This window comes from Mus musculus, chromosome 14 (assembly GCF_000001635.26).
Source record: "Mus musculus strain C57BL/6J chromosome 14, GRCm38.p6 C57BL/6J".
Lineage (NCBI taxonomy): Eukaryota > Metazoa > Chordata > Mammalia > Rodentia > Muridae > Mus > Mus musculus.
Genome location: NC_000080.6, coordinates 67,139,370 through 67,211,458, shown reverse-complemented (window position 1 = coordinate 67,211,458; position 72,089 = coordinate 67,139,370). Strand labels below are relative to the sequence as shown.

Sequence of the window (72,089 nt, the reverse complement as noted above, 5' to 3'; positions counted from 1 at the left end):
GTGTGTGTGTGTGTTTGTGTGTGTACATGTCTGAGTGTGTGTATGTCTCTGTGCATTTCTGAATATGTGTGTGTTATGTGGCCATGTATGTATGTGTGCATATCTGAGTATGTATCTATGTGTGCTCTCTGTGTGTATGTGACTCTGTGTGTGTGTGTGTGTGTGATTCTGCATGTGTGTCTGTGAGAGAGGGGGGACACTGGGAGAGGGACAGTGAGACAGAGGGAGAGAAGGAGAAGGGAGAGAAAGAGGGAGGTGTGTGGATTATAGTGTGACCAGGATGGCTCGGCCACTCAAAGCATCTCACTGAGGTCACTGCTGCCACATCCTTTATTAGTTACTTTTCTACAGCTGTGATAAGACACCATGACCAAGGCAACTTATAAAAGAAAGCATTTAGTTGGGCTTAAAAAGAAAGCGTTTAACTAGGATTATAGTTCCAGAAAGTTAGACCATTATGGTGGCAAGTAGGAATGCTGGCAGGGACAGCTCAGAGCTTACACCTGAGCCACAAGCAGGAGGTATAGACAAACCTGAAACCTTAAAGCCCGTCCTCCAGTCACACGAGTCCTCTGACAGGGCCACACCCCTGGCCACTCCCAAAGAGTTCCACCAACTGGAAACCAAATATTCAAGCATGTGAGCCTCTGGGGGCCATTTTCATTCAGACCTCCATACCTGCCAATAGGCTGGGATGGTGGGATCTATCCATTTCCTCAGTCTAGGCCTTTCATGGACAAACCTATTAGAACACTCTTTCCCAGAGTTCATACAGAAACTGGCCACTGTCGGGGACAGTTCTCACCCCAGAGGGAGCCTCCACAGCCTTCTGCTAGCAGCAGACTGAACACTTGAAGACAGGTGATGCTGCCAGCTGTCAATCATGGTGGAAGACTTTACTGCAAGCTTCCCCACCCCAGCTGAGGTTCCTTTGGTACCCATGACCCCTTGAGCTCTTGAGAAGAGAGACAACACATCCTTTAGCTTCTGAGAAGAACAAATGGCACCTCTCAATATAAAAGAATGTGTTCCCATTTTTCTGATGTTCACAACTCAAGGAGTAGTTGAATAAAGGGATTTTTTTGTTTTTGTTTTTTTGTTGTTTTTCGAATCAAGCATTTCTCACAGAAGTGTATCCATAATAAAGACAGAATTCTTTTTTTCAGGGTGAGGGAACTGGTTCTAGAGCCTTCTGAGAGTTTCATTTAAAAGCCATATCCTCTCAACTGGAGAGATGACTCCACAGTTAAAAGTGGGTAACTGTCCTTGGAGAGAACAGAACACGACCTGTTCCCTGTGGCTCACAACCACCTTTGTAGAAAGTTCCCATTTTCAGGGGATTCCCCTGCCTGCCCCCCTCTGGCCACCATGAGCATTGCACTCATGTGCACAGTGACTTGTGCACCTGCCTGAGCACACACTAAACATAATGAGAATAAATCATTTTTTAAAAAAAGTTATGGAATATCTCTCTTGAAAAATGTGCTCAAATGTACACTTCAGTTCTTAGCCTTCTTCCTAAGAGGAATAATAAACGTAGTCGCTAAAAAAAAGGCCAGGGTGAGATGGTGTGTCTTCCAAGATGTTCACACCCAGAAATTTGTTGACTACATTTCATTTCCTAAGTCTCTGGGATGCTTGCCAGGTGCTGGGCACTGGGCTATGTGCTGAACATAGGAAAATCAATAGATGTAGTCTACAGTTTCAAGAAACCCAATAACCTTTTCTAATTTTAGTGCTTTCCTTCTGTAGACCTCATGTTTTGAGAGAAATTATCCAAAAACTTTCAATTATTGGTTAATCTGTATTTTCCTGTGAGCTGGTCACCATTACTTCAGTGTCAGCCAGTTCCCCGGGCCTGCAGGGACAATCTGCGGGGACCCAGGGCAGGGGAGAGAGAGAGAGAGAGAGAGAGAGAGAGAGAGAGAGAAAGGAGAAGGAGGAAGAGGAGGAGGAGGAGGAGGAGGAGGAGGAGAAGGAGAAGGAGAAGGAGAAGGAGAAGGAGAAGAGAAGGAGGGGGAGGGGGAGGGGGAGGGGGAGGAGGAGGAGGAGGAGGAGGAGAAGAAGAAGAAGAAGAAGAAGAAGAAGAAGAAGAAGAAGAAGAAGAAGAAGAAGAAGAAGAAGAGGAAGAAGAAGAAGAAGGAGAAGAAGAAGAAGAAGATAAGAGACACGAAGAATGAGAGCAAGTCAATCATACTGATCAAGCTCTGAAAACTTTATTCTGGAGTGGCAATATAAGCATAAGCAAGAGGAGGCTCCAAGGGAGGGGGGAAGAGCCCAGGGACTCTCTGAAGGTCAGGTGGCAATCTTCAGCTTCTAGAACCAACGGTCACAGTGTCCTCTTTTCCCATAAACATTCTTACTGTTATGACCAGGAATGTCCTTTCAGGATTGTTTATGTAAGCTAGAAAATATCCACAAGGACATGGCTGAGACCATGGCTCCCGGCAAGCCAGGACTTTCCACAGAGCTGGAAACAAAGCAGATACTCAATAAACATTGGCTCAGTTATACTGGTTGAGTTGTCAAAATTCCTGTCAAAAGTAAGAAATGGTTGCTAGTTAGTACAATTCAGCTGCTGATGTGGGTTTTTATAGTAGATTAGCTTTTTCTAATGAATACAATTTTCTCATTTTTTTTTAAATACTGAAACGAGTCCCTGAACATTTCCTTCAACCTGGGCTACCAGTTGCCAAGAGATACAGACTAGAAACCTAAGATCTATTCTCTGTGAAAGTTCTAAACCTTTTTTTTTTTTTTTTAGAATTTTAATTATTCACCAAAAGGCTCTGCGATGTTTGATTAACAAAACAGAGGCATGTATAGCCTCTCCTATTATGAACCCAAATCAATTTTGGAAACAGTAAAAGGCTAAGAAACACAGAGAAGGGAGCGAGGAAGGGACAGACAGGGAGAGGGGGGGAGGGAAAGAGGAGGAGAGAGGGGGAAGGAGGGAGGGAAAGGGGGAACATTTCTTTAACTTGGTAAAAAAAAAATCAACTTCAAAAAAAAATCCTGAAAACACCTACAACTGACATCTTGTTACTGAAAATACGTTTTTCTTTGTTTGTTTGTTTTCGAGACAGGGTTTCTCTGTGTAGCCCTGGCTGTCCTGGAACTCACTCTGTAGACCAGGCTGGCCTCGAACTCAGAGATCTGCCTGCCTCTGCCTCCCAAGTGCTGGGATTAAAGGTGTGCACCACCACACCCTTTTTTTTTAATACGTTTTTCTATCAAAGTGGAAACAAAGCAAGGGTAGCCCTCCCACCACCACCTTTAAGCATCAGATGTAATGATATAATGCAACATGACAGGGAAAGGAAATAAAAGTCATACCAACTGGGAAGGGAAAAAATGAGAACTGTTTTGTTCTCAGAGGACAAGGTGGTGTAGAATGTAGAAAATCTGAGAGTCAGACAAGGCACGCACACCTTTAATCCTAGCAGTTGAGAGGCAGAGGCATGCCGAGCTCCAAGTTCAAGGCCAGCCTCATCTGCTAAGCCAGTTCCAGGACAGCCAGGGCTAAACAGAGAAACCCTGTCTCAAAACCAAACAAGAATAATATAAGCAAATAGATACAAGATCTATGTGAGCTCAACTACACAAGTCTGAGAAAAGCACTCAGAGAATGGACTGAGCGGAGAGACGTGGACGAGGAGAGTCAGTAGTGCCAAGGTGTGCACTTTCCCCTCAGGATAAGGTATCAATAGATTCAATATAACCCGACTCCAAAGCCGATTATTTTGTGAATAGCCACAAACTGACCCAACAGTTGACATGAAGAAGCAAAAAGCCCAGAATAACAAACTTAAGACAGAAAAACAAGATTGGGAAATTGCCGCTTACTACCTTGAAGACTTATTCTGAAGCCACAGTAATTAAAACAGTACGGTGTTAGTAAAAAGAATAGACAAAGAAACAAAAAGGCCATAGGAAAAGAGCCCAGTACAGGCCCCCATAAATACATTCACCTGAGTTTTGACAAAGAAAGGAAGGCACCATGAGGAAGACAAATAGTATCCTCAGCAAGGCTGCCAAGGTACAGAGGAGGAGGATGGGAGGAGAGAAGAAAGGGGAAGAGGGGGAGGGGAGGGGAGAGGAGAGCAAAGGATGAGGGAAGGAAAGGAGAGGGAGGAGGGGAGACGGGAGGGGAAAGGGAGGAGAAGGAGGGGGAGGGAAAGGGAAAGCAGGGGAAAGGAAAGGAAGAGGAGGAGGAGAGAGGAGGGAAAGGGGAAGAAGAGGAGTGGAGGGACCAGGAGAGGGGAGACAAGGGAGGGGAGAGGAAGGGAAGGGAGGGGAGGAGAGAGAGGGAGAAGGGAAGGGGGAAAATACATAGACATATATGTGCAGGCAAAGATTCCATACATATAATTAAAATATTTTAAAAATAAGCATAAGAAAGTTAAAAATGAATATTGGAGATGTTTGGAATCACACACAAAGGTCTCACCAAAAGCCAGAAAGAAAGGGAAGGTAGAGAATGGGATGGGTAAACCTACCTCAGGACATTCTTGGAATACATGTGTGACTGCCTTTTCAGGTGAGCTCTGTCAGGCTGTTAGATGCACACTTCAACGCCACTCCCCCTACTTTGAGATGGATGTGTAAATTACAAATTAAAACTTTTCCTCATTCCCTACTGAAGGCAGTTATTTCCAGTCTACGTCGATGGAAGCAGGTTGGCTTCATCTACAGAGTACTGCTTCTGTGCAGTGATGTGCTGTGGATGCCTGTGGCAACACACTATAGTTGTTCTCCAACAGTACACCCAAGAGCTGCTTCCAAGCACTGGTGTGCTCCTGTGGTTCTTCCCCCACCCCCACACCCCCGCTTAGTTGTCAATTTGACTAGATCTGGAGTAGAGCAATAGGAAGTTGTTGGGACATTGGTGAGGTGTCCTGGCTTGGATTAATTGACAGGAGAAGGTCCACCCTAAGTGTGGACAGCAGCTTCCAGTGTTAGTCCAGATGCAGAGGCAATAATAGCATGGCGCCTGACAGTCAACAGCCGTGGCTGGGATTAGAAGGTTAGAAAGCCATTGCCTTGACTCCTGTTTCGCTCCTACCATCACATGCCTGTATTCTGCAGACACGTTCTTAACGACCAGGAGCATCATTAAGAAGGGTGGTATGTTGACCTCTGCTATCTGCTTTGTTGACCTGTTATCTGGCTTCTGTCTCTCAGTTGTGTCTTTCCTGGTTAGAAATCTGACCTGATGTTAGAGACTCACCCAGCAGTAGCTCTATCTTGAGTGCTGTTCTAGCTCAAGCAACTCCTCTTCCTCCTCCTCCTCCTCTTCCTCCTCCTCCTTCTGAAATCTGCCTTTCATTTATATCTTGTTACTCTACAGTCCCAGTCTTGTTCCCCAAGGCCCCATGTAATGAGGCAAGACGGAGAGGAATCCTTCTTCATTGTGCCTTGTGTGCTGGTGCCTTCTGTGTAGAAGCCCCACTAATGACCTCCTGAGATTGAAGCTAACTTCATTTGGGAACAATGATATATTTTATGTGCTTGGTGTGATGCTTCATCTTGTCAACTTGAGGAAACTTAGAGTCACCCAGAAGACACACCTCAAGGTAAGCCTGAGAGGGTGTTTCCTCAAAAGATTATCTGAGGAGCTGTCAAAGAATCCTAATATAGAAGCAAAGACCCTACCCTAGCCGTTGGTGGCACCACACCATGGGCTGCAGTCCCTGGCATGGATTCGAAGTCAAAAGAGAAGTCGTCTGATCACCAGCATTCATTCCATTTCTGCTCTGGAGGTCCCTGCTACCGTGGACTCTGCCTTGACTCCCCACAAAAATAAACCAAAATAAACCCTTCTCCTCTTACGTGCCTTCTGTCAGGTGCTTTCTTCCAGCAACAAGAAAAAGAATAGATATTCCAATCATGGGCATTTCTAGGGCTGGCCCACCCAGGCAGAGCATGAGCCAAAGTTCTGTATTCTGTCATGTCGTGAAGCAGGTTTGCCTCTGTGGAAGCAGTCCAGCATGGCCAAGTGCTGCTATGACTGCAGAATCAGTCTACTCCGTGGGACGCAGGATTCAAAACCTCCCTTGACAATCGCCTCATGGGATGCAGTAGCCTGGATACAACAGAAAAGAGACAGAGCCACATATTGGGAACAGAACACCAGAAGAAGTCAGCTGATTCAACCCAAAGGGAGCTAGAACTAACCAGAACTGACCAGACAAGCTTGTTTGAAAAATGGGAACAGTTGGCGCTTATTGATTGTGGGGAGATGCACTAAAACTTGGAAACTATCCATTATACGTGGGCATGGTTTCAAAAGATGTTTTTCCTCCTGCATGTGAGCTAGACTGCTTTGCACTTGGTGGGTTAATGGATAGGCAGGACCATTCAGGAGCTACTGAGTCCCTCCTTGTAACCACCCTGTGAGGGATGGAGATGGTCTAGAGATTCTTATGCCCCTCCCCCTCTTTGGCTATTAGACTATTGAGGTAATGGGCCCCAAGGAATTGGAATTTCCTCTGAGTTTCATTCTGGGAGAAGGTGAAAGATGAAGCCTAGTGCCAGCCAGAGGGGCAACCGGGCTCCAGTCACGAGATTTAACAGTTCTGACAGCTTGTCAGGCCACCTTGCAGGAGAGACTGGAGCCCAGACAATGTCTGGTCAGAGTGAGAGAACAGGAGGACATCTTGATCAGGACTGCTTATCTGTGCATTCCTCTTACCTTCTATTCACATCCAAACTTCTGGGACTGAGGGATGGCTCAGCAGTTAAGAGTGCTTGTTGCTCTAGCAGAGGACCTGGTTTCGGTTCCCAGCACCCATGTGGTGACTCACAACCCTCTGTAAGTGCCAGGGAATCCGATGTTCTCTTCTGAGTTCTGTTGGCACCAGGCATGCACGTGAGACACTACATACAAGCAGGCAAATGCTCCCACATATAAAAGGCAACTTCCTGGAATGTAGGAGTTGTAGTTCTTGGAAAATACCAAAGCTGTGTGAGGAAATACAGTGGCTGGATAGTTTTGTCATGAAAAGCCCCTGAACACATGTCTAGTCAACATTCGTTGGGAATTCTAGAGAGTGGTCCTGGCCAAAGTCCATCCTGGTCATTATTTAATTAAAGCTTGCTTCAAATTTGGCTCAAAATTTGGAATCTCCGGGTTAACACTGGCAGGGCCCAGGATTTGACCTCAACGACTCTGGTAACATCTAGTGGCTGCTCTATAAATATCATGGGTTAGTCTGGACCTTTGGATTAGGCCAGGGACTATAGATGCTTAAACTGCTGAGAAAGCATAGAGTGTGCTAGAGAAACACGTCTGCTTCCGTAGACAATAGTCAAGTTTACCTGGTCTTGAGCAAAACATTTCTGATGATCCACCTGTCTCCACGCAGAGATTAGTGGAGTGTGACTCAAAGGTTAAGGCAGCAAAACAGACAGGCATGATATGAAGAAAGAGGTGCCATGCATTTATTCCATCTGAGAGAGAGAGAGTATGCATGTGTGTGTGCACATGCATGTGTGCACATTCATGTGTGTGCACGTGTGTGGGTACATGTGTGCACATGCATGTGTGCACATTCATGTGTGTGCACGTGTGTGGGTACATGTGTGCACATGCATGTGTGTGCATGTGTGTGGGTACATGTGTGCACATGCATGTGTGTGCATGTGTGTGGGTACGTGTGTGCATGTGTGTGGGTACATGTGTGCACATGGTTTCCAGTCTGAGCTTCTGGCCTCATGGACTCACCCCATGCTGTACAATAGAGCCGTTAAGCAGAGACAGGATGGAGGAAGAGGAAAACACAGTTTGCTTTTAATGGTTGACAGGTTGAGGGCCCAACACCTTTTTGTCGCTCTGTTCTAATCCTCACCTCTTCTTATCTTCACTGCAGACATCTCTGTTCTACTACCACGTTCTTCCCCATCACAGTTATCAAGGAGGGTGGTATCGTGGCCTCTACTGCCTAGGTTCTGTTTCTCAATGCTGAGACACTCTGAACTCAGATGCTGGTGAGAGAAGAAAGCCCCAGTCCTTGGCGTCCTGAGTCCCTCATGCCTGAGTCCTGCAGCCATTTGTCTGCTTGCAGTAGCACTGGTTTCCAGAATTGACTGACTCATATCTGGATTAATGATGTCTAGTTCCTATTCCTTGTCATACAAGGCCAGCCACTTGCAATGCCTGTCCCTCAAGCAGACTGGATTTCTCCAGCCTGTTTCACAATGCCTAGATCTGAGCATGAACACAGGGTTCCTTTCTGTAAACACAAACTGGGCTCTGCCTTAGGCCTGTCTCACTTGGGCTTCAGTAGCTGTTTCCTATTTGTACGGCCTGAGTATCTTCAACTGGCCAAACCCACAGACCTAAGGCTAGCAAGATGACTCAGGCAGCACTGGCCACCAAACCTGACAACCTGAGTGTGGTTAGCAGAACCCACATAGGAAGGAGAAGAACTGACTTTCACAGATTGTCCTCTGAGTACCTGGCACAGGACAAGTCAGGACCAGATGACAGGAGATAGAAATCAAGAGTTACTCATAATCACAAATGTCACAGGAGACCATGATGCAACCTACTGACAGCTGTGGATACAATCTTTCATTTCTGAGTCTTTGACCTATAGCTTGGTGCCCAGAACATCACCCATATTGAACAATTAATAAACTGCTGACTAGTTCCAGTGAACACACATTAAGCACAGCTGGGGACAGTCGCTATGAACTCCTAGGAATGGGGCGCAGACAGGAGATGAGGGCTTCACATTCCTCTTTGCTCCAACCCTGAACTGTTCCGACCCCTGCCCCAAAGCAGCACCCGCAGCTTGGTCCTGACCTTCAGCTCCCTGTGGCCCTGCCTTCCTTGAAGAGGGTGCTCCCAGCAGGTGCTCCCACCAGGATGCTTGCCCCACACAATGGGCAACCCCCAGAGCAGTGCCGCCAGTAACATCAATTTCCTGGAGGGCCGGATGGGTGCCGAGATGCTGTAATGAGAACTCATGAAGGTATGCCAGGCTTCTGATGCCGGGAGCTGGTGCCATTTCCAGTAAGCAGCGTGGCAGTGAGAGATAAGGGCATGAATTTGAATGGCTATTGTGCTCGGCGAACCACCAGAGGGGCTTTCTGCACAGGCTTTTGTAGGGCCAGGTGGCAAGGATGATCGTGAACTGAGAACGGGTGAGTGATTCAACTTCCCCTCTTTTCCTGGTTCCTGATTTTCTTGAACTTCTTACCATCCAACAATGCCCATCTCTCGGAGTCCACAGAAGCACGCATGTTAAACTAGAGATCATTGGGGGGGGGGGGGGGGCGGGGCATTCCATCTCAGCTTCTCAAGTCTAATGCTGGCCCGATGCCTTAGGCTCTCTGATCAAATCACTCCCCAACCCGTGCCTCGGTTTCCTTTTCTTAGAACCCATAATGCAACAGGCCCACATGCTGTTGTGAGCAGCATAAAGCAGGGACCTCAATAGTCTCTCCAGAGCTCTGGTTAAGCCTGTGTGTCTCTTTATAGGAAGTACCAGATAAAGGTACTCGGTGGTACTTGGTGTGGACCCCTCCAGCGCGAGTCCTGGCAGAGTAGGTAGAGTACCCGACACACCTGAAGCTCCTGGTCCAACACTTTGAGAGTTGTTGAAACACAAACAGCTAAGGAAAGTCTGGTACTCTGAATTGTGTCTTCATGTTTTATTGTTGTGAAGAGACGCCTTGACCACAGCGACTCTATAAAGGAAAACAGTTGGGGCTGACTTATAGTTCGGAAGTTTAGCCTATTATTGTCATGGAGGGAAGCATGGTAGCATGCAAGCAGACATGGTATTGGAGAGATAGCTAAGAGTACTGTAACTGGATGGCAGACAGGAGCAAGAGACAATGAGACACTGGCCTGGCTTGAGCATCTGAAACCTCAAAACCCACAAAAGTGACACATGTCCTCCAACAAGGCCACACCTACTCCAACAAGGCCATATCTCCCAATAGTGCCACTCTCTGTGAGCCTATGGGGGCCATTTTCATTCAAACCACCAGAAATTGCATCCCAAGGCTATTTTCAGATTTCATTTAACAGTGTAGGCACACAGGGGCACACACACACACACACAGATAAACATATACACATGCACACTGACACACACATACACATATCAATATACATGCACACATGTACACACACATACTCAAGTTGAGGGCTTGAGAAATGGGATGTGAGCTTATTGTTACTGTCACTAAGAATAGCCCTGAGCGTTTCACCTGCCTTTGGTTGGGTCAGGCCTTGAGGTTTTGATCTGGAGGGGGAAAATCATTTGTGCTCATTTCCAAACAGAAGAGTGAAGAGTGTTTCATTCATTCACTTTCCATGTAGTGTCTTAACCTAAAATAAATAAACAAATGCAAGCTTCAAATTCAGGCATTCAACTGGTTTATACTAGTTTACACTGCTGTCTTAGGGTTTTACTGCTGTGAACAGACACCATTTCCAAGGCAACTCTTTTTTAGATATTTTCTAGATATTTTAGATATTTTCTTTATATACATTTCAAATGCTATCCTGAAAGTTCCCTATACACCCCCCTCTGCCCTGCTCCCCTACCCACCCACTCCCGCTTCTTGGCCCTGGCTTTCCCCTGTACTGGGGCATATAAAGTTTGCAATACCAAGGGGCCTCTCTTCCCAGTGATGGCCGACTAGGCCATCTTCTGCTACATAAGCAGCTAGAGATATGACCAAGGCAACTCTTATAAATGACATTTAATTGGGGCTGGCTTACAGGTTCAGAGGTTCAGTCCATTATCATCAAGGCGGGAACATGGCAGCATCCAGGCAGGCATGGTGCAGGAGGAACTGAGAGTTCTAAGTCTTTATCTAAAGGCTGCTTGCTAGCAGAATACTGACTTTCAGGCAGCTAGGATGAGGGTCTTAAAACCCAAACCTACAGTGACACACCTACTCCAACAGGGCCACACACTCTAATAGTGTCACTCCCTGCTTTGCATGTTTTAAAAAGATTTATTTTTTTATGTCTATGTGTGTGAGAGACAGATGAAGCTGAAGCCTCCACATTCATTCCTCCAGTCTGAAGGCTGCTGTCTAAGCTAATGAACACACCGAGCAGCCCCAGCCCAGGTTGCAGGATGCATCCTGCCATCCTCTCCTGAGTGAGCCCTTCTTGGTTTCCACATGAGCATCTCCTGGGTTACCAGAGGGCACTGACACTCTGGATCCAGGATAGACAGAATCTGAATATGTTCAACATTTTATTTCACTACCTACTTCCACTGATGAATGTGCTCCCTGCACAGCGGCCAGAGCAAATCTGATTTGTGGCTGATGTGACTCAGTAATGTAATCTGCTTCCTGCAGAGAGACCACTAATGAGTTCCTTGGTACTGTGCTGTTGAAGTATCACATGGCTTTATTTCATTCAGAAATTCTTACTAGCTTTTTACACAGGTGTTTAAGTGTGTTTGGGGTTTTCAGAATAAGCAGAGCTGAGGTTTTAAGTAGCTAGGAAAGTGCTGATAGGTAGGTAGGTAGGTAGATAGATAGATAGATAGATAGATAGATAGATAGATAGATAGAAGACTTTTTTCACTTCATTTCAAAGGATAAGTTGGGGCACAGAGATGACTCAGTGTGTAGAGGCTCTCATAAGCTGACTTCAGTCCCCAGGACTCACATGGTGGAAAGAGAGAAGAGACTCAAAAATTATCTTCTGGCTGCAGAGAGAGTCAGGCAGACAGACAAACAGACAGACAGCGACAGAAAAACACACATACACACACACACAGACACACGCATATACATACATACATACATACCTACATACATACATACAGAGAGAAACACACATGAGCATGCACACACGCGCGCACACACACACACATTCACATGCCCTAAAGTCTGTAGTTTGCAGAATTTCAGGAGACTGTTCTATTTGGCTGATAAAGGAGGGCTGTATTTCAGTAGGAAGTTGGGAAGTGTGTGAATTCTTCTGGGTCAGGTGTGTTCTCTATCCTTTCCTGGCCTGTTCTTCCTCCTTGCTCCCAGCGTCTTCAGAGGTGGGTGTATTTAACTCCTCATGCTGCTATTTGTAGCCTGAAAAGCACATTTGCATCTGTAACTTCTTGGGAGTTTGGGGCTCAATCCTCTCTGCTTTGATCCTCCAGTATCCAGTCCCTCCAGCCAGTCTTCCTAATGGAGGGCAGGGCTACAAGCTGAGTGTGAGTATAAGATTCTGGTGACCTGAAGGATGTGTAGGGGGGAAACTGAAGGTGAGCAGAGATGCCCTGCCGTTCATGATGCAGGAAGGGAAAACTGCCCCTGCGTCCACCACCACCACCACCCTCTCTTCTCTATGTCTCTGCCTCCCTGTCTCTGTCTGTCTCTCTGTCACTGTGTCTCTGTGTCTCTGTCTCTCCCTCTGTCTGTCTCTCTGTCACTGTGTCTCTGTCTCTCTCTCTGTCTCTCTCTGTGTCTCTCTCTCTCTCTCTCTCACACACACACACACACACACACACACACACACACACACACACACACACTTTTCACATCAGTAACAAACAGCATAAGCAGTTAAATAACATTTAAAACCAACCCAGGGCAGCCTCTGGGGAAGGTCAGCAGTTCTCACAGGCCTCACAGGCCTCGTGTGTCAACAAGGACTACAGTGAGCTCAACCTTCCTCATCAAGATACAATGTTCTAACATCACCATTGGCAGACAGAACATTTTCCAAAGCCAGGACCATCTGCTTTGGTTTTTTTTTTTTTTTTTTTTTTTTTGTTTTGTTTTTTAATCAAATATTCAGGTTGACCAAAACTAGCAATATATTTTGAGGTTTGTTTTTTTTTTTTTTAAACTTTATATTATGTGGGGAGGGTTCGTGCATGCAGTGCTTTCTGAGGCCTAGGGCTGCCGTTACAGCCTGTGTGGGTACTGGGGTCTGCACCCCAGTTCTCTGGAAGAGCAGACCATGCTCATAACCACGGACCCACATCTCCAGCTCCTGTTTGTTTTGATAGAGTCTTACATAATCCAGGCAACTTTGAACTCACAGTGTAGCTGAGACCTTGAAAGCCTGACCCTGCAGCCTTTGCCTTCCAAGTAAAGGGATTGTAGGAACTCACAACTTGCTGGGATGCAATAGACTTCTTTTTAAATACCCCTCCCCTTCAAAATACTATCTTGAATTTGATTTTTAAAACTGTAGAGGTATAATAAAATATACTAGGTTTTCACATTAAGTATTAGTCCAGAGAATGGCAGACTGTAATAGATGGGTCAAATTCAGCCCAATTACTGTTCTTGGACATCCTGCAAGTTGAAGATGGTTTTCGGTTTTTTTTTTTTTAATGGCTAAGAGAGGAGCGCATTGAAAGAAAAATTTTGTGACATGTGCAAATTATATGAAATTCAAATGTGGTGTCTATAAATAAAGCTGTATTGGAGCACGGCCACGCACAGGCCTGTTATAGCATCCGTGGCTTCTTCTGCAGGGCGTGATCAAAATGGAGTATTTGTAACAGAGACCATGTGTCCCATGAAGCCTAAAATACTACTCTATGCTCCTTTCTAGGAAAAGTTTGCTGGCTCCAATGGTAGCCTATTAAAATTAGCAACATCACGAATCAAAATGTTGCTTGCATATTAATAGATCTGCATGCGCCAAGTAAGAGGGTTTCACAGAGCATAAGCGAACTTCAGGCCAGAATGGGAGGAATAATTACCCTGTCTTGAGTTTTTCTCATTCACTCAGAAGCTCAACCATGGAGCAGAAATGAATGAGTTGCAGCCTCCTCCGGAAGTCAGGGGAAGCCACGCATGAGTAGTAGAGATTTGAAAAGCGGGTCAGGTGTACTCAGAGATGCCTGTGAAGGACTCTCTGTTGTTTTCTGTCAACCACTAACGTCTTTTCCTTGGAGCGGAACAGGGAAAAGGTGAGAGGGGAGAAGAGCAGAGTATTCCCAGCTAACTGTGTATCACTCTTCTTCCACGTTAGCCTTGCCTTCGTTGAGTGACGCTTTGCTCTCTAGACAAGTCAGCATTCAAGATTCCTCACACACACACACACACACACACACACACACACACACACACGCGCGCGCGCGCGCGCGCGCGCGCACACGCACACACCCACACACCCCTCACCAGTCCTTCAGCTAGCATATGGAAAACTTTGGTGGGCGGGTCTAAGCCATACAGCCAATGGTGGGCGGGTCTTTATGAAAGACTGACGGGTGCTACCTATGCCCAGACCCTCTAGATCTGGCTCTAGTTTTGTTTGAAAAGGTTGTTGAACATGTAGGGCAGCGGCTCCCAACCCTTCGGCGGTCAAATGATCCTTTCACGGGGCTTGCCTAGACTACCAGAAAACAGTTATTTAGATCATGATTTATAATAGTAGCAAAGTTATTCGACATAGCAATGAAAATGATTTTATGGTGGCAAGGGTCACTAGAACATGAAGAACTGTATTAAAGAGTCACAGCCTGAGAAAGGTAACAGTGGGTCACTGTGCAAGGGAGTCAAAGTTTCTTAGACTGGCCCTACTTCCTATTCATTCTGGGCTCCTGACTCTGGATGCCATGGGACCAGCCAGCCTCCCCATCCTATCACAGTAGGTTCTCCTACAATAATTACAATGTATCTTCTTGATCTGTAAATCAGAATTAAGCTTTTCTTTCCTTAATTACTTCTTGCCAGGTCTATTGTCACAGCTAGGAGGAAAGCAATGAGTGCAGAAACATCATCAACTCTACCTGCAGCTGGTCTCCAGCAGATCCACAATCTCTAAGGAACTGAAGAGGCCCTACACTCCAATGGAGTCTCACTTCTGTGTTTGGGAGCCACAATGTCCACCTAAGGCAGAAGACTTTGGGTTCCATTTGTTTCCTCTAGCATTGTTTGACCCTAATCATGTTTAAAATGTTCATTTCGTGGCAACTCCTAAGGAATAGACGCCCCCAGGGAAAGGTGACAAATGTATTATCTAAGGATAAAGAATGCTATGTTTTCTGAAATCTACAACACCTTTATTTTTCTGGTTGAGAAGTTTGCCATAGAAAGTTTCATCTGAGGATTTAAGAATGTTTCAAGTATAACTCTAGGGATGAAGAGACCACTCAGTGGTTAAGAGAACTGACTGCTCCTTGTAGAGAATCCAGGTTGGGTTTCTAGCACCCAGATGGTAGTTCACGGCTGTCTGTAACTCTGGTTGCCAGGATCTGATTCGTCTAGCCTCTGGACACTGTATGCACATACAGACAAACAGACACATACACGTACAATAAATTAAAAAACTAATTAATTTAAACAAAAATGTCTTAGGGTATTACTGCTATAAACAGACACCACGACCAAGGCAGCTCTTATATGAACATTTAATTGGGGCAGGTTTACAGGTTCTGAGGTTCAGTCCATTATCATCCAGGTGGGAGCATGGCAGCATCCAGACAGGCATGGTACAGGCACAGCTGAGAGTTTACATCTTCCTCTGAAGACTGCTAGCAGAATACTGAATCCAGACAGCTAGGCTGAGGGTCTTAAGGCCCACACCCACAGTGACACACCTACTCCAACAAGGTCACACTTTCTAATAGTGCCACTCCCTGGGCAGAGTTTATACAAAACATCTCAAAAACATTATCTCTACTGACCATTTTAGGCAAACATTCATAGGCTCGGTGACAAACAAGTTCTGCCTCTTTCTGCCTCGTTCACTGATATTCTTTTAAAAAGAGGTTAGGAAGTCTTTGCTCTTTCTCTATCTATCTCCCAGGACTTGCTTTCAGCTGTATCCCCACCAACATCAGAATAGGCAAGACTCCATTCTTACACAGGCTAAAACCGTCAGAAAACTTTTAAGGTAAAATAACTCTGTCTCAGTCTCTTAGGTGGTTTTAAGTGGATGTCTAAGGAACAAGGCATGGCCAGTGAGATGAACTGTGAACACAGCCACAGTCGTTGCAAGTGACAAACAGCCCCACCCCACCAATGGCACATGTTTCTTGCTAAACCAGAAGCAGTTACAACAACTGGCCTGGCTCCCCAAGCCAGAACGTTGGCTTGATCACTGTAATTAGAGAACTAGATAAAAATCAGTACATTCTATATATGATTTTCAGTGTATAGCACTTAAAATGACCAAAATCATACACAGAAAAGCCAAGGCTGGAGCTATAGCTCAGAAGAGTGCTTGCCTGCCATGCACAAAGCCAGGCAAATGCCAGCACCATGACCAAGGCAGGTTCAAACACTAGCACCACATACACCATACAGAGAGGCGCGTGCCTGGGACCTCAGCATTCGGGAGGTAGTAACAGGAAGATCATGACTTTGAGACTGATTACTAGCTGCTGAAAGTTGGTGGGGGAGTGGGGAAGGCTGAGAGACAAGACTCTAAAAGAGGAAAAGTAAGTTTCTTCTCTTTGGTCTTTATAGCTTTTACTTGACTTGACATGGCCTAGAGTCTCCTGAGAATGGAGCCTCAGCTTAAGGGTTGCTCAGATATGAGTGGCCCGTGGCCACGTCTGAGGAGGATTGCTGTGGGATACCTGCCAAGGGAGCCTCACAATAGCTGTGAGGAGACACCATGGTGGGGGAGGGGGGAAGCAAGCTGAGGAGGAAAGGGCTTACACTTCCACATCATAATCCATTACTGAAAGAAGTCAGGACAGGAACCTGTAGGCAGGAACCGAAGCAGAGGCCACGAAAGGGTGCTGCTGCCTGGATTGTTCCCCGTGGCTTGCTCAGCCTGCTTTCTTATAGGACCCAGGACCACCCACCAAGGGGTGGTCCCACTCACAGTGAGCTGGGCTCTTCTCCATTGATCACCCTACAGGCTTGCCTACAGCTAGATCCTATATCAAGGCATTTTCTCATCTGAAGGGCCTCCTCTTGAGACAATGACTCTCCAGTGTGTCAAGTTGATGCCAAACCAGCCAGACAAACCTGTTTCCCTCTGTATTAGTCATTTTCAATTGTGGTGATAAAAATGCCATGACCAAGGCAGCTTATAAAAGAGCTCATTTAATTGGGCTTACAGTATCAGAGGATTAGAGTCCATGGTGGTGGGGCAGAGGTGTGGAAGCAGGAAGAGCTGGGAGCTCACGTCCTGACTCAAAAGCAGGATGCAGAGGGTGCACCAGGAATGGTGGGAGTTTTGAAACTTCAAATCCTGCCCCCAGTGATGTACCTTCTCGATAAGGACACGCCTCCTAACCCTTCCCAAACAGCTCCACCAACGAAGTATTCAAATCTACGAGCCCATGTGAATTATTGTCATTCAAGCCACTACATTCTATGCCCTGACCCCATAGACTCATGGCCATATCATAATGCAAAATGCATGCAGTCCACTTCAAAAGTCTCCATAGTCTTTCGGTCTCCAGGCTGTTTACAAGTCCAAAGTCTCTTCTGAGACTCACGGCAATCTCATATCTAACTGCAATTCTCTGTTAAAAAATCAGAAAGTGAATTGCAGACTTCCAGCATACCATAGTGAGGAAACGCTGGACAAAGGCAAGACCAAAATCCAGCAGGGCAAAGCCCAACTCCTGTAGCCCCATGGCTGCTGTCACAGGGCTTAGACAGCTCCACCCTTCCAGCTTATCTGTCTACAGTTCATTTTTCTCTTGGGCGGGGTCCACTTCCTGTGGGTGGCTCCCCTTGGCAGGTATCCTCCGGCTCTGGCATCTCCAACATCTTCGGGTCTCCAGCACAATCCAGGCCTCACTTTCACAGCTTGGTGCAGTGGATTTTCAGGACCTCCATGCAGGGACTTCCCTGAAATGTCCCTGCCTTCTATGCTTTCCTTAACCATGAAGGAAGATTCCATGACCCCTCTACTTCTGTGTTCATCATGACTCTAAAGCCTGGACCACATAGGCAACATTGTTAAGTTCTGTCGCAAAGGGAGGTGGACCTGACCCCTTGAGTCACATTTGTAGCAGCTGTCATGTTCTGTGTCTTGGTAGAAACAGCAAATCCCTCGGCCTTTTCCTTTTACAGGTTGGAAGATTGCCTGGGTGGAGTCTTGTCCTGGAGCTGCTCTCCCTTTATTTTAATACAGATCGGGGCTCTCCTTAATCTTTTATTTCTTTCAGCACAAGCCTTGGCTCCAACATGACATTTCCCAAGGCCCCTTTCTCCTCCAACTGTACACTTTGCACTTCTCTTGTTACACTTGCTTTTTTTTTTTTTTTCATTGCAGGCTCGAGTAAGAGTGACTACCAACCATGTGACAGAGTCAATATTAGGCTGTCTTAAAAATCTTCTCCATTGGGGCTGGAGAAATGGCTAAGAGGTTAAGAGCACTGACTGCTCTTCCAGAGGTCCTGAGTTCAATTCCCAGCAAGCACATGGTGGCTCACAACCATCTGTAATGGGATCTGATGCCCTCTTCTGGTGCTATGTGAAGATAGTTACAGTGTATTCATATAGATAAACATATCTTTTTAAAAATTCTTCTTAGTCCATTACTTCTCAATTTGGCATCAGACAAATTCTAAGGACAAAAACAGAAAGCAGCCAAAATATCACAAGAATGGTCGCTAGCCCAGTTGCTAATATACTCCAACTGAACCTTCTCAATATGGGCCTTCATAGTCTATATGGAGACTTCATGTAGACACTTTCCCTTTCTAAGTCCAAGGTCCCAGTCTTCCACATTCCTCAGTGTAGCCAGGTCTGTCACATTTTCTGTCCTGGTTATTTGTTGCTGTGAAGAGACATCATGGCCAAGGAAACTTGTAGAACGACGTTTATTAGGGGCTTACAGCTTCAGACAGCGAGTCAGTGATCATCATGGTGGAGACCATGAAGCACAGCTTCAGACAGTCAGGCATAGTGTTGTAGCCGTAGTTGAGAGCTTAGGTTTTGTGGCAACAACTACAAGGCAGAGAGAGAGAGAGAGAACGAGAGAGAGAGAGAGAGAGCTAGGTCTAACTGGGAATGGCATGACCTTCAATCCTGCCCCCAATGGCACACTTCCTCCAACAAGGCCACACCTCCTAGTCCTTCTCAAACTGTCCCATCAACTGCAGACTGAGCCTTCAAATATATGAACTGGGGATTGGGGGTGGGGCATTTTCATTTAAACCACCACACCACAAAACACCTCATCTTGGCCTAACGTAATAGCTGTACGGCAAGAACTCCATAGCAACTGCCTAACAGAAGGGAGAAAGTAAGGGAAGGAGGGAAGAAAGAAGGAAGGGAAAAATGGATAACCAACATTTACAAAGAAGAGGTTTGCTTTGACTCATGGTTTCAGAGGTTTGGGTCTGTGCTGCTTGGTTCTCTTGCTTTGGGCCTGTGGTAGCACAGTACATCATGATAAGAACATGCCAGGGAACTGCTCATCTCATCACAGCTAGGAAACAAAGACACAGGAAGAGCTTGGGTTCCAATACACTCGTCGAGGGCATGATTTCAGTGACCTAACCTCCTTCCATTAGGCCCTACCTACTAATCAGTTCACTACCTACCAATAATGCTACAGGTTAGGAACCAAACCTCAACACAGCATCTTTCAGAAAGAGTCTAGATCCAAAATGTAGTCTACTGCCATCCGTTCTCAGCTTGCATTGGCCTTCAGGCAAGCCAGGCCCTTTCACACAAAGCCCTGTATCTAACAAAGGATTTCACAGAACCTATGGAACATTCTATAGGAATAGGAAAAAATAAATAAATGGTCGCATGGAAAGCTCATCGCACCACTGTAAAGTCAAGAAATAGTGCTTGATCTTTAGCAACCAGATAGGAGCTTTGTTTGTTCGTTGGTTTGCTTTTCAAGAGAGAATTTCTCTGTGTGGCCCTGGCTACTGGAACTTGCTCTGTAGACCAGGCTGGCCTTGAACTCGGAGATTCACCATCCTCTGCCTCCTGAGTGCTGGGATTAAGGGTGTGTGTCATCACCACCTGGCAAATTGGAGTTCATTTAAAGAGGCGTGGCATCATGCACTCTGAAGAAAGACTCTGAGGCCAAGGAAACAGGAATAATAAAGAGGTGGCTGGCTAGGAAACAATATATGTAACACTTCCTGCCTTTTTGTGCAGAAAAAAAAAATCAATATTCAAGTGTTCCCAACCAGATAAATTTCAGTGGGAAGCAAGCGTAGTGTGGTTCCGGTTCCCACGTGTGAAATGCAGGGGCCTTGCGCTGGGGTCTGTTGTTTTATTGGATGCTGAAAACCCAGCTTTAAAGTCTGGGAGTTCAGTTCGACACAGAGCATATGCTAAGCGTTTGCCAAGCCCTGAGTTCATCTGGAGCTCTGCATGGATGAGCCTGCAGTCCTCATGAGGAGACAGTGCTCAGCAGGTGAAGAGCAGAAAACTATTTCAAGTCATGAGTGTGTGTGTGTGTGTGTGTGTGTGTGTGTGTGTGTGTGTGTACGGGTGTGCATGTATACACACATTATTTGACTTGCTGGCTTTAATTGTGGGCCTAGAAGGGATCTTTTCTCAGGCTGGAGAGATAGCACAGTGGTTAAGAGCACATGCTGCTCTTGCAGAGGACCCAAGTTCGGTTTTCAGCATTCACACAACAGCTCACAACTGCCTTAATTCCAGTTGCAGGGACTCTCTCTTTCTCTCTCTCTCTCTCTCTCTCTCTCTCTCTCTCTCTCTCTCTCTCTCTCTCTCTCACACACACACACACACACACACACACACACACACACACACACACACACATCTTTTAAAAGAAAAATAAATATTAAAAAATAAAGTCTCCCTGTCAATTCTTTATAATGCCTGTGCCTATTGTGAGCCAGGAATGGTAGTAGTAAGGACAGTGCCCAACACTGACAACACAGAAATAAAGGCCCCTGACTGACTGTACTTCCCAGGCCACAGAAAGCAGAGAGTGACCAAAAGTCAACAGAAGAGATAGTTTGGAGATTTACTGCTTGAGGAATGAGGACTAACCATGCAGGTTTCCAGAGACAGGTAGTAGTCGTAGGAAGTTAATAGCATGCCATTTCCAGAGATATACCCCAGATCTCAGGACTGGTTGTTTGGAAATTTTAGCCCCACCACACCCTGTGTCTCTTTCTGTAATAAATGTTTTGTAATGTACTTTTACTAAAGTTAAATCAGTATGCTACCCACATACAAGTTTTAGTATAAAAATGTAAATAAGAACATACAAAATAATACATATTCGGATATGTGAATATTCGGACAGTTATGTTATAAAACATCCTGTTTCAGATGCAAGCAGCCATGTGGCTTGAGACAGCTATAAGCGCAGACTGATACATTTGTATTTTACTATGATTCAAACAGCAGGCATGGAGCTATATCTGCAGTGGTGGCAACTTTCCTTTAAGCTGTCAACAAAACAAAGGCCAAACACTGCCCGCATCCACTCACCTGAGGTACTGAGAACCCACAAGCTCACGGAGACTGAAAGTAGATCAGAGGAAGCCCTGGCTAGAGGAGGCAGGATGGGAGTTCCTGATTACTGACTACCCTGTCTCTGTTTGGAGTCATGGAAAAGATTTGGAGATTGACAGAAACGATGGTTTCATAGCATTCTGAATACAAGTCAGCCACTGATGTTGTTCACTTAGAAATGGCTAAAACGGTGCCTGGAATATTGTATAGATTTTGTTGTAATAAAAGCTTCATCTGGCTACGGTGATAAGTGCAGTTCCAGTTCTTGGGAAGAAACGGAGGCAGGAGGATTACATGTTTCAGGTCAGCATGGGCTCCATAGAAAGAATAAGGGAAGGAAGGAAAGAAGGAAAGAAAGGAGGGAGGGAAAGAGGAAGGGAGGGAGGGAAAGAGGAAGGGAGGGAGGGAAAGAGGAAGGGAGAGAGGGGGAGGGAGGGAGGGAGGGAGGGAGGAAGGAAGGAAGGAAGGAAGGAAGGAAGGAAGGAAGGACCTTCAAAAAACTTGTTTGTAAATAAAATGGAGCTGGTCCTAGCTCTGGACTATACAAAGCAAGAGTCTGTCGCAGAAAATAAGAACGGGGTGGGAATGGTAGCAAGAAATGAAGTAAAGGACGGTGGGAGAGAGAAAGGAGGGTCTTACAGAAAGTCCTTTATGTTTATAAATGGAATAGACCTGGTCCTAGCTCTGAGAGTTAATGCATGGCATTCACCTACACAAATGTCCAGCAGGATATCTGAAAAACCTCCTAAGACAATATGAACTATCCTACTAGATGTCCAGCATGGCGGGTCAGCGCCACTAAATGCCAGTAAGGCTCCCCTTTATTGTGATGACCAAAAAAAAAAAAAAAAAAAAAAAAAAAAAAAAAGCCCAGGTTCAAATTGCCTTCTAGAAAGCAGCTCCGCCCCTCTTGAGAGTTAGGAGGCAGGAAGTGAAGAGAGAGCCTAGGCGGCGCCTGGGTTCTGGCCAAGGGCGTGCCTGAAGTCCTGGGGGAGCACGGGGGCAGAGGGCTCTGTAAAGCAATCAGCAGAAACCCAGATCTCCGGTAAACGGATCTAGCTGGAGGATAGAGAGTTAAAGGGAAAGGGACACATGAACTACTCGGTGAGGTTTAGTCCTGTTTTTATCCTTAACAGTGTCTCGGTTTCACGGTCGCAAAGCTCATTGCGCTCCCCTGCCAGACGGTGGAGCTAGAGAGCCTCGTACAGATCCCGGTCCACTGGGTTCAGGTTTGAGGCAGGGCTGACTCAGCCCTCCACGGATGACACAGCAGGATCGTCGACTGTGACCTGCAAGCAACAGCTTCATTTATTAAATAATTAGCTAATTCTTTTTTTTTCCCATTTAACTTTATCGACCTATTACAGGTAGGGCGATGGCATTGGAAGGTTCAGACAGAAACCACTAAGATAAGACGGGACTCTGACCCTGACTCTTAAGCAAGAAATTAAAATCTCTTGCAATCTTCTAAGTGTCCCTAGGCAACACGCCCAGTGGAGCTGCCCTAGTCCCCTCCTCCTCCCTGCGGACAGCCAGGACTTCTACAGGAGGTGGAACACAAGCAGTCACGCAGTGGCTCCGCCCACTTCCTAGCCAATCACTGCACAGCCTTCTCCCTCCTTCCTGGAGGCAGGCACCCGAAGGATGTCGACGCGTTTAAACAAGCCATTTCAAAGGTTTAAGGGCTTGGGAGGTAGTGACTTCCACAGGATGCTAGAGGGTCCTGGTTGCAGTTGTGATTCTAAAGCTGGCACTGTTGGAAAAAAACGTAGTTGGTAGATAAGCTGGTGGAGGTGGATTGTTTACCTCCTGAGGCTCTGTGCGCACATCGCAGGCACAAAAAACGGAATGGAAAACCTCTATTGTCACCTTTTCTACCTCTTTGGAGGTGGGGGCAAAAGGCTACCTGATGCCAGTGTTGTTTGGTGAACCGTTCAACCATCCCTCCCAGCAGTTGCAGAACTCTACTTTCTGGACTCCTGGCAGCTGCCAGGCATCTCCGTGCCATATACTAGATTCTGGCCTGCAAGAGCCAAGTCTGGTTAGTCCTTGCAAGCTGAGCCCTTTCTGTACTGTAATCAATGCAATGGTGAGTCCTCTGGACTAATAACCAGGGCAACTACACCACCAACATCATCAACATCATCTTCACCACCACCCATCCACCCACACACGCTTTTACAGCATCTCACTCGATCCAGGCCACACCTGGCCAGGCAGGTGCCCTTGTTATGCCCATTTTACAGATAAGGAAATAGGAGGCTCAAGTCACCTGCCTGGAATGCAGCAGAACCACTCTCAGCAAATCCCTTACAAAGGCAACCTAATTTGGTTCACAGTTTAAAGGGGGGCGGGGGAGCCGGGATGTGTCAAGCACGGTGGGGAAGGCACAGCAGCAGGAAGGTAAGACAGCTAGCTGGTCCTGGGTATGAGTGCTTTGCCTGCCTGCATGTGGTTGACATGCATGCAGTGCCTGCACAGGCCAGAAAAGGGTGTCGGATCCCTGGAACTGGAATTAGAAGGTTGTGAATTGCCATATGTGTGCTAGCATCCAAACCCAGGTCCACATACTGCAACTGACCCTGGAGCTCAGTGCTTCAGCTAGTCTGGCCACTCAGCTTGCTCCGGGGATTCTCTGTCTCTGCCTCCCACCAGTGATGAGGTTATAGGCAATCGCTTTATCCACTGAGCCATCTCCACAGCCCCACACTTCAGCTATTTTAAACCGCCAAACCTTTGATACCTTTTTGTGGCAGCCAAGAGGACAGTGCCCAGCGGTGCTGCTGTGTCTGGGCAGACACCATGAGTCTGGATGTGGGAGTCTAAAAACAGCCACCATCCACTGTCAGGTACATGGAATGTTACTGTTTGCATGAAACCCAAAACCGGTGAGGACAAGAACAACAGATTGTTCTTGTCCTAGTTAGGGTTATCATTGCTGCGATCAAACACCACAACCAAAAACAATGTGGGGAGGAAAGAGTTTACCTGGCTTGCACTTCTCCTGCACTGTTCATGGAAGGAAGTCAGAGTAGAAAATCAAACAGGGCAGGAACCTGGGGGCAGGAGCTGATGCAGAGGTCATGGAGGAGTGCTGCTTGCTGGCTTGCTCCTCATGGCTTGCTCAGCTTGCTTTTTTCTAGCACTCAGGAGCTCCAGCTGAGAGGTGGCACCACCCACAAGGGTCCAGGCCCTCCCCTATGAAACTCTAATTATGAAAATGTCTTCCAGTCTTGGGCACAGCCTGATTGTATGGAGGCATTTTCTCAATCGAGGTTCCTTCCTCTCAGATACCTTAAGCTTCTATAAGTTGACATAAAGCAATCCAGGCAACTCCTCTCTCTTCCATCCTCCCAACCTCTTTCTTGTCTGTTTTGTGCCCAATGTCTGCGTGTGAGAGGGGTTTCTGTGAGGGAAGGAATAGAGAGTGGGGAGCTTAGGAGCAAGCCGTTAGTAACGAAAAGGAACTATGTGAACTTGAAGTGGTATCTTCATCTCTGCATGCCCTGCTCGACCACAGCATCTTCCTTTATGTATCTAGGCAGAAATAGAAGTAGTTCAACCCCAACAGTCTTAGCAGTCCTCTGATGATGCTTCAGAAGCACTTACAGCTGCTGCAGATGTCCTAACTGGTAGGCGCGCAACCATTACTTTAAATATAGTGTGCACTACACGGGCTATGACATCTGGTAATTTAACGTGCTGATAACAAAGTAAATATGTGACCAGTGTGACTCATGCTTAAACCGCCTCTTCTGTATGGCTTCCTTCCGTAATTCTATTACTGTTCATGCATTTAAAAGTCTCATTTAGGAAAGAGGTCAAAGGTGACAAAGAAGTTGTGAACTAAACCCTTGTGAGGCATTTAAAACGGGGTCTGCTGCATAGTTGTTCCTTGATAGCTGAATCCATGATCCCCAAAGATACCAAACTGTAGATAGTCAAGTCCACTTCCCTTCCTGTTTTAAAATTTCTTTTTAACGGTGTCTTTTTGTTTATGTAAATGTGCATGACTGTGTATGTGTCTTATGTAGTGTAGGTGCCCGTGCGGACCAGAAGAGGGCACTGGAGTTACAGATGGTTGAGCCTGTCTCTGTGTTTGTAATATGCAGTGTATGTGCCTGTGCAGAGCAGAGAGGGCACTGGAGTTACAGGTGGCTGTGAGCTACCAACAAGGGTCCTGACAACTTGAATCTCTACAGGAAGTGCTCATAAGTGACAAGATATATCCCCTCTCTAGCCTTTATATTTAAAAAAATAAATAAGAGTAACTATCACCTACACATATTCTTCCGCATGTTTTATTAATAAATCATGTCTAAGTGACTAATAAGATCTAATTCAATGTAAGAACTAAATGGGAATAATTGTTATACTGGATCACTTAGGAAATTATACCAAAGAAAATATCTGTACCTAGGAGGCTGGGAATCTCCTGATGTTGTGTGTCTCTTTGCAGCCTTGCTTGATTTCTTTTATTTTGTTGGCTTTTTTAAAAAGAATTATTGATTTTATGTATGTGAGTATGATGCAGCTGTCTTCAGACACACCAGAAGGGGGCATCAGATCCCATTACAGATGGTTGTGAGTCACTATGGGAATTGAACTCAGGACCTCTGGAAGAACAGTGGCCTTAACCTCTGAGCCATCTCTCCAGTCCCTCCCTCCCCCCATTTGTTGGTTTTCGAATGCAATTTTATCTAGAAACTTAGCCTACGCATTAGACAGAAGGAAAGGCTCCTGACTGGGGCGGTAGAAAGTAAGGTGCTGACAGCCCACCAGCCTTCTCACTTTCCATTGCTGGAGGTACGCCGTCTCACACACAATTTAATTTCCGGTGCATATTCAACCCACGATGCATTGAATGCACAGATGTGGAACTCACAGACACAGAGGATCAACTGCCCTTCATAAATGGCATCTTGAAATGTCTTCAAGGGCAGGGGAGATAGCTCAACAGGTGAGCATTTTCTGAAGCAGCATGAAGATAGGCGTTTGGATCTCCAGACACCACCTAAAAGCCAGACATGCATAGTAACTGATCTGTAATTCCAGCAGCATGAGGAGGGAGTGAACACACAGGATCCTTGGAGCAAGCTGGCTAGACGTTGTCTCCATATGTAAGGTGTAGAGAGTTTGTCTCTGCACGCTAGGAATGCAGTGTTTAAACCCTGCTGCTTGAATCCTCGGGGGCTGCAAGGAAATATATCTCTGGAAGCTCTTGGAAATGAGGACGTTGGTGGGCCATCAGCACTTATATCCTGCAACTCAAGTCTAGAGCTTTCCCTTTTATCTAATGTATATGCTGCTTCTAGATAGGATAGCATTAAAAAAAAAAAAAAAAACGAAAAAATTACAACAAAATAAAAGTAGCCATGCAAGGCCATAAAGAGACACAGGGCATCAGGAGATCCCAACCAACTGAAGGCCGCTGTAGTTTGTACGATATATCAGGAAGGACGTGAGCAGCCCCACCGAAGGGGGCTGCTGGACTGTTAGCCAAGGAGTGCTAACATAGGTAGGGGACAAGGTATCCACAAAAGGGTGACACCATACATCAGGTCCTTACCACCTATAGACCCAAAGAAGGAAAGGGAGCAGGCATTTGACACCCAAGGAGAACAGGATGATAGAAAGGGTACCTGGCAGCCACAGGAGCCTCGGATGCAGGCCATCTGCAGGAATGTGACGGGGAGGAAAGAGGAAAACAGATGCCCTAACCACATTCTCCAAGCACTCTTCAACTCCGACATGCGCCCCCTAATGACCAAGCTCAAGCATAACCACAACGCAAGCACTCAACAAATCATCTCTGAAGCACGTGGGAGGGCTAGGGAGGGACTTAGTTAGTATTTCCCATTTTCCTGGTGTGGAAGTGTTCCTACGGTGGTCACCAGTCACAAGGTTAAAGAGAAGGTCACATAATCAGCTCCCGCAGGCTCCAGCATGCCAATGAGGCACGCCCTAGGGCAGTCAGCCTCTCAGAACAGAAAGCAGACTGGAGAAGGAGGAAGAGGGGACCAGGAAGGGGACATTAATGTCCTGTGCTGGAGTGACTGTCTATGCTGCACCTACCAATATGTCAAGTCAAGAATATGAGATCTGCACTGAAGGCACCAGTTCCTCTGTCTCCACCCTCAGTGGAACTGCGACTGGCCAGGCAAATGTGGACTAGTCATACAGACTAGGGAATCAGGCATATTGGTCATATAGAAGAGAAAGGAGAGAGGGGAGGGGGAGGAGAGATGTGGTGGTTTGAATATGCTTAGCCCAGGGAGTGACACTATTAGGAGGTATGGCCTTGTTGGATGAACTGTGTCACTGTAGGGATGGACTTTGAGACCCTCCTCCTCTGACTGCCTTCAGAACAAGATGCAAAACTCTCAGCTCTTCCAGTGCCATGCCTGCCTGGACACTGTCATGTTTCCCACCTTGATGATGATGGACTGAATCTCTGAACCTGAAAAGTAGCTCCAATGAAATGTCCTTTATAAAATTTGCCTTGGTCATGGTGTCTCTTCAACCCTAGCTAAGATAGGTGAGATGGAGAGACACTGGTGGATTCCATTCTAGACTAAGAGTGGAGAGTCTGCCTTCTCCCCTACCTGTACTAGTCTCCAGTCAAAACCAGGGCCAGAAAGAAGCAAGTTGCTTAGAGCTGAGAAGTATAGGAATCAATGCTTCTACAGCCTCACCAAGCTCTACATAATAGTTCAACAACCTCCTACAACCAATTGGATCCTATGGAGACAGGAAGGGTGACACATCACAAAAGGTATTCAAGGGTGGGGTCACCGTATAATACACCATCTGTCACTGAGCTCAACGTCTTGGTCTGAGAAGCCATGGTGTCCTCCTGCTACAGCTACGTGCTGCTGGAGGGGCCACAAAGCTGGTTAACTCTTCACGGCCTGTGTGGTCCATCTGACTGAGCAGTCACTGGGGAGACTGAGATGCTGTGTGGTTTAGGACCAACTCTCTAAACTTGACCCTAGTTCTCTGGGTAACAAACAGAACAGACCAAGAGCCTAGAAGAACCGCCTGCTTCCCAGGGCTCTCGCTATTGCCAATCTTTTCCCCATACCAATGTGCCATGCTCTTCTTTGAAGATGGGAGAGAAACAGGCTCCACAACTGTTTGTTATTGCTGATAGCCTCCTCTTCCTTAGGTCCGAAACTCGACAGAGGGTGGGGACAGACAGTCCCACTGAGAAGCCCGGTGCCAACATCCTCTCCCACTGCTGGTCCCCACACCCAAGCTCTCAGCAGCAATCAAGAAGACGAGTAACACACGGAGGGAGAGGGTGGCAGGGATGTGGTTTGAAGTGGCAGTCATAGCAACATGACCCAGACAGATATAACATAAAGTACAGAGGCTGGTCAGAGATGTGACCTTGCAGCCAAACAAAAGACGTAAAAAGAAACTTACCTTGCTCCTCCCTACCCACAAATTCTTTCATGTTCCCTTAGAAAAATGCTTTAATAAGAGCACAGTTCCTTTTAATAACCTTCTCCTTAAGTTTTGAGAAACATTCTAGCAGTGTCCACGGCTGCTTCTCATGGGAAACAAAGGATGCTGTGCAGATCACCTCTCAGGGAGAGAGAGGAGTGGGGGGCAGGTCAAAAATTCATTGAAAATGAGGGGGAAACCCCACAATCCCTAAATAATTTTGAAAAAAACAACAAGTAATTGCTTTAAAGGTAAATATCTTAGCAGAACTTAGAAACTTAGCATGGCTAAGGATTCAATGTGCAGAAACTTAGCATGGTTAATGGGCTTCAGTATGCTAATGCCAACACCCTCTGTGAGGATAAAACCAGCTCTGCTAAAGCCAAAATATTTCATTATTATTTGAAGTTCTCCTTAATGATGTCAGAAAAAGGAGTTGGAAATCAAGGACACAGCCTTCATCCCTCAGAGCCGGGACAAGCAGTCCTTTTACAAGGTTTGCTTGTGGACCCTAAAAAGTAATTCCATCATTATGAATATTTAAATATAGCCAAGGCTGTCAGGTTCCCTTTGGGCTCACAGTGTGAGGGTGCAGTGCATCCTGGTGCGGAAGGTTTTCCAGAGGGACTCTAGCTGTGGCAGCAGGAGCATGAGGTGGCTGGTCACGTTGCTAAACATATATTCAGGGCTGCAAGGAGAGAGACCGCCACACTAACTGAAGTGTATGCCCAAGGCAAACCTTACTCTTGATCGATCAAGAGGGTCCCTTCAGAAGAGCCAACACACTGAGGCAGGAAGTGCATTTGGTTTTTAATCCTAGCTCAAGTGATGGCTGTATGCCACACCCCCATTGGCTAGAGTCCAAACTCATAATCTTACTCAATAAGCTAGTCTGAAAATAATTGGCCAAATAGGAAATGAAGGAGAGAGGGAAGAGGGGTCACTGCTCCAAGAAAAAAGGATCACTGATCCAGGCCATCAAGTTCCTAGCATAGAGCAGTGGGCCTTTGTGTAAACCAAGGTTTTACTGCATAAGAGGAATCAAACATTTGTATAAAAGTCGTACAAAGCGGGAGAAATATAGAGATCTTCCTCTCTTGTCCTAAACATAAGTTTTATAGTATTTGATAGGAAAGACCCATATTTGATATATATATATATATATATATATATATATATATATATATATATGCTATTTCTTACACCATGGCACTCACAGTCATTAAGCAAAGAGAGAGGCACAGTCATGTTCTTTCTACTTAGTCTGAACCCAGCCCACGGGTTGTGGCTACATTTTCAAGGTGGGTGTTCCCTCATCCATTAACCTCTCTGGACTCACCCTAAGAGGCATGCCAAGAAGTGTGACTCTAGATGACTCTACATCCAGTCAAGTGGACAATCAAGATAAATCACCCCAGTCGTGACACAAAATATGTGCAATTAACCTGAGAAACTGTTCAGTATCGTTGCTCATTAGGGAAATGCAAATCAAAATTATAATGGAATACAAGCATGTACTCGTTAGCATGTCTAAAAAAGCCCTGACCACACTGAGTTTTGGCAAACGATCTGGAAGACTCAGAATCCTTACTGCTGATGGAAATGTAAAATTAGACAAGCATTTTGAACAGTTGGGCATTTTGCTAAAAAGTTAAAAACACTTAACTTTTAATGACCCAGACATCCCACTTGCAAATATTTATCCAAGAGGAAGAAGACCATTTGCCCACACCAAGAGTTGAAGATGAATGGTCATAGAGTCATACTTGCAGTGACCAGACCCTGAAGACAATCAGCAGGTAAGTGGACATGCTATACCATCCATATGATGCCACACAGTGGTAAAAGGGGAGAGCTATAATGAATGAAACAGCAGTAGGCTGTGGGGATGGCTCAGTGGGTAAAAGCGTTTGCTGCACAAGCATGAAGATCTGAGTTCAAAACCCCCAGAACCCACACAAAAAGTCAGGCAAGCGGTGCATGGTGAGACGAGAAGTGGAGATAAGAGACGCTGCAGAAGCTTCCGGGCCAGCTGACCTGGGGCACACAACAGCACTGAGTGGAGAATCTGTCTTAAACAAACTGGTGGGTATAGACTGATGGCGAAGCCACCCTCCAACTTCCACACAGGAACCATGGCTCAAGTCCTCCCTCCCCCACAGAAACATCCCACAAAGAGGGCAGAGCAAAAAAAAAAAAAAACATATTGTAAGGTTCTGTTCATTTTAGAAATCCTAGAAAACTCAGCCTGGAAAGCAGGTGAATGGCTGCCTGGAGCCAGGGCCTGGTGTGGGGAGGAAAGGTGTCAAAAAATAAATAAATAAAATAGAAGGAAGCTTCTGAGGTCATGGAAATGTTTACTGCTTCGATTGCGGTGATGTGTTAACAAATATGTACATCAAAACTCATTAACGGAAGCCAGGCATGGTGGCGCACGCCTTTAGTCCCAGCACTTGGGAGGCAGAGCCAGCCTGAGTTCCAGGACAGCCAGGGCTGCATAGTGAGACACTGTCTTAAAACAAAACAAAAGAAACAAAAACAAAAACAAAATAAATAAAATAATAAACTCATCTAACTGTATACCTTTAAATATATGCAGCTTATTATGTTAATTATACAGGGCTGGAGATGTAAACAAAACAATCCAATAAATGTAGTAGCCTACCTGTTTTTTTTTTTTAAATATTGGTCTTTAATTTCTGAGTATGAGTATCTTGCCTGTGTGTGTGTGTGTGTGTGTGTGTGTGTGTGTGTGTGTGTGTGTGTGTGTGTACACCATGTGTATGTGATGCCCAAGGAGGTCAGAAAGAAGCATCTGATCAGGGAGACTAGAGTTACCATGGTTACAGTCTATCTACCATGCAGATGAGACTAGAGTTACCATGGTTACAGTCTATCTACCATGTGGATGCTGGGAACCCAGCCTAGACCTTCTGTGAGAGGAGTGAGAGCTCTTAACCACTGGACCATCTCTCCAGCCCTACACATAATTTTTACATACTAGGAATAGCTAGTTATTAAATATAATGGAGGGAAAAGTATTGTTCACCATAACCCTCCCCCCAAAAAAACAGTATAACCTATATAAAATTAAAAGTATGTTAGGCATTGTATGAAACAATCTTTGTAAGAGTTCCAATCTTTGACAGTATTGGGGGGAAATAAACCTAAATCAATGAGAGGGCAAAATACAGAGGGTCAGCCGATGCTTTAGTGGGCAAAGGTTACAACCTGAGCACATTGCCCAGGACCCACATAGTGGAAGGAAAGAACAGAGATCTTTGCACCACCCCCAGCCCCGAGTTGTTCTCCAACCTCCACTCTCGCATGTGGCACGCACATGCACACATGCACAAATATATAAATAAAATATTTCAAAAGTAAAACAATGTATATCCATGAGGCAAGCTCTGAATGAATGAATGAATGCAGTAGACCCTCAGAGCATCAGAGTGAGTTCTCACTCTAAGATAAGGGCCATTGCACTTGTAGCTGATAACTGTTGATTGTCAGGGACTCTTCTGTATCTTCTTCAGGGATCTCCCTCCGTTGGAGAACCACTCCCCTACCCCCACCCACATCCTCACCCCACAAGGTTGACACCTCCCCGGCAGAGTTTCGTCCCTAGTGACGGATCAGCTGGTAGAGAGGGAGTTTTACAAAGCCCTGGTGTCATGGTTTCAATTCACGATGTCCCCAACGGGCTTGTGTGTTTGAACACTTGGTCCCCAGGTAGTTATGGGCTTCTGGCTTGGCTGGCAGACACAGGCCACCAGGGGCAGACCTTTGAGGCTTATATCTCAGCTCTGAGTTCTGTTTCCTCACCTTGAGCTGTCAGCAGGTGACCAAACCAGGCTGCAAGCTCCGGTTGCCAGGGACTCCTACCATCCTGCCTTCTCCACCATGGCTGGCTGTACCTTAGAACCAGGAGCCAGAATAAACCTGTCCTCCCTTAAATTGTTACTCTCGGGTATTTGGTCACATGATGTGAAACCTAACCAGTATGCCTGGTCCTTTTCCTTCAGTGTGGAGCAGCCATGGTGACATGCTGTGACATGCAGCTGTGACATGCAGTGACAGCTGCAGGACCTCCTTGGGATCTGTGTCCTTGTGACCTCCACTGCATTCAGCTGCATACTCTTCCCCAGCTCCCTCCCCGGTGCCCAGCGCCTTGTGGCTGGTAATCCCAAGGCTCTCCCTAATAAACCTATTTATGCAAATCTCCCCCTGAGTCTGCTTTCCCAGGGAACTTGACCTACAACAGAAGGTAAAGGTGTCAATTATTCCCCAATTAAAGTATACCCTCACTGCGAGTTCTCATCGGAATAACAGCCGAATCATTTGGCTAAGTGAAAATAGCTAAGACTTGGAGGAGGGTGGCTCTCGGTAAGAATAATAAAGTTAAACTGGAAACACGGGAAATTAAATTTGATTAGAAAGCTATAATAATTTAAACAGTGTATCAATGGTGCGGTCGTCGGAAAGGTCACAGTAATGACCTGTCTGCATCACAGGACACGGCGGGATCCCGTCCTTTCTCATCATTACAATTATTTATTGCGTGTGTTGGAGGGGGAGGCGGATCTTGCTCAGATGTGGGGGTCGGATGATGATTTGAGGGAGTCCGTTTCCTCCTTCCTCAGTGTGGGGTGCAGGCACTGAACCCCTGTTGCCATGCTTAGAGGTGATGTGCCCTCACCCAGTGAGCCATCTTGAGGACCCCAAAGTGATCTTCTCTTTCTGAAATGCTCTTAGGGCATCCTTGACTTTTAAAATACTGTTCTGTCATAAGGATGCCAACTCCTTAGGCCCCGTTTTCATGGAAACAGTTCATTCTGCCGTATGGGCACTAGTAGTAGTGCTGACATTCCGCTAGCCCCCTAATAACATTAACAATCGTCATCATTACCATCATCGTCGTTATTACTATTCCCATCTCATACTAAGTCACAATTAATTTTTAGGAGAAGGCTATCTTGTCACTCCTCTTCTCTGTGGCCCCTTCTCACCAAAAATCCACTCAAGTAAGCCCCCTGCTTCTTCATGCTGCAGAGTCCTTTAATGCCCAGCTCTGTCTTCCTGTCCACCTGAGGTGCTGCTATTATGTAAATCAGTATTCACGGGGACAGCACTTCCTACACTTCAGCTTCTCAGCCCCTTAGCATCGGAGACAGTAAGCTACAACTCCCCTGCCTCTGCAACCCAGGCCCTGAGCCTCTGTGTCCATGTCCTCTCGGGGAACAGTCCTGTCAGCCAAACTGTTGGCTCTGCCACACAGGACAGGGATTTAGAACTTCCAAATTCCACCTAAAATGTCTTTCGACTTTGAACACGAACCCACGTGGCTTACAAATACTGTGCCCCATTGTCTCAGTATGGGGACGATTGTGAAGTTTCATCCCAATGTCCCTTAGACTCACGGGTTCACTCCCACATCCTCCCCTACTGCCATAAGCTACCAAGGAGCCTAGAAGACAAATGTCATCAAGTTGTTTCCCTAGGAAAGACTTTCCTTGGCTCTGCACTGGTACCCAAGGTCCACCGCAACTCTGTCCCTCCTTTTCCTGTGGCCACTCCCATCCTTGGATCCCCTGTTCCAATCAGAATGGCTTGCACACTGATGTCTCCTGCCCTCAGAAATCTGTGAGTACCAATCCTTTCATCCACAAGTCCTCACAGATCAACCTTCTTCCCCAGGTGACACTGATAAGACCTACCCGAAAATCTTCAGTCCCTCTACACCTGAGGCACCTGGGGCACTGGGAGGCGGAGAGGGGGCGCTCTGCATGGAAACTGTTTCAACGTCAGAGTGTGCTACCAGCCAGGGAACACCGTGTGCTCAGGGAATTGAGAAGGGTGTCTTCATTATTACATCATCATGCCCAACACACAGCACAGGACACAAGCAGATGCAGAATCATCTTGGTTAAATGCGAAGAGAAACAACATAAGGATAAACAGCTCCCGGCTTGGATGCCGATATCCTGCTCCATTCTGATTGGCTAAGTAACTGCGGGCAATTTTCTTAAGCTTTCTGATGCATATTTACTTTCCCCACAAAATAAACACAGGGGTAGCTACTTTACAAGGTGGCTTACAGAGTCAATTAGAGAGCACGTGACTTGCATAACCAGCTCCTGATGTGTGGCACACTCGGCCTTCGCTCTCACCTCTCTCCTTCCTCTGGTCCTCTCCCCGTCGGCATCCCTTTCTCCTCCTGGGAGTTTAGAAAGCAGCAATAAGAAACAAACCCATTTACTTCAAACCCACCTTTGACTTCAAAGGCCTCCACTCCCTGCCCATGACTCAGTCAGAGCTAACCAGACTGTTGCCGCACCTTATAAATAGTTGACCTTTTAACTTGTCTGACAAGGTAAGGTTGCTAGGAACAAAAACGAATGTATTCACTTGGGTGTGTCCTAGGATCTTCTTAATGAGGAGCCTTGAGGTGTCCAAGCTCTTCATTGGACAAGCCTTCCTTAGAAGATGGGAGCTTTGGAATGTCTGTAGCCACCCAACTGGATCCTTCATAACACACAAAAGCCTGGTGTGACCACCGTCCAGAGTCCATTTATAACAACGATACATACAAGAAGTTCCAAACTAATACAGTGATTCAGAACAGATAATGTGCAGCAAAGAGAAGTCATTACGTTACCATTGTAGCCGTGTGCCCATCCTGTCTAGGAACTTGACGTCCCCATAGAAATCCTGTAGGTTATGTCCTTACCAAGAGACAGGCAGCGTGTTGAAGACTGATTGGACAATAAGGAGGGGGAATTTCATAAGACAGTTACTGTTGGAACTGAATAGTAAGGCAGAAAGGAAATACACAGAAGTGGAAGAGACCCCCTCACCCTGTCATCCAGTTCCCTTCTGTTCTCTACAGTGGGCACTCGCTTACAGAAGTAATTATAGCCCTTCTATGAGAAGCATAGTCCAACTTACATATCAGAAATCTGGGGCTCAGAGAGATTAAGTAGCTCCTCCAAAGTCACACAGCGGCATCTCTACCCACGATGCCAAAGTCCCAAAGCCAGTCTGTCCAGCCCTGTAGAACAAACACTACACTTGTAGTCTACCAGGCAGTGTCTAATTTAGTATACACATGAACACGGAATTAATCCTCTGAGTGGAGTGTGTTTAACTGGTTTTATTAAATATGTAACTTTATCCATGGTCACCTGGCAAAGAAATGTTTTAGAAACTCCAGTTTTGTGTCCATCACTTAAAAAGCTTTGAGATCATCACTGAGGCCTAACAAGTAGAGAGCTGCAGACATTGTGCTTGTTAAAAATGAACGGAGCTAAGAGTAGAAACTCTAAGGGGGAAAGCAGTCTCAGAGGGGTGCACCCCAGTGTCTACAGGGTCGGGGAGATCCCATTGCAATTCCAGCGGAGAGAGGGGAAAGACTCATTGAAAAACTCAATCTCGGAGAGGCAGCCAGCTCTGGCAGTAAATGCACTAGTCACAGGAGCCTATGGCCAGAATCCAGACTTCAGAACTCACATAAAACGCCAGACAAGAAGACACCCATCAGCAGTCATATGCTGTGAGATGAGAGGTGTAGCAGAAGGTTCTCTCAGAAGCTCTGAGCCAGCTAGCCCGAAGTAGGTGGCACAGCAGCAGAAACAAGGAAACCCGGTGTCCTCCCTGACATGCAAAGAGAGGTCCAGCCCCTAAAGTTGTCCTTTGACCTTACACGTGCACTGTGGCAAATGCATGCTCACGCATGGACACACACATCGCACAATAAGCAAATCATATAAATAGAAATAAATAAAGCACAAAGTACAGCTATGGGACTGGAGAGATGGTTCAGCCATTAAGAGAACATACTGCTCTTGCAGAGCAAGAGGACCTAAGTTCACAGCACCAATGTGTGTGATTGTATGTGATTGTGTGTGATTGTGTGTGTGCACAGATGCTTTGTCTGTGTGTATGTCTATGTACCGTGTGCATGCCTGGTACTAGAGGAAGCCAAAAGAGGATGTTTGTCTTACAGTTTCTATTACTGAGACAAAACACCATGACCAAAAAGCAAGATGGGGAGGACAGGGTTTATTCACTTCCACTTCCATTTTGCTATTCATCATCAAAAGAAGTCAAAACAGCAACTTAGTTGGGGCTGGAACCTAGATACAGGAGCTGATGCAGAGACCATGGCAGAGTATTGTTTACTGACTTGCTCCTCATGGCTTGCTCAGCCTGCTTTCTTATAGAACCCAGGACCACCATCCCAGGGAAGCAAACACCCACAACAACTGGACCGTCCCCCATCAAATCATTAATTAAGAAAATACCCTACAAGCCTGCCTACTAAGGTTTCCTCCTTTCAGGAGACTCTTAGTTTATGTGTCAAGGTTACATAGGTCTATCCAACACAGGGGCAGATCTCTTGGAGCGAAGTCCAAGATGGTTGTGAGCTGCCATGTGGGTGCTAGGAATTGAACCTGCATCCTCTAGAAGAGCAGTTAGTGCTCTCTTTCCCTTCCCTTCCCTTCCCTTCCCTTCCCTTCCCTTCCCTTCCCTTCCCTTCCCTTCCCTTCCCTTCCCTTCCCTTCCCTTTCTTTTGTCTTCTTTTGTTTTCTTTCCCTTGTTTGTTTGTTTTTGGGTTGTTTGTTTGTTTGAGACATGCATTCGTTGTGTAGTACTGGCTGTCCTGAAACTAGCTCTGTAGACCAGGCTAGCCTTGAACTCAGAGATGTTCCTGCCTCTGCCTCCCAAGTGTGGGAATTAAAGGCATGTGCCACCACCTCCCAGGTAGCAACACTACTCTTAACCTCAAAACCATCGCTCCAGCCCCTTGAACACTATTCTTAGCAAAGTCTGCCTTCAGAGAAAGTTACTTAATCACAACCAATCTGCTAAGGTGAACTCAGAGATGGGACAGCCTATAGAGAGAGAAATAGTTCATTCTAGTCCTGTTAACCATTTTAACCCCCAAAAGGAAATATATTCATTTCTTCTGTTGTTGCTGTGAACAAATACCTGACAGAAAAACTTAAGAGAATGAAGATTTACTTCGGTTCATATTTTTTAGATGACACAATCCACTGTGGTGGGAGAAGCATGAAGGAGCAACTCTGTAGGTGGGACTCTGTGATGCTCTCCCTCTTCAGTTGAAGCTGGACCAGGAGGTAGAGGAGAGGAAGGGCAGCAGGGCCAGACTCTAAACCCCACTGGCCCACCTCTGCCAGTTGGAGCCCATGGTCTAAAGCTTCCACCACCCGCCAAACCATAAAGACCAGCTAAGGCTCAAAAGTTCAAACACTGGAACCTGAGAAGTTCCTGTCACAGTAGAACCATCCAGAGTGGGAAACTGGAATCATGTGTTCAGTTCAAAGCCTACTAACACAGACTCAATATGAGCCTGAAACCTAAGCAAGGGACACAGAAGCTCCTGTCTCTCTTACCACCTTAACACTGTCTTATTAAAGGACTATTTAGAACCAGGAAGATGGCTCAGTCTATAAGGACACTTGCTGCCAAGCCTGATGACTTCAGTTTAATCCTTGTGAAAATGGAGAAGCAATTGCTACAAGCTGTCCTTCACACACACACTCATGCATGTGCCCCACTACACATAAATTTACAACTCCTTGACTTGTAGCTAGCCACCTCTCCCATGACCTTCTATGTGTGTCTCTAACCTTGTTACAATTAGGAGCTAGAATCTCAGCGTTTCGTGTTTTGACCCTTTGGCCCTCAGTTTATGGCACCAGGCTATGGAGCCATTAGAAGGTGGTGTTTGGAAGTACATCACCACAGGAAGGCAGGGCTTTTGAAGGTTGTACCCACCTCTGATCCCTGACTTGCTCTGTCAGCTTCCTGGAACCTTGTCGTATGATCTATTCTCCTGTCGTAGATTGGGCTGTTCTGTCATGCCTTCCTTAAATGGACTGAAGGTTGGGAAACCATGTTCCAAAATAAATCCTCCCTGAAGTTGCTTCTGCCCCATGTTTTGTCACAGCCACACACAGAGTGACTAATACAGTCCCGATGCTGCTTCTTAGGAGAACACCAGCCATACTGGATGAGGGCCAATCCAATGGCCTCATTTCAACCTGATTGCCTCTTGAAATACCAAGTCTTTAACTACAGTAAATCTTTTTAGGTATCAAGGATTACAATGTCAATGTATGAGTTTGGGGATAGGGGTGGGGACAACTTAGACTATAAGTATCAAAAAATGCAATGGGGATGCTGGAAAGATGGCTCAGTGACTTAGAGCACATTCTGCTCTTCCAGGGGACCTGAGTTCCATTCCCAGCACCACCATGATGGCTCACAGCCATCTATATAACATTAGTTCCTGGGGATACGATGCTCTCTTCTGACCTCCACCTGGTGAACATACATACATGCAGGCAAAACATGCATACACAGAAAGCAATAAAACTTAAAAGTTTGTAAAATATGCTGGGCAGTGGTGGCACATGCCTTTACTCTCAGCACTCAGAGGGCAGAGAAAGGAAGATCTCTGACTTTGAGGCCAGCCTGGTCTACAGAGTGAGTTCCAGGACAGTCAAGGCTACATAGAGAAATTCTGTCTCAAAAAAAAAAAAAAAAACTAACAAAAAGATGTAAAATATATATAATGTGATGAAGCTGGGGCAATCACTCTTTGGCTAAGAACACTGGCTGTTCTTCCAGCACTCACATGGCAGCTCACAACCATCTATTACTGCAGTTCCAAGGGATCCAGCAACCTTGCTAGGCTTCATGGAGACAATGCACACATGTAGTATACAGACATACGTGCAGGAAAATGCCATACATATAAAGTAAATAAATATTTAAATGTATGTATGTGTATGATATATATCATATATACATACACATATTTATCATACACGAATATGTATATGTATATACATATATAGACATTGTCTCATAATTTATTCTCAAATGATCCAGAAATAAAAGTTATTTCTGCAGTATTTCCAACTTGATGTAACTTGTTCTTGTTTAAAGCCCAAAACATGGTTGAAGTTTGGTCTTGTATTCTTCCTGAAGTATTTATTCTGGGGGAGGGCTGGAGAGATGGCTCAACAGCCAGGGGCACTGGCAGCTCTCACAAAGGACCTGAATTCAGTTTTTAACACTGACTCTGGGCAGCTCACAACTTCCTCTAACTTCAGCTCCATAAGATCTGACACCCTCTTCTGGCTTCTGTGGGCACTGCAATCATGTGCATAGACACATAATTAATTTTTTAAAAAAATTAATATTCTGGGAGAAATAAAGGCAAGAGAATATTTTTATAAAGAGAAAAAGGCAGAAAGGGGTTAATTATATCTCTGAAGTGTAAGTGCAATTATTTAAAAATTATGCTTCAGTGAATTCTTGTGGCTTGAGGATACTATTGGCAGGTGATAGAACAGATCATTTTAATGATGACTATCTCCATCACAATGATCTCACAGAGTTCAGATCTCTGCCATGGCCCTCTCACACAGTCAAGCAAAGGTTTTTATTTCTGAAGTGGCATCTTCCATCATCTTAGGATTCTTTTAACAGTCTACCAGCTCTGTGAGCCTCCCACAAGACCACCAAATAAATTAACTAGCGACAGAAGAAAGTGTCTTGGCATGAAGGGAAAAAAGGAAAGTTCAGTTTGTGCCAAACCATGACACAGCGCCATTTGTGTATGTGCAGTGGTGTTACATCCAAAACAGCAGGTGGAATCTAATTAGTTGGGGAGCGGAGGAGAACCAGAAAAGGCCATCAGCAAAGGGACACGGAGGAAGGAATCTTGCTAGAGAGTAAGACACTAGATGATGAAGGTTTGAAGGGATGTAGTGCGTGCGTGTGTGTGTGTGTGTGTGTGTGTGTGTGTGTGTGTGTGTTTTGGGGAAAGGAAAGTTGTAATGTTGTCTCTTTTCTATTCTTTTACTGACCTGATCCCCATAGACAGAAGCATGCACATGTATACATGTGCTTACATAACATGCACAAAGCCTTGGCTCCGAGCCCCAATACCACATAAGTTGGGTGTGAAAGTGCACACACACTTATAATTCCAGCACTGGGGACAGGAGGATCAGAAGTTGAAGGCCAGGCTGGGGTGCATAAGACCATTAGAAAAACAAGACAAAACAAAAACCACAAAAAACCAGTCCCCCAGCCACTCAGCTGCCTCCCTTCCCCTCACTAAAACACACATCAAAGGCAGACTTCTTGATGAATACTTACCCACAGTGACGTCACTGGCTCCAGCCACATTCCAAAGCCAAATGTGCTCGCTGTAGGAAATGTGTCCCAGCTGTGAAATTCCACTGTAACGTTGTTGGATAATCCACATATTTTATCTGTTCCCTCCCCACTCTCTGTCTTATAGCTTCTTTTTAAAAAAAATGTCTATAATACATATTGTATGTAATTATATATGTGTGTGTATATATGCATATGTATATATGTTAGTGTATGTATATGTATATGTATATGTATATGTATATGTATATGTATATGTATATGTATATGTATATGTTGCAGACAGATAAAATTTCTGTATCAGACCATCTTAGCAGGAATCAGTTTCTGAGAAAAGTTTTGAAAAGACAGTGAGGGGTAGAAAATAGCCATGCTGAGGGGGCTGGCAAGATGGCTCGGTGGATAAGAGCATACATTGTTCTTGCAGAGGGCCCAGGTTCAGTACCTAGCACTGACATCAGGTGACTCACAGCTGCCTGTCACTCCAGTTTCAGGGAATCCGATGCCCTCTTCTGAACTCCTCAGGCTCATGATGCACATACACTCACATAGACACCTACACACAAAGTAAAGGTGTATGTGTGTGTGTGTGTGTCTGTGTGTGTCTGTGTTGTTTAGAGAATGTTGTCTTTTCTGTTCTTTCAGTGACCATATCCCCATATACAAAAGCATGCATATGCATACATGTGCACTACATACCACATGCACACACGCTTGCATTCCAATAGTCAAGGAGATTGATTCGACAACATCTGACCTCCACCTTCTTCATTTTCTAGGACTTAATTCTTTCTTCTTCTTCTTCTTCTTCCATTGCATTCCAGTTCCTGACTCAGCTAAGATTTTATCTGTCTTTTAAGATTTAATAAAACACCATTTATTCTGGCAAGTCTTCCTACTCCCTGTCTCCTTTGCCTGCCAGCCCCTTATTATGCTACACGCACTTGGCCATTATGCTATCACAGCACAGGTTACTCTAGGGCACCCATGCTCTCCTGTTCCTCTCCTCCCACCCAGCTCTCTCTGCACACCTCCAGCACACAAGTGCTTAACAAATGCTTTCTGAGTTTAACAGGCTCAGGGTTAATGAGACCTGATTTCTCCAAGGCTTTATTTACACATGCTTTTCCCACTATAGTCTTGGAAGGCACTGAACCAAAAATGCATGGGAGCAAGCCTCTTCCTGCAGTAAAGTAAGTTTCAAAAACATTAATTAGAAAGGGACTTTGCTATTAAAGAGAACAGCTCGGAGGGCACAATGCCTTTCTCCCACACACCTAGTCAGTAAAATGCATATGGGTTTGTGCCACGGATTAAAAGTCATGAACTTGAAGCCCAGTTCCCCTAGGCTTTGTGACTTACATTTCCTTTCCCATATGCCTCACATCAATGACATCCAGAACAATACAGGGAAAAGACCCTGGAGTTGCCCCTGATTTTATCAGTGGCTACAGGGAACCAACCTGGACGCTGAGCAGGGACCTGGGCCAAAAAAGAAAGTGCATTTCAGAAGAGGTGTGACTTATATTGTGGTTTGAACCTGGCTCTGAAAACACACGGTATTCCATTCACGTTGATATTTCCCACAATCCCTTTGGCGGTTCTCCTTGGGGGTGCCTAATTTGACTTATCTAGGAGTTGTTTTGCTTTGCTTTTTTAAAAGATAGTTGTTTTATTATTTTTAACTATGCATAGGTGAGTATGTCTGCATGTGAGTATGTTCTAGGAACTGAACCCAGGTCCTCTTCAAGAGCAGTAAGTGTTCTTAACCGTCTCTCTGGCCTCTAAGGCTTATGTTTGAATGTCTGCTCCAGTTGGGCAGCATTCTCATTAAGTTAATCAATAAATGACACCGTTTCTGAAATGAAAGGACTCTGAAGTGACAGAGTTAGAGCCTCTGGGGACACGGGATATATCCTTGACATTGAGCTCTATAGCAACAGTCACTCTGGAACACACATCTCTTCATCCAACATGGAGCCAATGCTATTGAAGACAGTACTTATCCAGAGAGCCTGATTTTCACACATTTAAGGTAGGCTCCTGCCCTTTTTCTAGAGCACTGGTCTCAACCTTCCTGATGCTCTGACACTTCAACACAGGTCCTCACTGTGTGGTGACCCCCAACCATAAAATTATTTTTCATTGCTACTTCATAACTAATTTTGTTACTGTTAAGAATCATAAAAGGGGGGGGCTGGAGAGATGGCTCCACAGTTAAGAGCACTGACTGCTCTTCCAGAGGTCCTGAGTTCAATTCCCAGCAACCACATGGTGGCTCACAACCATCTGTAATGGAATCTGATGTCCTCTTCTGGTGTGTGTCTGAAGACAGCTACAGTGTACTCATATAAATAAATCTTTTTTTAAAAAAAAGAATCATAATGTAAATATCTGTTTTTCTGATGGTTTTAGGCAACCCTGTAGAAGGGTCATTCGACCCCCCAAAGGGATCTTGGCCCACAGGTTGAGACTGCTGCTCTAGAAAGTGTATGTGATAATTACCATCAATGAATGAAGGACAAGATAAGCATCATGTGAGCAATCCCCCAGGACCCAGGAGACTGAGGCAGGAGGATTGCCACGAAAAAAAAAAACAAAACAAAAAACAAAAAACAAAAACAAAAACAAAAAACCCAAAACCTTAGGAATGAAGAACTCAGGTCTGTGAGTAGGGCTTACCTGGCCTGCACATGGCTATCCCCTTGATTGCTTTTTGTGTTGTGACAGACACCATGACCCAAAACTAGCCTGTGGAAGAAGGGTTTGTCTGGCTTACAGTTTACAGTCCATCATGGAGGGAAGCCAAGGCAGAAACTTAAGCAGAGGCCACAGAAGAGCACTGCTCACTGGCTTGCTAGCCCTGCTGGTTCTCAGACAGCTTTCTTATACATCCCAGGACCATATGCCAGGGTGGCACTGTCTCACATTGATCATCAGTCAAAAAAATGTCCCTCAGACACACTCACATGTTGGAGGCAATTCCTCAGTTGAGCTTCCTTCTTCCCAGGTGACTCTAGTTTCTGGAAAGTTGACAAATAAACCATCACCCTCAGGGTCAATCATGAACACCACAGAGACCAGGAATGGTGGCTAGTATCTACAATCCCGGAATTCAGGAGGTGGAAGAAGGAAGAACAGAGGTTCAAGGCCATTCCTCAACCTCATTGAGGCCAGGCTAGGTTACATGAGGTCCTGTCACAAAATAAATAAAAAAAATAAAAATAAAAAGATTAACATGGCTCAGAAGGCATTCCCATAATTGCAGTATCCAAGAGCTAAAAATCAGCCTGGGTTACAGAGTGAATTCTAGACCAAACAAGCAACATATGAATAATGAGACCCTGACGTGAACCTCACACATGTAAAGCATGTAGATTTAAGCTGGATGTGGAGGCACACTCCATCAGTCTCAGAATTTGGGAGGCAGAGGCAGGGAGAATCTCTGCAAACTTGAGGCCAGTCTGCTCTATATAAAGAGCTCTATACATACAACATAGTGAGACCGTGTCTCAAAGCCAAAATAAATAAATAAGCAAACAAACAAACAAATAGAATATATACATGCACCCTGAGAGTCTTAAAATGGTTTTTTTCTGTCTTTATTTTATTGATTGCATATGTGTATGGATGTGTAGAGTTCAAAGGATAACTTGCCAGAATGAGTTATCTCTGCCTCCCGGGACTTTGGGATAATTTAGGTCAAGCTGAAGATGCCCCAGTGTGTGTGTGGGGGGGGAGGGGGGATCTGGTGGTCATATTTACAGTTTGCCCTCTTCTAGAATGTTCATGCCTACACCAACCCACCCCTGCCCGCCCCCAAGGTTAGTGTTCCTTCTCTAAGTTTCATGAAGTCTTCTCTGCTTGCTCTGTGCCCTTAGGTAATGTGAAAACTTCCAAGCATCAAAAGAAAAAAAAACTTCTTTCTTCAGGAGCTGCACAGACTTAGAGGCAGTGCTTAAGAACTGAGACTTTAGTGAGCACACATTCTCTCTGTCTCTGCTACTGTCTCTGTTTCTCTCTCTCTCTCTCTCTCTCTCTCTCTCTCTCCCCTTCCTCCTCCCACTCTTCCCTCTCCCCTCCCCCTTCTCCCTCTTTATCTCTCTCTGTGTCTTCCCATTAATATGTAATGAGGGAATCCATAATAAATTAATGACTCTAGGCACAAAGGAACAACAAGAACATAAGGGGAGAGAAACCGAGCAGGCATCATCTGCCTCCTGATGGAAGCGCCATTCCTCAAGTGCTCATCCTGCCTGCCAGCAAAGAGACAGCAACAAATCCAATGCCGCCTGGTTGAGTCTCCAGGTCTAACCATCAATTTCCTTGAAGTACAGTGGAGTCTGCCAGGTACTACACAAAGTGCCCTGGGAAAACCTATCCTGGGCGCCTCTGGGACAAAGGCTTGGAGTCTCTCACCAAAGAAACCTTGAGAGAGTGTGAGAAGGAAACCACAAATATGAAAAGAAAAAAAAAAAACCAAACCATAAAATATCAGCCAACTCACAATGCATAGCTGTGTTTAGGCTTTGATCAAAAAGCACAAAATGTTTAAATGTATGATATTTAGAAAATAATTGGAAATGTTTGTAGTAAATTTGTATTTGTTATAAGGAAATTGTTCATTGTTTATCTAGTATGGTGGCACTGCTCTTATGGTTTTGGGTTGGATTTCTGAGAGGGAGAGAGACTTATATAGCCTGAGGGACTACAAAGAACAAAAACAAAAAAGAACCCAGACCAGATACACACCACACACACATACACACAAATATGCACACCAGATAGATAGATAGATAGATAGATAGATAGATAGATAGATAGATAGATGGATGGATGGATGGATGGATGGATGGATGGATGGATGGACGGACGGACGGACAGACAGACAGACAGACAGACAGACAGATAGATAGATAGATAGAGATATCATACCACACACATACACATACCATACACACACCACATACATATATCATACCACACATACACACACATACCATATACATAACACACATACACATACCACATACACACCACACATACATACACCACACACACACAAATACCACATACATACACCATACACACACACACACACACACACACACACACACACACACACACCCCACATACATACATCACATACACACATACACACTATAACCCATGGCTCACATTTGTCATCCAAATTTTACAGAGTGCTCAAGGCAGTACCATTACCTCAAGTTCAAAGCTAACAGGCTCTATCTAATTTCAGGACAGCCCAGGCTATGGATTAAGAAACTCTCTGAAAGCCATACCAGCTGGTGATGTTCACCCATATATAAAGGCACTTGTGTGTAGGTGAGGGCCTGAGTTTGAATTCTCAGAACTCATATAAAAACTGGATGTCCAGTTTTTGAGCATCTGCAAACCTAGTGCCTGCTCCTGTGGGAATATAGGAGGTGGAGACAGGAGAATCCCAAGAAACTCAAGAACCATCTAGCCCAGCACCTACAGCAGAAAACAAAACAAAACAAAACTGAGAGACCTTGATCCAAAATAGGGCAGAGGGTAAGAAGCAGCACCAGGTGTCTCCTAACCTCCACACATGTGCCATGGCACAAAACTCCCCCATCCCCTATCTCTCTCCCCCCTTTGGAGGTTTGAATAAGAATAACCTCCATAGGTGCATGTATTTGAATGCTGAGTCATCAGGGAATGGCACTGCTTTGGAAAGATTAGGGGTGTGGCCTTGTAGGAGGAAGTGTGTCACTGGGGATGGGTTTTGAGTTTCAAAAGCCCATTGTCACTCTCTTTTCCTGCTACCCGTGGATCTGGGTGTAGAGGTCCAACTACTTCTCCAGCACCGTGTCTGCCTGCATGCCTCCATGCGTCCTGCCATGATAATGCACTAAACCTCTGAAACTGAAACTGTAAGGCAGCCCCAATTAAATGCTTTCTTTCATAAGAGTTGCCATGGTCATGGTGTCACTTCACAGAAATAGAACACTGACTAATCTCTCTCTCTCTCTCTCCCTCTCTCTCTCTCTCTCTCTCTCTCTCTCTCTCTCACACACACACACACACACACACACACACACACACTATACACCGGTAGGGAGAGAGAGAAAAAGAGTACAGAAAGAAATACATTAAAATGTGATTGAAGAATGGGAATTTAGATCAGCAGTAGAACATTTACTTGCCTACTATAGATTAGACTAAGACCTGGACTTAATCCCCTTTAATTTAAAAAGGGGGGTGGGGGAAGAAAAAGTAAAGGAGAGAAGCCCCTATTGCCAAAGACTCTGTGAACTTCAAGAACAGCCCAGAGGACCTAAGCTGTGTCTGACCTGAATGCCTCATCCCTGAGGATTAGCTATCATGGTACCAGAAGGCACCATGCAATCTTTCAAAGGAGAGAGGCAGACAACACTCCTCCCCAGCTGTGCTGGCTTATCTGAGAGGAGGGAACCATGACTGAGAAAATACCTTCATAGGACTGGGCTGTAAGCAAGCCTGTAGGGCGCTTTCTTAATTAGTAACTGATGGGGAAGAGCCCAGCCCATTGTGGGCAAGTTGAGCAAACTAGGGGGAGCATGCCAGTAAGCAGCACCCCTCCATGGCCTCTGCACCAGATCCTGACTACAGAATCCTTCCCTGCTTGAGTGCCTGTGCCAACTTCCTTGGATGATGAACAGTGATATGGAAGTATAAGACCAAGAAGCTCTTTCTTCCCCACTTTTTATTTTGGTAGTGGTGTTTCATCACAGCAATAATAACCCTAACTAAGACACCAGCAATGGTGCCTGTGATGACTCTAAGCATGCAGCAGTGGCCTGCATACCTTGGTTGTTATCCATAGCTCTAGGATTGGACTTAAGACCGCTCAATGGAAGGGTACGAGAAACCTAGTTAAGTACTCAGTGATTGTAAAGTTGTGGTTGTTGGAGTAGAATCTACAACTGCTAATTTACTAAACCAGCATAATCCCTAGCAACAATTTGCAAACATTTGTCCTTATGACCACAGATAAGTGTAATCTTTATCAAGGAAAATTCTCTTTGCAACAGAGACCATAGGAAACCATAACCAATTGAGATCTGGAATCGAGGAGCTCTGTCTCAAAGGATTTATCTATAAAACATTCCTACACCTAAGGCTCTGAGAATATGGTGGAAGAGAAGGTGGAAAGACTGTAAGAGCCAGAGGGTCAGGATCAGGGAGTTTTCTATGAGGCTGTGTCTCCTAGTGATATCAGAAGCTACATCTATAAAACCTCACCAACATGACCGCCCACATGCCAACTGAATGAGGATGACTCCAGCGAATATTCCAAACTCCATGGGGAAAACCCCATGAGGCCTTAACTCTACACACAGAGCTACAGGCACCTAAAGGAAGCTCAGATTGGGAACGGTGGCCTTCCCCAGGGAGGGCCCACTGATTGGTTGCCCAGTACTAGTCAGCCCTGAAATTCTGCATACAGGTAGCCCATACAGGTTAGAGTTGGGCATATATATATATATGTGTGTGTGTGTATATATGTATATGTGTATGTGTATATATATATGTATATATGTATATATATACATACATACATATATATGCATATATGCATATGCTCATATGCATGCAATGACAATTATATATATATGAATATTAATTTGAATGATAGGTCTATGAGAGAGTCTGCAGTGAAGAGAGGGAAGGAAGAGATGCTATAATCAAATAATAATCTCAAAAAATTAAGATAAAAAACAAAGTGTAAAACAAAAAAGAGATGGGGAGGGGAGGAAGAGGGGAGGAAGAGAGGAGGAAGAGGGAAGGAAGAGGGGAGGAAGAGGGGAGGAAGAGGGAAGGAAGAGGGGAGGAAGAGGGAGGAAGAGGGGAGGAAGAGGGAGGAAAGGGGGAGGAAGGGGGAGGAAGAGGGAAGGAAGAGGGGAGGAAGAGGGGAGGAAGAGGGGAGGAAGAGGGGAGGAAGAGGGGAGGAAGAGGGAGGAAAAGGGGAGGAAGGGGGAGGAAGAGGGAAGGAAGAGGGGAGGAAGAGGGGAGGAAGAGAGGAGGAAGAGGGGAGGAAGAGGGAGGAAGAGGGGAGGAAGAGGAAAGGAAGAGGGAGGAAAAGGGGAGGAAGGGGGAGGAAGAGGGGAGGATGTGTTACTAAAGTTCTCATTCAAATAGCAAGAGGGTGGGACTGGGCAAAGCAGAATGGGCCACAGTAGACATGTGGCTGACATAGTGATGTGTACCTTGCTGTGGGGCCTAATTCTATACATTAAAAGCAGTCTGTAATGAAAGATGTCTTTAAATGCAATCATAGGCCCATCCACTTGTTAGTGAAGCCAACTCAATACCAGGCCTTTACCCTGTGGACAGATGGTGCATTGGCAGCAAAGTCTTGGGAACTAAGCAGGTTTACTAATAGTCAGAGATGCTTTGAGGTTTCAAGATGAAAGAAAGCCATAAAACCACAAGCCGTCATTACCACATGAGAATTAAATAATACTAAATTGGAGGTCCAGGTGTTAGTAGCACTTACGTTAAAACTTGGGATCTGTGGGAATGACCTTACTGGGAAATGTCAACACGGGGTCATCAAGAGAGGATTGACTCCACAGTGTTCTTTCCTTTATACGATGCTCTATTGGACAGAGCAAGTCAAAGATAAAATTATAGGAGACATTAAAATTCTCACCTGAGTCCCATCCACCATTTTTCCTATGCAAGACTCATCTTCTGCCACTTCTGTTCCAGCTGCCAGTCCACGATAGACCAGAATGCACACGGCAATGCCCCCACTCAAGATGTCAACCATTCATTCAGCCATGCATCTCAACAAACTGGGTGTCTGCAGAGTGCTGGGGATGCAGATATGAAGAGAGCTCATACTGGAGCAGCTGGCAGGCCAGTGTGGCTGTAAGATAGCTAAAGAGGCAGGGTGTCACTCAGTGGGTAGAATGCTTGCCTTGCAATGCGGGAAGACCTCGATTTAAGTGCCAGCATCACAGAAACTGGGCATGGTGGTGCTTACTGTAATACCAGCCCCACAGAGGTAGGGGTAATATGATCTGAAGTTCAAGGTGATTCTCAGCGAAGCACTGAGTTACAGACCATAAAACCCTCAAAACAATAACAATGAAACAAAGAAGTAACAATAACCAAAGCAACCCACAGGAACTATTGAGATGGATCAGGGGAAAAAAGGCCACAAAGTGAGACCCCGTGAGCTACATCTCAGGACCCACATAGTAGAAGGAGAGACCAGTCCTCTGACCTACACAGGCACACACACACACACACACACACACACACACACACACACACACACACACTGGGGCACATGCGTACTCATACAAACACATGCACATAAAATATACAATAATGTGATTTAAAAATTGAAAGATATCTAGGATGTATTTTTTTTAGTACTTCTTAAAGATTTATTTTATTTTTATTTGTATGAATGCTTTGCCTGCATGTAGTCTGTGCACCACATACGTGTCTGGTGCCTAAGGAAGTGGTGAGCCTCCATGTAGGCGCAGGAAATAGAATCCTGGTCCTCTGTGAGGACAATAAATGCTCTTAACCACGGAGCCAACAACTCTCCAGCCCTTAAATATAGATCTAAGTAACTAGATATGACACAACTAGATCCAGTATGGACAAAGTGAAGTGGGGTCAGAACAAATCAAGCAGCTGACTCCCTGCTTCTTGATGGGTGGGTAGGTGAGATCAGAGGGAAAAGATGCTCATGTCAAGGGGCCAGAACAGCCCTGGCTGTGACAATGTCTGGAGACTAGTAACTTGCAGATGTGATCCGCTCTGCACTGGGGACCCTGAACTTTATCCTGGGAGCTCTTGGATGCTTTGCTCGTGACCACGTAAAACTAGAAAGTCTTTCCACGGTGCTCGAACTATCTGATAACCTGCTAGAAGCACACACTTGATTCCTTCACAAGGGTCACAGTTAAAGTCAGTCATTTCCTTGTTGGTTGGTTTCACACAACTACAATAATTTGAGAAGGATCCTGTTACGGTTTCAATATGAAATCACACGCACGCGCACACACACACACACACACACACACACACTCACACAGATGCACACACATACATACACATGCACAGACACAGACACACGCACACAAAGGTTCACCTTGGCCCTCGCTGCTGGTGTTACTTTGGGAAGCTCTAAAACTTTCAGGAGGTGGGTGGGGTCTAGAGAAACATTCAAGGGACAAGCCACGCCGTCCTTGCCATTGCTGGGAACCCTGTGAGTAGAGTGCTAATTCCCTTCCCCCTTTAAGTTGTTCTCTCAGGTAATCTGGCTGCAGCCATGAAAAGGTCTGACTAACACATAGCCTGAGGAAGGAAACAAAAGAGGACCCTTTCCAGTTTGATGACGCTAGCCCGCCTGCGCTCCCACTCTAAACTAAGCTCCGGACCCCCCATCTTTATAAGGGTTCCAGAGCTTTGAGCACACTAGGCAAGTACTCTGCCAACAGAGCTGCATCCCCAGCCCTCTTCAGACATCTCGGTGCCATGGTGCCTACCGGCTCCTCCAGCATGAGAAACTGAAGAGAGAGTTTGAGGTCAGAGGTCGCCTCCTGAACTTGGGTACTAAGACTCCTACATAAAGGTCAGGAAAAACATCTAGGCTTGTCTGAAGGAGAAGGAAAGAGAGCTTCCCTCAACAGAGGGAAGACAGGCCTGGGGCAGGGAGATGGCCTCTGGGGTGAACCGAGCACTTCCCACAAGAAGCCTTTTTCCCAGTGCTGGGGATGGGGCCACAAGCCTTTACAACGTCCCACACCAGACCCCCAGAGTAGTACCCAGAAGAAGTCGTCACTCACTGTCCATGCTGCTTAATTGTGTCTGCCAACTTGATTGGATCTGTTATTAGCCGAGAACCTGCCTCTCGATGGGTCTTGTTGGGCATTATAGGAAGGATCAACGGAGAGACGAAGGCTCAGAGAAGGCAGCCCCTTCCAGTTGTGACCCAGAAATAAAGAGTCTAAGGCAATTACACAGCTTCTCTTGCCTGCCCACCTCCGCTGACATCACAGCCCAACTTCTTCAAGTTTCCTAAATGAGTTAAGGACCATCGGCTCTCCCAGAATCCTCCAGACTGTCAGTGCCAGACTGGGGCTGCTGAGGCAGCCAGCTTTATAGACTATGTAGCTACTGAGTTCTCAGACTGTCCAGTGATGTAAATTGCTGTAGTTGCTGAACTACCCGGACCTTCCGTGTAAGCCAATATAGAAAGTTCTTTTCCATAGTCTGTACGATGGACTGTTCACCTAGAGAACCCTGACTCACACATTGCCCTGTACCTGATGGAACGTTCTGGCCACTCTGACTGGCTACAGTCTGAGTCACTCTGACAACATTTCTGATAGATAAACATCTTGAGACAAAAGGTAAAAGTAGCGCCACACCCAACAGCAGCGCAGCAGCAACTGCGGCAGCTTCCTTATCTGGGGGCGGGGGGGGGGGGGGGCAGGCTCTGGATGACCTGCTCCCAGATAATGACCTGCCAGACCACAGCCTGACCAAGATCGCCTGCTTGGCTGGCTATGTGAACTCCAAGCTGATCTCTATAAAACATCAAAGATCATATCAGCTTCCCAAAGACGGGTCTTAGGTCACAAGACTTCTGCTCCTCCCGAGTTAATGCACTGAATAAAATTCATCTTCTGCCCTCAGTGCTGTTCATCTCTCCCACAGGCTTTTTAAAGCGATTGGCCAAGCCTGGGCAGTTGGAACCCCAGAGACCAGGTTTTCCAAAACTCGAGTGACACAGCAACTGATGGAGGAGGGACATGAAGCCTCAGTCACTGTAGGCCAGCTGAGAAAATTTTAGGTGTATCAGTTTTAGCCCCAAGCAGCCTCAGGACATTCCCCTAGGCAGGAATATCTCTGCTTTAAAAACAAAACAAAACAAAACAAAACAAAACAAAACAAAACAAAACAACATGAAAAATAAAAGGGTCATAAAGAGAAAAGAAAATACGTCTCCCTGGGATCTAGTTTCCTCTTCCTGCTGACTGAGAGTCAAGAAACTTCAACACAACTGATAAAACCAAAATTGCCTACAGAGCTGAAGTGTGTCTTCTTACAGACAACTGAAACAAGGATGTCAAAAATAACCAATGAACCATATTTACTTATGGCCATTCATAAGTATGAATGAGTTTTGAGTTTTATTATATTAACACTCTCCTCTTGCCCATAATTCTAAACCATGCACCTCATAGAATTACCTGTTATGAAGTGGGATAGGTCAGGAACATGGACAGATACAGCTCTGTCTTTCCACAAATAGTCAGTAATTAGAATAGCAGAGTTCATGGAACTCCAAGAGATTTTCTAGAGGAAGGAGGAGGAAAAGAGGAGGAGGAGGAAGAAGAAGAGGAGGAGATGGTGGTGGTGGTGGTGGTGGTGGTGGTGGTGGTGGTGGTGGTGGTGGTGACAATGATGGCAGCAGCTGATACAGGTACACAGAATCACGGTGGTAGCTAGACACGGATGCCATTCGTAGGGCTGCTGGAGACACCCAGATCCCAAGCTGCAGGGTCATAGCATTGAGCTGGGCCCCTGGTTTCAGTGGAACCAAAGAAGTGAAGTGTGGGCTGCAGACCATTGGGACCAGGTCCAGAACCAGGTCCAGATGAAAGAACTGATGGATGCCAGATGGCAGTCCAAGTAGGCTGTGTCAACTCTGGGAGCCAAGCTTAACTGAAGAACATGGAATGGTCCAGAGTTCTCTTTCTATCGGATTCTTGAAGAACACAGAGAGTCAGATGACCGATCACTGGGGGCTAAGAGCATCACCACCGCACGTCTCCTCTCTGCAGAGTCCATGGAGGGCCTGGTTTTGCTGATAATGGTTTACCACACCCTGTGCTTATATGATCCAGGTCTTCCTTGCTAAGCTTAGGTGGGACCTTTTTGCTTTTAGGTGTAGGTTATGTATCAGTCTGTGCCTCAAAAGGAGTGCAGGACTCGCGGTTGTGCCCACAGACACAACAAGATGCAGAATCATCGTCTGTGCATCCGCACTCCAAACACAGCTGAGAGCTACCTGCAAAATGGAGTCGACCAGATCAAGACATAGCCTGAGACTTCATGCTTCCACAAAACAGAGTAACTCAGGGCAGGGCACTGCCTGATCCCAACGGCACCTTACAACGTTCATCTGCAAGAGAAAATCCTTTACGATAAGAAAAATAAATAAATGAGCTCATATTTTTAAACTTTGCCTGATCTGTAAACCTTATTGGAAATGACATCATCTGAGAAATCTAACTTAGAAAGCCACAGCCATCTAACCATGGCTCTTTCTTGAGACTCCTGCCCCATGCTTGGAGCAGGGAGGTGATATAGAGTCCTTTCCTATATTGCCTCTCTGTCTAAAACCTTAACAAACTCATAGACTAGGCATCACCCTGGCTCTTGGTCTATGATGAAGTCCAAGATCCTGCTTCACCCCAATTTGAGGTCTCTAAGTTGGGAGGGACCAACTCAAGCTGCTAGTGGCTGTGCTAAGCTGTCCCTGGGCCACCACTGACAGTCTGAATGTCTGCAACCCCCTAAAATTCATAGCAAAACCATAACCTACAGAACGATGGTATTCAGAGATATGGACACTTAAAGAATGACCAGATCATGAGAACAGAGCCACTTACCAAGTTTGGAATCAGTGTTATTGTGAGAACGTCATGAAGCTAGCTGGCCCCTCAGGGAGAGGTGCCATCTGTTGACAACGACACAGGCCCTCACCAGATGCCAACCTTGAGCTCTAAAGCATCGGGAACCATGAGTCATGGATTTCCACTGTGTCTACGCCACAGTTCATGTATTTTGTTGCACCCAGACAGATTGAAATACCCCCTCTTCCAAACTCTTACAGAGTTTTCTTATAGTCAGAACTCTGTTCATTTCTTCTGCAGAGCCAGCGAGCTGTGGCTGACTCACACTTTGCCTCTGGCCACATGGACCTACAGTGCTATTTTTTCACATTCAAGCGAGCCCAGCGAGGTGTGGTGTTTGTTAAATAGACCGTTCTCTCCCCTAGGAATTCAAGCTGAAATATTGGAGCAATGATTTGTTCTTCTCCCCAACTCAAGGGAGAGAAAAGGACCTGGGACCCCTGTCTCTGCTCGTCCCAGCTGTCCCTCCCCCGCCTCCCCCTCCCCCCCCAGGCTTGTTCTTTTAGTCTTGGCTCCTGGCTGCTCCTCACCCTGTCCTTCAACCTTCTTCCTCTCTGTGCCTTGTTTACATGGCATTTGTCATTGATCCTGTCTCCAGCTTCTTTCTGCTCTGCCTTCTTTCTTATGTCTCTGTGTGGTAAGACTGACTGCCCTTCCTCCTTGTAACTCAGCCCTCTTCCAGCTACAAGGCCCATCCCCACTTGGCCTGAAGATGGCAAATTTGATTTCCACGGCTGCAGCCCCTCGCAGGAAGAATTCTTCCTCTTGAGTGGGTTTGTGGCCTTGCAAGCCTAAAAGACCCAGCTCAGACCGTGAAGGACTGCTTCTCATTCTACACCTGACTTCTACAGATGAAGTTGTAATCCACACACCTGCCACTGCCGCTGCTGCTGCCGCTGCCATCACCACCACCGCAGCTGCCTCTGCCAGTGCTGCTTTCCAGCCCCTGCCTCTGTCCACAGGCCTACTGAGACCAAACAAAAGGACCTACCACTCCCTACAAGTATATGCCTGGGGGTTAAACACTGTTGTATAAAATGTGTTTTGATTAGAGATGTAACTCTGTTGGTAGAGTGCTGGCCTAGCATGCAAGAAACCCTGAATCTGGTCCCCAGCACATGCCACCCAAGTTTCACCTCCAGCACTCTGGAGGGGAAAGCAGGAGGCTCAGAAGTTCAAAGTCATTTTTGACTATTTAGAGAGTTCAAGGCCAGCCTGAGCTACATAGGTCTGTCATGAGAGTGCCAGAAATATTGACACATTTGTGATTTTCCATGGTGTCAGACTTTAATGACTATCCGTCAATTCACAAGGCTCAATGGTCTCCATGACAACAATTTGTTGGATAATCCCATCGACTTTGGTAACCTGGCCAAGACGAACACAAGTTCTTTTATTCCAATCTTAAATGTTAATATTAACTCTCACATCATAAATGACACAGCACACAGTAAATATGTCTATCTGCATATGTATATACACATACATGTATACATACACATACATACATACATACGTGGTTTACAGAGGAAAAACAAATTAAAGAGGCTGTGGCAGAGTTCAAGAGCTTGCAGAAGGATGTTGAGAAAGATTCTACATTAATGAAATAACGAACTGTATCAGCAGTGAGGAGTCTGCTGGAAATACTGTTAGGACTTAAGATTGATGCTACAGAGTTCAACTGTAAGGTGAAAGCCCACTCTAGGTCCCAACAGAAGCCAGGGCAAGAACAGAGGTGCAAACTGGTGACTAGGCACGTCAAAGTTGAGTAGACCATGTCAAAGCAGGGGACCAAATCAAGCTGGGTTTGGTCCAAGGATAGCTGGGGAGTCCTCTGCTTGTTGGTCCTCGAGGCACACACACCAGGTATCTGATGAGAGGTTAACGTGTGGCCACCTATCACAATGCTAAGTGTCTATCACTTTATGGGGTCCAGGTAAGGAAGAGAGTTATACCTTTTACTTGGTCTGGCACATCCGATAAGTTCTTTGATAGGACTCGAGCGCATCCTATCTGTGCCCCTGCAGTTTTCATTCACCCAGTAAACTGAACGGTGGCTCCTTTTCTACGCCAGAAGTAAGTCATTTATCAGTGTGTGTCACATGGATGTGCTGGTTATGGATTCACCCAAGGGATGCTGTGATCCTCTCTCAAAACAGACTAAAGAGCTGCTCGTAAAATGCAGTCTCCTTGCTGGGTACAGCAGCACATGCCTTTTATCCCAGCACTCAGGAGGGACATGGGGGCAGATCTCTATGAGTTTCTGGCCAGCCTGGTCTACATGTCAAGTTCTAGGTCAGCCAAGATTACACAGCAAGACTTTGTCTCAATAAAAAACTAAAATAAAATGAAGTCTCCCAGAGCAATGCACCCCACTGATCCCCACTGTTTTGTACAATAAGAATGACTTACAAGTAAAGCATAGCCTAATCTTAACAGTGTTATTGTTGAATAATAATAATAATAACAACAATAACAATAAAGAATGTTAGGGTTATTGTTGAATAATAATAACAATAACAATAAAGAATGTTATTTTTAGGTCAAATCTTTACTGTGGGCACTCTTTTGTTCACTCTTTTTAAATGACTAAAACTATTGGGGTCACAGTCTGCAATTGGAGTGTTCTACTGAAGACTATTAGACCCTTCTCTTTGCTCAGGCTGGAAGCAGCTGTCCAGGGTAAACTTGGTGGTGTCCCCAAGCCTGGCAGAGACAGAAGCCAGATTGACATTGGTCCTACTGTTCCAAAATATTACAGGGATTCAAATGATATCACTGCCTCTCCTGGAGGCCCACTGGTGTCACAACAATGGTGACATCAGTCCTGCTGTTTCCAAGGAGACTGTGGGAGCTGTCAATCATGCAGCTCTTTTCTAGTGATTTCTGGAGCTGTCACCATGACAGCTAGACTACTCTAAACAACTCGTGGCTGCTTGGAAAGACTCTGACCCAGTTGCCAAGACCTGAAAGAGACCCCACTCCTGTCAGGGGAAACACTGCATCTGTCATGACTAGTATTTCAAGCCTGACTTTGCCTTGGGGAGGCATCAATGAGGTCATGACGGCTTCGGATGACCTTTGTATGACCTCATCCATAGCAGATACAGACAAGACTTCCTCCAGCTGGTCTGGATGATTCGTAGCAGTCTCCAATCTAGTCTGAGCGAGGACCTCCCCTGTTCTTCTGGTTTCATCCTTGTGACAAAACAAAAACCAAACCAAACAAAAACAAAAACAATCAAAAATCAAACAAAACAACACTCTGATCAAAAGCAATTTAGGAGAGGAAAGGATTTAGTTGACTTATGCTTCAAGGTCAAGTCCATCATTGAGGGTAATCAGAACAGGAACTCAAGGTGGGAACCTGAATGAAAGCAAGTCTGCTTGCTATTCCATGTAACATTACCTTTAAACAGAAAACTCACTCATTGCCAAAGAGATACAGCAGACATCATGATGGGTGTTGCTCTGTGGTCCTCAAGCTAGCTCATACTCAGCTAACTTTCTTATATGGTTCAGGATCACCTACCTAGGGAATGGTGCCACCCACAGTGGCACCCTTCTGGGCCCTCCTAAATTAAGTAGTGATCAAGACAATCCCTCACAGACACGCCCACAGGCCAATCTGCTCTGGTAGTTCCTCAACTGAAACTCCTTCCTCAGGTGATTCTAGGCTGTGTTAAGTTGACAGTTAAAGCTAACTAGGACTTCTACTCATGGTTGCTAGGATGCATGCATGACTTGCTATAGTAATGGGCTCGTCCTAGGAGCAGAACAGAGGACCTCCCTACTTCACATTGGCCCCATACCCCTGAGCTAAGGTTCTGAAAAGAGCTCTCCCAAATATTTTAATGCCCAATTGTAGCTTTTATCAGGGTAGGCTGAGCTGGTAACACAAAGGGTAGTTGATGTCCAGGGCTCCTGGCACATCCAGTAGGTGCAGCTAGGAGTTACCCAAGGGTTCCAGAAGGCATATAGGAGCAGAGATTGTAGAGAGCTGAGACTGAAAAGGACCATGCTGGTGCTGAGAAGGGAAGAGACGGTGGAGAGCTGAGGCTGCGGAGGTGACCTATTACAAATAGTCAAAACGGAGAAAAGGATGCTAGGCCTCCAGAAGAGTTCCAGAAAGCTGCCAAGAGTTACTAGCTCTGGGTACCAAAGAGCTGTAGCACCAGGGTCTTCACATCCCTGGCTCAAAGTATAAGCAGCAGCTGCTGGATGCTGGACTAAGACACTAAATACAGCAAAAGAACTCTCTAGCTAGTGACACTAGTCTGGGGCAGGGTTGCTTTGTCAGTCTTTCTACCTACTTTGGACACATGCTGGGTGGGCTTTAGAGAGCTAGACTCCCTTTCACTGGCTGCCTGCTTAGTTTTCAAGGGGGTATCAGATGGTTTTGTCAATTTGGTACAATCTAGAATCATTTGGGGAAAGACTGTTTAGATCAGGCTACGTGACATATTGTCTGCAGTGTATTGATTGATGTGGAAAGATTCCACCCACTACGAGTAGCACCGTTCCTTAAGTTTGTGTTTTGGGTATAAAAGAGTGGAGAAAGAAAGTTGAGCACCTAAGTACTCATACAGTCATTCTCTCTGCTCTTGACTGTAGCTGTGGCATGATTGGTGGTTTTAAATTCCAACTACCTTGACTTTGCCTGCTAAAATGGGTTGCAGCCTAGAATTGAAAGGTGAGAAAAAAAAAAAGCTGGTAGTAGTGGCACATGTCTTTAATCTCAGTCCTTGAACAGCAGAGGCAGGCAGATCTCTCTGAGTTCAAGGCTAGCCTGGTCTTAGCCCTCTCAGCTAACCCATGTCTAGACCCCAAAGTGCCTCCCACAAAAATAATCTCAAGTTAATGCTGTTTTCTCCCCTTATGCACTGTTGGTGGAAATGCAAATGAACAGAACCATGGTAGCCGATGGCACAAAGGTTCCTTAAAAATTTAAAACGAAGGCCAGCGAGATTGTGAGACTGCCTCAGAGAGCAAAGGCACTTGCAGACAAGAGTTCTGTACCAGAAAGCTGCATGGTGGAAGGAGAAAGTTGACCCTTGCAAGTTCTCCTCTCTCCCCATGCACCATGACATGCATGCAGGATCCTCTCCCTTCCCCCTCTCCCTTCCCCTTCTCCCCACAATAAATAACTGGGAAAAATTAAATAGAAAAGAATCTGTGTTTATTGCAACATTATTAACAGCAGTTAAGACAGAAGAAGCTTAGATGTTCATCAATGACTGAGTAAAGAGAATGCCGTACTATACAGGATAGAACTCGATTCTGCCTTGAAGACTTACTTAATTTTATCTTATGTGTATGAGTGCTCCCTTGCATGTGTGGCTGTGCACCGCGAGAGTGTCTGGTGCCCATGGAGAACAGAAGAGGGTGTCAGATACCTGAAACAGAAGTAACAAAAGGTAACAGTTGCAGGTACTGGGACCTGAACCCAGGACCTCTGGAAGAGCAGCCAGTACTTTTTTTTTTTTACTTTTTATTGATTCTTCATGAGTTTCACATCATGTACCTCAATCCCCTCATGTCCACCCTTTATCCTTGTAACCTTTCCCTCTACAACAACAAAAGCAAACCATAGAAAAGATCTCATTGTGGAAGCTGTAGTGTCGCCATGTGTCCCACAGTGTACCCCTTTGTAGACACATCTTCACTTGCAAATGTTCTTTGCAATGCGGTCATTGGTCTGGTTCGAGATCTCTGGCTTCTGTGACACCATCAACATTGGATCCTCATCGGGTCTCCTCCCGGTTATCCTGCTGTTGCCCTGTGTCATGGAGATCCTGCAGCTTTGAATCGGCAGTCCCAACCATTCACAGATAATATTGATTTGGGGGTGGGCTAATTCAGAGCCCTGGATCTGGGCCTGAGTGGTAGCTGAGCTGCTCAGTACACTGGCTCTTCCTTATCCTCACTCCCAGCACTGCTCCTGCTAGGCCACACGATGCAGCCATCACCAGGAAGTAGGGGCAGCTCTCCTGCTCTCATGCCCTGAGATCCTGCTCCTCTATGCTGCCTGCCCAGTCTAGGCAGATCCACTCTCCCAAGTGCTGTAGCCTGTGAAGGGCTGGGCTAACTCTCCCACTCTCGCAGCCGGCTCGCCCATGCCTTCACCATTAGGACCAGCTCCACTGTGTTGCTCAGGTGAGGGGCAGAGCCACTCTACTGGAAGTGCTACAGCCAATGAGGTGGCAAGACTAACTGTTCTATTCTCATGCCTTGCAGTCAGCTCTCCCAACTACCAGAGGTAGCAAAGGGCAAGAAAAGGAGAGTATCACTCCTGCACCCATGCACGACACCCCATGACAGACCAGTGGCAGAGACAGCTCACCCTAGGGGCCGGCTCACCTGCACCCACACACACACCAGGGCCAGCTCTACTGTGCTGCCCAGGCGAGGTGCAAGGCCCACTCTCCCAAGTGCTGCTGAAGAGGGGCAAGGACAGCTTACCAGCTCTCATGACTCCAGGGCCAGCTCTCCTGACTCCCACAGGTGGTGATGGGGTGGGAGGTCGGGTATCACCAGTGGTAGGCCCAGCTCTCCCTTGCTCACCAGCGCCCCCTGGACCGGGGTCAGCCCTGCAGGGCTGCCCAGGCAAGTGCAGGACTAGTGCTGCAGCTGGTGAGGGGAAGGGCCAGCTGCAGCCAGTACGGTTAGCCACTAAGCAATCTCTCCAGCCCCTCTATTCAGCTTTGATGTCAGGGAAATCTTGCCATTTTCACCCCTGGAGTTGGATTTAGAAGACAATGAGCTACAGGAAATAACCCAGACACAGAAAGGCAAATATTTCATGTTCTTACATACAGGTGGAGTCTAAAAATAAGTTGAGTGCATAGAAGAAGAGAATAGAATGCTAATTCCAGGGCTGACAGGAAGGACAGGCGAGTAGATCCTGGTCTGGAGGAATGAAATTTCAGGTATGGCTAATGTCCAGTGTGCAGGGGACCACAGCTAATCACACTCTCCCATGAACTTGGAATTGACTAAGTGTCCTCACCCCCCCACACACACACCCACAAAACAATAAATAAGTGTGGTATTTTGCATACTCATCAGCTAACTGTGATTATTTCAAAGTGTATGTACAAACCAAGACTCATGCTCTACACCTTCAAATACATGAAAGTTTTATTTGCCAATTACACCTCAATAAAGCTGGATGGAGAGGGAGACTGCTTCCTCTGCCTAAATTGACTTCCTCCCCTCTGTCCCAGTCTATGCCTTTCCTTGACTGTTCCTGCCCACAGAAGTCTCTCCTTCTCCCTCTCCTTTCATGCTTAAAAACAGAAGCACAATTTATAACACATAATTATATCCTTCCCTTGTTTACTTACAGCCTTGTGTACGTCGCCAACTAATTTGCGCTCATTAAGTGCAGAGACTGTCTACACAATGCTGCGTGCATATTAGGCTGACTCGATCCCTAATTCAGCACATAGTTTGGTGACTACTCTATCTAGGCATTGCTCCAGATATTGAGACATAGGAGCTAAGGCAGCAAAAATAAACAGGATCCCTGCTTGGATGGTGTGGGACGACAGTCAAAGTATCATATAAGTCAATGTACAATTAATAGTACCAGGGACCGTTGGAACCCGGTAAGATGGTTTTTTCAAAAATTAAGTGTAGGGGCTGAGGAGATAGTTTTGGTCATTAAAGTGCTTGTCTCCTATGCATGGATACCTGAGTTCTGATCCCCATAGCCTATAGAAAAAAGTGTGTGTGCCTGTAATCCGAGAAATGTTGAGACTGAAAGTAAAAGCAGGCAGATCTCTGGAAGCTCAAAGGAGTGAGGAAAGTATCTTGTCTGGCCTATGTGGCAAAATTTCAGGCCAATGAGAGACTCTTCATCGAACGCAAAAGGTCACCTCTGGCTTCCACAGGCCTCCATGTATGCACACACCTCTATCCGCATGTGCACCTCTATCCACAAAACATGCACAGAGAGAGAGAGAGAGAGAGAGAGAGAGAGAGAGAGAGAGAGAGAGAGAGAGAGAGAGAATGAGAGAGAAGAGCAGTATTATACAATCCAGCAATCCCACCAGGATTATACACATTAAGGGAACGGATCGGTACATCTTAGAGAGTTGTGCACTCCCATGTCCACAAAGGCCAAATGTGGACCAAATCCAATGTCCATTGATGAGGAATGAATAAGCAAAATGTGGCTTGTATCCTCTTCAGTGGGATAGTATGCAGCTTTACTGTTCTGGGGAGTTTTTTGTTGCTGTTTTGTTTTATTTTGTTTTTGAACAGGGTCTCACTTTGTAGCCCTAGCGGGCCAGAAACTTACTATGTAGAACAGCTGCCCACGAATTTCCTAAGATGCGCCTGCCTCTGCCTCCTAAGGATTGGGATTAAAGACGAGAGCCACCACACCTGACTATTTGTCCACGTTTCAAAGGAAGGAACTCTTGATCTCACCTGCAATTTGTTTTGACCTTGAGGACATTGTGCCAAATGACATAAGAACGTGTAAAAAGACGAGAGAAGTCCACGGGTAAAAGTGCTGGCTGCCAGGCCTGAGAACTCAAATCTGATCCCCACGACTTGAATGATGGAGGGACAGAAAACTGACTACCACCAATTGTCTCCCTTGGCCTCCACAGTGGCACACATGTAGATGGGTAGGCAGCTAGAGAGATAGATAGATAGGCAAACAGACAAACAGATAACTAGATAACTACTGTACAACTCCACTTCACTGAGGTTCTCAGAGAGGGCATTTATAGAGCTTGAGGTGGAATAGTGGTCTCTCGAGCATGAAGTAGGATCGGGGGAGTACAGTATGCCTTTGGAGGATAATGAGCTCCGGACACTTGGGTGGGGGTGGGGTAGGGTTACAGCTGCACAATAACGTGAATAACTCAATGACAGCAAACGTATGTTAAAGACACTGTGGCATACGTTTTTTCTAAGTGTGTGTGTGCCTGTTTATCTATGTGTGTAGGTACCATTCAGGACAGAAGAGGATGTTGGAGACCCTGGAACTGGAGTCACGGGTAGCTCTAAACTGCACGCTGGGAACCAAAGTCAGGTCCTCTGTAAGAGCAGCAAATGCTCTTAACTGCTGAGCCATCTCTCTCCACCGCATGATGATAAATTTTAGTCCAAGTGTATCTTAACACAATTAAAAATATTTTTTTTACAACCACCACCACCACCCACCAAAACCAGTATTTGAAAATAGTAGTAACAATTTTTTCATGCTGGGAAGATAAGTCAGTTGGTAAAGTGCTTGCTTTTCGAGACAAGGAAGGACCTGAGTTCAATCCCCAGAATCCACTTTAAAAAAAAAAAAAAAGCCAGGCAGTGGTGGCCCATGCCTTTAAGCCCAGCACTTGGGAGGCAGAGGCAGGCAGATTTCTGAGTTCAAGGACAGCCTGGTCTACAGAGTGAGTTCCAGGATAGCCAGGGCCATACAGGAAACCCTGTCTTGAAAAACTAAAAAGTAAAAAGATAAAAGCTGAGTACCATAGTGTATGCTGGTGACACCAGTGGATAGAAGACAGACCAGCAGATCCCCCGGCCAGCTACTCTAGCTCTCAACCAACTCCAGGTCAGTGAGAGACTCTAGTCTTCACATACATGTTCATACATGTGCACACAGAACCATGTTCATGAGCGCGTGCACACACACATAATTTTTCAGTGACAAACACAGCCATGCAATCCTACAAGGCAACAGTTGCCTATGATCCCAGCATCCCAGAGAGCAGAGGCAGGAGGGCCCAGAGGTTCAAAGTTATTGGTTACAGTTTGGTGCCAGCCTAGAACATATGCGACACTGTTGTTTTCTACAGCCCGGAACGATCTATGACAACTGTACTTTCAGTTTCACATGAGTGTGCTTCAGAGTTATGAAACCAGAGAGACAGGTCCGGCTTCTCACCTCGTTCGTCGCCAGTTATTATCCCATATATCCCCTTTCAGCTTTGATGACAGCCACTCCTTTGAACCGGAAACGGCATCTCCTAGAGCCTACTGACCACGCCAGCTGTTCTCTGTGTGGAGAACGATCTATAATTGGTGTGCTCTCAGTTTGGAATGAGTGAGTTTATGGAGCGTATTTGGAGCAAAAGCAAAAGGACAAACAGCAAGTAGCAAGCAGAGAGAAGTAGCAGAGACGGCAAAGCACCGGACATGACTGGACGAGCCTGATGAAGCCATGGGGTTAGAGTGAGCCCCTACATTTTCCACTTCCAGACTGTCAGCGATACAAAGCTCTAGGCTGGAACCCAGCTCTGGCCCAGAACTTTTTGGCAAATGTTCCTCCCAGGGATGAAACTCACACAGGCCCCTCTGCACCCAAGCCTAAGTTCTATGTACATAATGGGGTGAGGCAACCTTCTAATGAGTGTATCTCCTATAATGTGATGTCTGGTAATTTGTGAATGGCCCTTTGAGTTCTGTGCTAATTGGTTTTCCAATAACCAAACCAGAGACTCTAAAAACCTGAGTATACTTAAGATTCAGCAGCAGAGATTTCAAGTTTGCATATCCCCTACAAGCACACACACACACACACATACACACACACACACACACACACACACACACACACACACATTCAGAGAGAGAGAGAGAGAGCGCTTCAGTAGGGTTGGCTTGAGACTGCACACACACACACACACACACACACATACACACACACACACATTCAGAGAGAGAGAGAGAGCGCTTCAGTAGGGTTGGCTTGAGACTGCACACACACACACACACACAACTTTGTGTGTGTGTGTGTGTGTGTGTGTGTGTGTGGCTGGTATATGGTTAAACACCTACTGCAGAGACATGAGGAGGCCAGAAGACAACCTTAGAGTGTCAGTTTTCTTCATTCACCATGTTTCTGATTTTGTACACATGCCAGCTTCTTCTTAAAAAGATGAAATAGTATCAAATTCAATTTTTTTTTTTGAGACAGGGTTTATCTGTGTAGCCCTGGCTGTCCTGGAACTCACTCTGTAGACCAGGCTGGCCTTGAACTCAGAAATCTGCCTGCCTCTGCCTCCCTAGTGCTGGGATTAAAGGCGTGCACCACCACTGCCCGGCAAATGCAATTTTCTTAAGATGACTTCAAGTTTATCAATAACCCTGAGACCCCCTTCCCAAAAAAAAAACAAACCTAAGTTAGAAGACAGTATTTAGAGTTCAATGGTTTCAAAAAGTAACTCCTCCCTGTGGAAGGACGATCGATGCGGGATAGGGATCGATACGGGTTAGGTTCACTGTGGGGTTCTTAGCCCTGTGGAAGGACGATCGATACGGGAGAGGGTTAGGTTCACTGTGGGGTTCTTAGTCTCATTAACAAAATATTTAAGCATGGACTCAAACAGAAACTAGAGTTTAAAAGACAATTTCCCAAGGAGGCAAGCTATAAATCCCAGCAGCTACTAGAGGATGATGGAGGACAGAAGGGGGAAAGCCATGACATTTAGGCTGGTATGACGCTGGACAAGCAGCCACAAGGCAAGGACGGAGGCTTCAAAGGAAGAGTAAGGAAGGCCAGGACGTTGGGAAACCAATGCGTTGTGATGGAAAACAAGCCTAAAAAGAAGCAGAAAGAATAAAGGGGAAAAAAAAGTGATGCTTTTCTGATGAATCCAGAAAAGCAGGCTGACTTCTGACTCCCACATGGCTTCGGACTCTGCCTATCTCTTTATCACGGCTCACTTATGGCGAACCCACCTGCTGATGATTGGCCAAATGATTGACCCGGGCCCACTGGCATGCTAGGTCTCTATCCAGGCTGGAGATATTTTTTTCTCTCAATCTGAATGTGGGGTTTTTTTTTTTTTTCTGCTCTAACAACATGCTACAAATGAGCTATGTTTGAGGAACAGAATTGGGGTTGGAGCATCATGGGATCCAGCCGAATGGATAACAAGCTTGCTTTCTGCCAAGATTTTTAGTGGCATTCAGCTCCTGGGTTGGTATGAACCTACTTAAATCCACCTCTACTTTGGCTCCCCTGGCTCATTTCCTCTTTCTAGTCTTTCGCCCTTTTCTCCCCATTCCTCCCCTCTGGAAGGGATCCATTGCCAATTCCTGGCTTTATGCCATGTTTTGCAGAAGTGACTTCTCTGCACATGGTCATATATATATAGTGCTAATGTCTTGCTATTCGTGATGTCCTTATAGCCTCACAGAAGCCAAAGAAGCACCAGGTCCCCCTCCCCCCAAAATCAGCACCAGGGTTTGGCGAGACCCTTGAACTCCACTGCCTTCCTCAGAAGCTCACTCTGCCCATGGTCTGGGGTCCCTCCTCATTTCTGTAACAGAGAGGGTGAGATGTGCTACAATCCCACAAACTGCCATGACCTTGAATTTGTTACACCCAAAAGCTATCATCTTTTCCACGTTTTGGTTCAAAGGTCAGGAGTTTTATATTCAGTGTGAAAAGTGACATTGCTGCTCTGTATTCCAATTATTCTGGGTCTTTTGAGACAAGAGTCAATCTATACTCATCAGCTACATACCGTCTAAATCCTGCTGAGACCCCTGTTAGCCCACTGGGCAGACCCCACCTGTGGACTGGTCCCCTTTCTTCGGAGCTGCTTAAGAAGAAACCTGAAGAAGGAATGTTCTGATTTCACGAGCAGTAACTATGAAGGCTGTCACTCACAGGCTTGGTGGTCAGTCTCACAGACAACAGCTCATTTGTTCACAGTTCAGCAGGAAAGCCCTGTGTGCCTGTGCGTAGGAAGAGGGGGTGAAGAGGGAGGAGTGACAGGCAGAACACGGGACAAAAGAGCAGGGAGAAATGCCATTTCTTCCTTCTTTCCACTCTTGGGATGGGAAAGCATGTTGTCACTCTTCCTCTATTTAAGATGGGAAGACATTGGTGACAGTTTCTGTGTGAGGGCGAGCGAAATGCAGAAAGGAGCTCTGTTTCTTCTCCAGCAGGGTAGCCATGTGAGAGGCTGCAATGTGCCTTCATGAACAACTCAGCTTCCCTTTCTCCTTTGTCTCAAGACCCCAGGTTTTAGCCAAGCGGGTTACTTTTCAATGGATTTGGTTTTCAAACCAGCTTTTCCTGGATCAACATCCTTACCTATAATATAAAGGGCTAGGTGTCATGCTAACTAGAGGATGCCCTGAGGAGGCAGCATGTGTCTCAAATAATCTAAGTTCAGAAGAGGTACAAAAGATATTCTCTTCCCTCCCAATCCCCTAGCTCTGCCACCACGCTAGATGCCCCGTCTCTAAAGTCCTTTAACTGTCCATATAGCAGCAGTTTCCTCCCATGTTAGAGCCTTCCACCTTGGAGGGAAACTTCTGAAGACATAGGATGGATGTTAAAGAGATGAGAAGTAGCAGGGTGTTTTAGGATGGATTGTTTACAGGGAGGTGAGACAACAGGATGTTCCGGTACATGAACCACTCTATCCTGAAGAGACACTCCTATAAGACCGGAAGTAAACAATTCAAAATAGCTTCAGGAAGTCCCTGAAACTGACCAGAGTCATTAGGCTCTTCCCTCTCTATGAGTATATAAACAGAAGAGACAGAGACAGAGACAGAGAGAGAGTTACTCTCAGATGAGCTAAGCTGGAAAGAAGCCTCAGACAAGCCCAGCCACCTGGAACAAGCAGGAACCATCCAAGCTGCCTGAAAGGAGCAGAGACCAGCAGAATTGCCTAGAAGAAACAAAGCTGAGTTGCCTGGAAAGGACACTCCCCAGCCTGCTGAGCTCTCTGCAGGCTGTGTGGTGTGCTCCAGGTTTCCAGACCTCGTGAGCTGTCACCCTTGCTGGCTTTGGCAGTATAGGTGTTTGGAGCCATTTCTACCCATCTAAGTAACCCCTTGCCCATATTCGCCTAAATAACCCGGTTAAACCTCATTTGTTCAGTGAGTTGAACTTTGATGGTGTCCTTAGTCTGTTACGGGAGTCCTATCTAGGGTGAGTAGACTGCTATTTGCTTCTCCCCCAGGAAAAGACTGTCAAATAACAGGGGTCCATGTCCCTCCAGGTGGCCTAATGTTACTGGCATTCCATACTGCCCTCTGGCAGGTTCTAGGCCAGGAGAGCACAGGGCCAGGAGAGCACAGAGCTGGGAGAGCCCAGCACCTGTTTGAGCCAATGTCCTCCATCCTGCCCCAAATCTTCCAAGCGCTTCTGTCTTCTCCGTGCAGATCACCCAGTCTCCCCTCTCCATGGGCCTAAATTTACTTCTTTTTTTTTTTTCTTCAAATAATAGGTTTCCATAGCCTATAGAAAAAGATACCAGGACAAAATCCAAGCCCTTGGTGATAGAAAACAGAGACTCCAGATTTTATAGACAGATGGCTTCTCTTCCCACCCAGGGAAGGAGAACAAATTCACCCAGGTTGGCATGGCTCCACGGAGAGGCTTGCAGGGGGGGTGACTAATGTGGGGAGGGGCGGGGGTTGGGTCCTTTCCAGTTCTGTGCCAGGCACCCAGTTAAAGGCTACACAAAAGAGCATGTAATTCCACCGACTGCAGACTGAGCTGTGTATTGTGGGTGAGAAACACAGTAGAGCTGAGAGTGACCTGACTCTCCCAAGGTTAAATTCACTTGAAGGCAGCCTGTTTGACTCCAGGTCTGACACCCCGATCTGTTACTCTCTTTTATCTATAGCTATAAAGATCAAAGCAGATGCCTCGGCTTAGCTGCAAACCAGTCTCCTGCCCCCCTTTTCTCTAACAGTTCCTACTTGCTCCAGGGCTCTGAGTTGTCAGCCAGGGTGGCCAAGGAAGAGAGAAGCCTCGGTAGATGTCAAGTCTACTGCCGTCCGGAGCGGGAGCTTGGACTTCTGCTTCCAGGACTGTAAGATGCTAAATACTTTCTGTTTAAACTGCCAGGGGAGTGGTAAGCCACAGGACAGCAGCCTTTAGCAAACCCACTCTGCCTTTCTCACATAGCAGCCTTCTGGAAGCTCTTTACTCCTGTCTTAGCACATTCCTTGAGGGAATCTGCATGGATGGTGCTGTTGGGCACCTCTTCCCAGTGCTCTGCTCTGCAGCACAGCGTGTTCTGCTCGGTGAAATCCCTAGGGAGCTTGGCATCCCCCGCCCCCCCACCCCCACCCCACGGTAGTTATTTATACCAGGGAAATCTGCAAACACGATAAACCAGACCTTTTTCTCCCAGGAAACCAAACGTTAAACCGTTGTCAGTGTGCTACTGTTTTTCTGGTGCTGAGAAGATGGAGCAGGAAGGATAGATGAAAAGAGAATTTGAGAACAGATGCTGATCCAAGGCTATGCTGGTCCATAGCTCACTGGGAGAGCATTTGCTTAGTGAGTAGTTTGTGGGTTCCTTTCCAACAAGGGGTTTGGGAGTGCTCGACATTGCCCTGTGCGCACTTAACCCACTGCTGGTTTCCTCTTCACCATCCATCTGCGTTTCTCTGGATTGACACTCTGAGTTTCTCTGGATGGAACTGCCGTTCCTGAACCTGCTTGTCTGCCCTCCCACACTCCCAGCTGGCTGCATACTGCCTTCGTTGTCATTTAAAGCCCGGATGCACTTTTGCCTGCTTTCTGTGTATACTCCAGAAGTGAACGTGCAGCCTTTGGCAATACAGGACAGGGACCATAGCCACTCAAAAAAGGACAGGTGGAGTCTACCAGGCCATGGTAGGTAACACACAACTTTAATCCCAGCACTTGGGAGGCAGAGACAATTGGATGTCTGAGTTCAAGGCCATCCTGGTCTACAAAGTGAGTTCCAGGACAGCTAGGACTACGAAGAGAAACCCTGTCTCTAAAGTAAACTATAAATAAATAAGTTTTTTTTAAGTTAAAAAAAAAAAGGCAGGTAGAGTTAGAGAGATGGCTCAGCTGTTAAGTGCACTGTCTGCTCTTCCAGGGGACTGGAGTTAGATCCCTAGCCCTCACGTAGTGGCTCACAGTTGGTTTTTCAAAACAGGTTTTCTCTATGTAACAGTCCTAGTTGTCCTGGAACTCACCTTTTAGACCAGGGTGGTCTCAAACACATAGAGATCTTCCTGCCTCTGCCTCCTGGATGCTAGGATTAAAGGGGTACACCACAATACCCAGCAACACTTTTTAATTTTAGATGAGATCTTTCTAAGTTTCCCCAAACAGGCTTTGAACTTGAAATCCTCTCGCCTCAGCTTCCTGAGTAGGTATGTGACAAACCTGTTGGACTATGTGCCTGGTTTTACACTTTAAATTTAAAATTAAGATTCTAAAGGCTCAAATCTAGCTCTTTGCTTAAAGTGGTTTGTGTTCTGATTTCTATAAAAGCAAAGCAGCCAAACTACCTACAAAACCTTCCGACCAAAATGTGCCCTGCCTACAAGAAATGCAGGGACAAAGATATAGCAGAGACTGAGGAAATGACCAGCCAATGACTGGCCCAACTTGAGATCCATAGGCAAGAACCAACCCCTGACACTACTAATGGTACTCTGTTATGCTTGTAGTCAGGAGTCTAGCACAACTGTCCTCTGAGAAGCTTCACCCAGAAGCTGATCGAAACACATGCAGTCACCCATAGGCAAATATTAGACAGCTCAGGGAATCTTGTGGAAGAGTTGGGGGAAGGATTGAAGGACCCAGAGGGAATAGGGACTCCACAGGAAGACTAACAGAGTCAACTAATCCTTGGGGACTCCCAGGGACTGAACTACAAACCAAAGATCAAGCATGGGCTGGACCTAGACCACCCACCCACACACACATATGTAGCAGATGTACAGTTTAGTCTTCATGTGGGTCCCCCAACAACTGGAGGGGTTGGGGGCAGGAGAAAGGAGCTATTCCTGACTCTGTTGCCTGCCTGTGGATCATATTTCCCTAACTGGGCTACCTTGCCTGGCCTCAGAACATGCCCAGCCCTGCTGTGACATGATGTGCCATGGTGGGTTGGTACAGTGTGTGTATGGGGGAGGAGGTAGCTCCCCCTTCTCAGAGGAAAAGGGGAGGGAGAATGGGAGGAGGGCCTATGTAAGGGGGGACTGGAGCAGGGGGAGTGGCTACAATCAGGATGTAAAGTGATTAAATAAATAAAATTTTTTTAAAAAGCAAAGCATAGAGTATTTACATAGTATGATTTGCAAGGTGACACTCATAATTTCAAGGCTTTGTTAGTTCAAGATAATCTAACCTCATGTTTAACCTATATCTTGCCAGGGGGCAATAGCCAATGCTAATTTAATGTGGAGTCATTTGATCTCTGTGAACAGTCATGTTCACTTAAACATGAAGTTAACATCACTGCTTTATTGAAATCTGTATCTAATAAGGATCTAATCCAATTATTACTGGAATTGGTTACAGAAAATTTCTTCACGGCACATTTACTTCTGTGCTCAGAGGCATTAGATTCTGCCACGCCAGTGCACTGGGGT

The 72,089-nt window shown here is 45.9% G+C and overlaps 2 long non-coding RNA genes across 17 annotated transcripts; both read right to left on the bottom strand.

Moving 5' to 3' along the window:
- Positions 1–2,355: 2,355 nt before the first annotated feature.
- Gm30806 lies at positions 2,356–9,933 on the bottom strand. 3 transcript variants are annotated; one of them, XR_001781308.1, is made up of 4 exons: positions 9,575–9,933; positions 6,695–6,850; positions 4,500–6,085; positions 2,356–2,470 (listed from the first exon to the last, which is right to left on the bottom strand). It is a non-coding gene; the product is annotated as a predicted gene, 30806 (long non-coding RNA). The 3 variants fall into 3 exon arrangements; XR_001781309.1 differs by lacking the exon at positions 9,575–9,933 and having other exon boundaries at positions 2,356–2,534; positions 6,695–7,521; XR_001781307.1 differs by lacking the exon at positions 9,575–9,933 and having other exon boundaries at positions 6,695–7,521.
- Positions 9,934–22,246: 12,313 nt separating this feature from the next.
- Positions 22,247–52,296, bottom strand: Gm30438. 14 transcript variants are annotated; one of them, XR_001781306.1, is made up of 9 exons: positions 51,876–52,296; positions 49,718–49,947; positions 44,007–44,232; positions 42,400–42,519; positions 41,737–41,889; positions 41,020–41,069; positions 35,159–35,872; positions 34,992–35,038; positions 33,348–34,742 (listed from the first exon to the last, which is right to left on the bottom strand). It is a non-coding gene; the product is annotated as a predicted gene, 30438 (long non-coding RNA). The 14 variants fall into 14 exon arrangements; XR_874742.2 differs by lacking the exon at positions 33,348–34,742 and adding an exon at positions 22,247–22,661 and having other exon boundaries at positions 34,920–35,872; XR_001781302.1 differs by lacking the exon at positions 33,348–34,742 and adding an exon at positions 26,125–26,386 and having other exon boundaries at positions 34,920–35,872.
- Positions 52,297–72,089: the final 19,793 nt, after the last annotated feature.